The sequence below is a fragment of the Zingiber officinale genome, unplaced genomic scaffold (genome assembly GCF_018446385.1).
Source record: "Zingiber officinale cultivar Zhangliang unplaced genomic scaffold, Zo_v1.1 ctg204, whole genome shotgun sequence".
NCBI lineage: Eukaryota > Viridiplantae > Streptophyta > Magnoliopsida > Zingiberales > Zingiberaceae > Zingiber > Zingiber officinale.
Genome location: NW_024589887.1, coordinates 3463 through 75551, shown reverse-complemented (window position 1 = coordinate 75551; position 72089 = coordinate 3463). Strand labels below are relative to the sequence as shown.

At 41.5% G+C, this 72089-nt stretch overlaps 4 protein-coding genes and 1 pseudogene across 5 annotated transcripts; 1 reads left to right on the top strand and 4 right to left on the bottom strand.

The window, feature by feature from the left end:
* Positions 1–30051: 30051 nt before the first annotated feature.
* LOC122036745 (imidazole glycerol phosphate synthase hisHF, chloroplastic-like) lies at positions 30052–36124 on the bottom strand. 2 transcript variants are annotated; one of them, XM_042596148.1, is made up of 16 exons: positions 35886–36124; positions 35331–35500; positions 35115–35229; positions 33795–33853; positions 33678–33716; positions 33465–33563; positions 32518–32580; positions 32361–32423; positions 32186–32271; positions 31705–31813; positions 31571–31624; positions 31190–31277; positions 31030–31067; positions 30736–30841; positions 30389–30555; positions 30052–30178 (listed from the first exon to the last, which is right to left on the bottom strand). In XM_042596148.1, exons 1-16 carry the CDS (start codon positions 36046–36048, stop codon positions 30107–30109), a joined length of 1491 nt encoding a protein of 496 aa, XP_042452082.1. In that variant the 5' UTR covers positions 36049–36124; the 3' UTR covers positions 30052–30106. The 2 variants fall into 2 exon arrangements, with proteins under 2 accessions (XP_042452082.1, XP_042452083.1); XM_042596149.1 differs by having other exon boundaries at positions 30061–30178; positions 32186–32268; positions 35886–36120.
* A 7041-nt stretch (positions 36125–43165) lies between these two features.
* On the bottom strand, positions 43166–44222 carry LOC122036741. The gene has a single exon (XM_042596146.1). It carries the CDS (start codon positions 44159–44161, stop codon positions 43166–43168), a length of 996 nt encoding a protein of 331 aa, XP_042452080.1. The 5' UTR covers positions 44162–44222.
* Positions 44223–48306: 4084 nt separating this feature from the next.
* On the top strand, positions 48307–48943 carry LOC122036743 (annotated as a pseudogene).
* A 1177-nt stretch (positions 48944–50120) lies between these two features.
* LOC122036746 (translocase of chloroplast 101, chloroplastic-like) lies at positions 50121–54026 on the bottom strand. The gene has a single exon (XM_042596151.1). The coding sequence runs from the start codon at positions 53889–53891 to the stop codon at positions 50340–50342; it is 3552 nt and encodes a 1183-aa protein (XP_042452085.1). The 5' UTR covers positions 53892–54026; the 3' UTR covers positions 50121–50339.
* Positions 54027–61892: 7866 nt separating this feature from the next.
* On the bottom strand, positions 61893–65550 carry LOC122036747 (dnaJ protein ERDJ3B-like). Its single transcript, XM_042596152.1, has 10 exons — positions 65354–65550; positions 65127–65275; positions 64927–65053; positions 63547–63664; positions 63144–63260; positions 62904–62990; positions 62634–62693; positions 62486–62563; positions 62292–62363; positions 61893–62206 (listed from the first exon to the last, which is right to left on the bottom strand). The coding sequence occupies exons 1-10, from the start codon at positions 65425–65427 to the stop codon at positions 62048–62050; spliced, it is 1041 nt and encodes a 346-aa protein (XP_042452086.1). The 5' UTR covers positions 65428–65550; the 3' UTR covers positions 61893–62047.
* Positions 65551–72089: the final 6539 nt, after the last annotated feature.

Genomic DNA, 72089 nt, shown 5'->3' with positions numbered 1-72089 from the left:
TCCATATTTAAAATTTTAAAAGTTCAAAAATTTTAGTAATAAATTATAAAGCTCAGCTTATGTGTTTATAAGATTTCAAAATCAATTCCTTGCCATATTTTTTAATCCAATTCGTGATTATTCGAATAGTTGTATTATAATTATATTTAATGTACATTTATAATTATTCTATGTAAAGTGTATCATTTATTATTTTTTAAAATTATAATTAAAACAATAAATCATAAATTTATCATCGCATCCCTTAATCTTATGAATTGGCAAATAAAATGAACTATTATCGATGTGTAAATAAAATAAAATTGTAAATATTTTTCATAAATAAAATTCAGCAATTTACCAAAGAGCGCACGTAGAGATTTAAATTTACCAAAAGGCGTATGTTATTTTAATATTTACCAAAGAACACACTTTTTTAAATGCATTTCCTATTTTACCCTTCTGACAATTTAACTTTTTCTACCGTTTTCTTTTCTTCACTATATTTCTCTCTCTCTCTCTTCTCTTTTTTTATTGGCAGAACATATGAATAACATTAGTCAATTTTTTAACAACATTTAATACATTCGAAGAAGCAAAATTAAACAATGAATAGCATATTTGAACTCCTTGTAATTTCAGAAATCCACTGGAACTAAAATGAGTGTAATCGGAGCTCTCTAGGTCGATCAATGGGTTTCGGTCAAAATCCACTGATGGACCACGTTGGGCTGATATCATTCCATATCAGGCCCACGTTGGGCCTAATATGAGTTCATATCAGGCCCAACGTGGAGTTTTTTGCTGATTTTTTATTTTTACATGTTAATATCTATGAAAAGCCTAAATAAATAGTGAACATCATCTTTGAACTTCTTGCAATATCAGAAATCTATAGGAACTGAAAGGGATACAATCGGAGCTCTCTAGGTCCATCAGTGAGTTTTGACTAAAACCCACTAATGGACCTAGGGAGCTCCGATTGCATCCATATCAGTTCCTATGGATTTTTGATATTGCAAAAAGTTCAAATATAGTGTTCATTATTTATTTATACTTTTCATAGATGTTAACATGCACTACAACAAAAATCTTCATAGACATCGGTTCTCTTAATCTTATGAAATGTTCTATCAATCTCTGGATCAAATGATAATAAATTCCCTAACATTGCGGTTCTTCACATACACTCTCGATGACACTCAACATTTGCGTCTACTTTGGTAACACGGGATTTTATTGTTGGATAATCTGCCGGATATATTGAGGAATTGTAGTTAAATTGAAATTACACAATCAATTTCAACTTATCCATCAAGCAATGTAGAAAGCGTTAGGCGCCAGTCGGGCGCTAGTCTCGACTGGCGCCTAGAGCGTCTAGGTGGCGCTTAAGTGTTCTAGTACTTAATTTATATATATATATATATATATATATATATATATATATTAATTTCAGCATTAATAAAATTAATATTATTTATAATTATAAATTATTTTGGAGCAATATTTAGTGTTCCAATATTAATATTTATGTTTTTTTTTTTAACTATTTTTAGGTTGGAAGACAAAAAGTAGTTCAAATCCACTTGAAAAGTTCATTATTTTGAACTCATTGTACTATAATTTAATATCTATTGAATTTAATTTTTATCAAATTAAGCTAGTTTTCAATTAAAATTTAAATATAATGAATATAATTAAACAACCTTTCAATTAAAAATGAAAGAACATTATTCTAAATTTATAAAATCACTACTAAATATTTTAGTAGTTTGTTTAGTAACAGTTGTAGCAACTGTTTAGTAGCCATGAATATTTATAAAAAAATTAATTAGTCCAAAATTAAAAAAAATATAAATCACCTATTTAGTCTAGATTGCGTCTAGACCGAACAAGTCGCCAGTGACGCCTACTTTGGCCGAATAGAGGGTTTTCAGTTCAACTAGGTGCCACCTAGCGCTTAGGCGCTGCTTTGGTCGAAATCTACAACCATGTTGTTGAGATGGCCTAAGTAGGTATTCTCAGGTGTCAAGTAAGGTAGGAAGAGCTGTTTAGGATGACTAAGTTGACTTCAAAAATTGGGATGCCTTGGATGTCCGGCTCTCGAGTCCGACTACCAAGTCGTCGACTGTCGAGTTCGACTCCAAGTCGTCGACTGTCGAGTCATCGACTGCCGATTTGTCGACTGCCGAGTTGTCGATTGTCGAGTTCGACTGTTGAGTCCGAGTACTGAGTTTGAGTGTCGAATCCGAGTGCGGACTCCCGATTACAGAGTCCGACTCCGATTGTCGACTCTGATTGTCGACTCCGAGTGCCGACTCCCGACTCCCGACTCACGACTGCTCGAGTCTGACGGGAAGGTGAGTGCTCCTGAGTGGAAGATCCGTGGTTTGCTTTCAAATAGTTTTCTTAAAATAGATTCATCCCATCTCCGATTGTGCTTAGAGTTTGTTGTGGATCGTTTGTTTACCAGGATATAATGGTAAACCAAGATTAAGTGGATGATTAATATTTAATTAATTACATAGTATTCTAAATAAAATGAGTAAAATACGGCCGATTTCAAGTCTATCTTGATGCTTGAGAGCCATCAAATTAAAAGAGCAATTAAGGGGGAAAAATGTTGTAAAATTCCTCAATATTTCCGGTTGGCCGAAATCACCCAAAAGATCAGAGCATCGGAAGTCAAAGCAAAGGAGAAAGTGGGCTGAAAATAAAGCTCAAAGCGCCTTAAACCAGTGCTAGAGGCGCCTCCACCTTGGAGGCACCTTAAACAGCATTGGAGGCGCCTCCACATTGGAGGCGCCTTCAATCTGGTTTAAGGCGCCTCCGAGTGGTCAAAATGACCGTTTGCGCTGTGGATAAAATTTTATCCGCTGACCGAGCTGGAGGCACCTTGAACCTTGTTGGAGGCGACTTGGACCCTCAGGATAAACTTTCTAGGAGCTATATAAAGGCCCCTGGAACTAGGAAATACAATACAACTCAAGAAATCAACTGTGTAGTCTTTCCTAGCAATAGTTCTAAGCTTCCAAAGTGTAAAAGGCTTCTCCGCCTTCAGAGAAGGAGATTCTTCAGTGCATTTTTTCGTACTGCCTTGGATTAACAACCTTCTTGGTTGTAACCAAGTAAATAGCTGAGTCTCTTTTCGTTTCTGATAATTTATTTGTTATTATTTACTATTGCTTTTATTTTGAGTTGAAAACTCCGAGGAGGGTAGTTTTAATTTTTTCAGAAGCAATTCACCCCCTCTTGCCGGCCTCCGCTGCACCTACAGTTTTTACTGTGGTTAGGCAAATGGAAAACTCTATGGGGAGGTAACCCTAGATTCTAGGGGATGATAACCCTAGGTAGAAAGTCTTGGCGGGTCGAGGATCTTTGGACAAAATCCTAGAGTCGGGGACTCTAGGTGAAAATCCTGGTGGTCGCGAACCAGGTGGAAGACTGGACGGGTCAGGAATCAAACCTCCAGCGGAAAAATCTGAAGACTCGGACGCTGAGCAAAAGCCCAGTCGGTCTAGAGGATTGGTTTGGCAACAGGTAAACTCTCCTGAGAGGAGTAGGTGAGAACGTGTTCCCCGATGAGGGAACAGTAAGCGTCGATTCGACCTAGGGTTTCCGGAGGTAAAATTTGAAGTCAGAACCGGACAGTCTAATTACTATCAAATACTTGTATTTATCTTATGTTATTGTGTTAACTTTGTGTTACAGGGCATACTTGGTATTTTGGGACTAACGTATCTTGCAGGAAACGAAAAAGGCTTAAAAGGCTCGGATGAACAGTGTCCTAGGCGCCCTCCATGGATCTTAGAGGTGCCTCAGGTGGCTTGGCAGAAGGTGCGCAAGAAGGCGGCCAGGGGCACCCTCCAAGGCTACTGAAGGCGCCTTGAGTGCTGGATGGGAGGCGCCATCCATGGAGCTTGGAGGCGCCTTCGGGTGGGTAAGCACAGCAGGTACAGAGGCTATCTTCTCCGACGGAAAAGGGATAGAAATCTCTGCTGGAGGCACCTCCTATGGTTATTGGAGGCGTCCTCAATGGGCTATTTAAAGTTGGGTCGAGTAGAGAAACAAGTATGAAAAATACTTGCAATCCTTCTTTCTTGTGTTGCAACCAAATCGATCCGACGAAGTCCTAACTCTACTCCAACGACCATAAGCTTTCGATTTCAGATTTCCTTGTTGTCAGTATAATATTTGGTAGTGCTTTAATTGTTGTAATCTTTTGTAATATTTCCGAAACTATAGTGATTGTCCATCGAAAGTACTCTTACGTTCGGGCTTTGGAGTAGGAGTCGTCACGGGCTCCGAACCAAGTAAAATCTTGGTGTTTGCATTTGTGTTTTATTATTCCGCTGCGTATTAAGTCAATTGTTTTAAACAAACGAAAGTGAAAGCCACGAGCGCTATTCACCCCCCTCCCCTCTAGCGCTTTTCGATCCTATAATTGGTATCAGAGCGGGGTCGCTTCGAATCAGTGAAATCACCATTCAAGCAATTTTTCGTGGTATTTTTCTTTTTTGTTCTTTTTCGGATTCAATCGGAATTGTACAATTGTCGTATTCCGATCGTTTTATCGTAATCGAAATTTCCTCTCGAAGCTGGTGCAACACCACTCGAGTTCGCGTATTTATTTTCTTAATCCCGCACTACTAATCAAATACCAAGTCTTGGAACAAGTTTTCTCTTTTTTTTTTGTGTGTGCAAGATCTTTAATGGCCTACCAAGAGGGATATAGCACTGCTCGGCCACCCCTCTTCACAGGCGACGACTTTGGATACTGGAAAAGTTGAATGGATTACCACCTTAGGACGCAAGTCAAGATGTGGATAATTATCCAGACGGGATTCTCTTATCCCACCGAAGATGAAGTCCTTATCCCATGCGACAAATGGGATGCACCAACTAGAAAAAGAATCGAGGTTGATGCAAAAGCTACCCAGACTCTACAATGCAGGCTGACAAAGGAAGAGCTGAACCGAGTTAGCTCGTTCTCAAGCGTGAAAGAACTATGGGAGAAGCTGATCGAGCTGCACGAGGGAACTTCCGACACGAAACTAAATAAACGTGATTTAATTTTGAATAAGTTATATAATATAAAAATACAGGAAAGTGAGTTAGCTGTTGGACCGCTGGGGCCGGCTAGAAGAGAGGTTGAATTGCCTGACAAAAATAAAAGCACAACCTTTCTCGAACTCTCAACAAAATAACACTTGTATAAAATAAACAGACAGAGAATAATAAAGAAGAGGCACACTGTGATTTACTTGGTTACAACCGGGGAGGTTGTTAATCCAAGGAAAGTGTCACACTAACTATCTCTTTTAGGCGGAGAAGCCTCTTACAGCAATGAAGCGCAAAACAGAGAAGCTAATCTAGAAATAAAGCGTACAAGTGTTGGAAATGAATTACTTGTGTTGATTGAAAGCTTCTGGACCAAGGCTGTATTTATAGCCTTGGTCAGGGCACCCCGAAGGGTTTCAGGCTCCCTGGGGGGATAAAATTTTATCCCCTACACACAGATTGCAGTTTGATCGCGATCTGGATGAAATTCTTGTCCGGGCGCCCGCGACCCCAAAGTCAACCTATGTTGACTATTTCAGTCCGGGCCTTCTGATCCGGTTCCACTCGCTTCGGTGATCTCTGCCATTTGGAATATGGCTAATCCGAACCCTACTTCCAGTCTTCTCGAGCAAGCTTCCGCTCCGGCTTCTCGTCCCTCGGAATCGTCGTGTGCTTCCTTTTCGTCCGCCAACGTACTCGTCCGTAGTCTTCGTCCCTCGATCGCACCCCGTGCCGACCTTCTCACTAGCTGCGTCTCTTGCTCCCTAAGCAGTCTTCCGCTCCAGCTTCTCGTCCCTCGGAACCACCGCACGCTTCCTTCTCATCCACCGGTGTACTCTTCTGCAGCGCCTCGTCCCTCGGATGCACCGCGTGTCATCCTTCTCGCTAGCTGCGTCTTCCACTCGACTACCTGTGCTCCTAAGCTCCTGCACACTTAGATACAAGGTTAAAAACACACATAACCTAACTTAACTTGTTGATCACACCAAAACAACCTTGGGGTTCCAACATTAGCGAGCTAACTTCATGCTCGCATACAAGATTTACTGAACGGATTCCACGCGATCGGACAGAAGGTGGAAAATCGCGACGTCATGGATTTGTTGTTAATCAAATTAGATGAATTATTTTCTGAATTTGAGTTACATGAGCAGATTAATACTACTCGGGTCGAGAAAGGTATTACTTCGATTGCAGGAACAAATAGAATGCGGGAATCAAAAGCAAAACAAAGAACTGAACCCGAGTCTGAAGATGAATCGAACTCAGAAGACAACAACGATGAGATAACAGCCGAACTTGTCAACCTTGTACGTAAACTCTACAAAAAAAAAAAAAAAGGGTTCACTAAGAAGGACATCAAGAAAGTGATTCAGTCCAAGAAGGTGTAATCGAGTCCAAAAGTGAAGTCCGAAGTAACCTGCTACAACTGCAACAAAAAGGGGTACATCAAAGCCAATTGTCTGAACCAAAAGGAAACGAAGAAGCAAAGGAAGAATAAAGCACTGCAGGTGACGTGGGATGAGTCTTCTTCAGAAGACTCTGATGAAGAACTCGAACAGACGAGCTTCCTCGCGCTTACGGCTCGGGAACAAGTTGACGAGTCCAAAACCGAGAGTGAATCGGAAACAGAATCCGAGAGAAACCACGGATCCGTATCCATTTCCGAAGGGCATAATCTCACTGTAAGAACCTCTCAATTAAATAAATTACGTAATTTAGTTAACTATCCTATGCGTAAATTGGCAAAATCCAACGTCCGAGTCAAATCACTTCAAAAGGAGGTAACCATCCTTAAAAAAGTAACTAACCCTGATTGACACCATTCAAACTAGAACTTTAACTCAAGTTCAAAAGCATGAGGAAAAAAATTTCAGCCTGAAAAATCAAGTCAAGGAACTAAAGAATATATTGTAATAGTTCACCTTGGATTCCAAGAATCTTGATATGATTCTTGGAAAATAAAAGTCGTATACAACAGGTCCGGACTTGGGTTTAAGGCTAAACAAAAAAATAGATCCTACTTATCATTTGTAAATGAAATAAATAGAAAAATAGTCCAAGTATGGGTCCCCAAGTCAAACTTGATTAATCAAGTTGGACTTGGTCAATATTGGATCCCCAATGATCAAATCCACTACCTTGATAGACCTTATCGATGTCATGCCCCCAGAGAAGTCCCTGCCAGACAAAAATCCGGCAGTATCTCCCATATATCGGTGACAATATGAATCATATATGCATACACAACTATATACATCAACATATAAACATATTCAACATAATCATCAACACACATGGCTGGAATATATACACAACCACGCAGTTATATATTCAGCCCACTCAGCTGGAACAAAATAAACATAATCACGCAGTTATATATAAACTCATTCGGTTGTACTATCAATCAACACAATGAAAAAATGATAAAAAAAAATCCCATACAAACTAAAACAACACACCGCTAGCCGGCTAGGCCTTATACAACACCACAACAACACAAAATTCAACTCCACATAATAAACTCCAAAAGATAATCGAATTAATATAACACTAAATACAAAATACAAATAAAGAATAAATGAAATAATAACCTCCAAGAGAAAATCAAATGTAAGACCAGCAAGGTCATTAACCAAAATACTTGAAATCACCATACTAGACTCCAAAATCCACATCAACTAGTTAGAAAGTAATACGCAAAATCAATATGCCATCCAAACGAAAATAAGACCGAAAAGAAACTGTCCTTGGATGTGACATGGGGCTGACAGCCAGGACTCTCCAAGCATCCTTGATTCATCTACCTACTACCGGGCGAAAGAAAAATCAATTGGTAGGGTGGTGAGTGTCAGGTAAAGGAAAGATAGTGCATAAACATAATATCCAAATAGAGAGTGCCAACAATATACAGTCTCATAAGGGAAATAACAGATACTAAAATAAAATCGAAATATATGCTCATACCTGAAACCATATCCTAGGCTAGGTAATAAAAGATCAGGAGTAATACAACTCTGCTACAGAGCTACTCATAACTACAAGGGTAACATGTGAGGTATATACATATTAGTAATAGGTAAGTTAGTCTAAACACATACAACAAATATATATCTCAACGTATGTAAGCATATCAGCATAAGTAAGTAACAGCAGCATAAGCTAGCAACATCAGCATAAGAAAGTAATAACATCAGCAGGTATAATAATAATACGTATGCACGGATGGTCACCCTGCCCACCTTTCTACACCATGCCCCCTGTATGGTCGAGAGGCCGGATCGATGACAACTGTATCACTCAAAGGCCTCCACAACTCTCGAGTGATCGAGTGGACAGGTGTTGAGTAGCTAACTAGCTACAAAGCGAAAGGGGCCCCTACTGCTCGCAACTCCAGCTACCACTACCCATGAGTGGCCGAGTACAACATGACAGGATAAGCAGCATCTGCTCCAGCTACCACTTTCTCGAGTGGTCGAGCATGCGACCCTGGTTAATGACTCTCTCGACCACAAGGGAGAATTTGTCTTTAACATGTATGTAATGATATGATGCGCAAAATACAACAATCATCATATACATGTAAACAGGAAATCAGGTATGCTACATGAAGCCAACATGCTCAATACGATACATAAATAAACAACAATCAAAGCATAAAAGGTTGGTATCTAATATCTGCTAAATATCATAGATGACAACAAGATACTGTATGGATATAGAAATGAATAACTCACAAGTTTGAGTGGAAGTATCAAGCACAAGAAAAATACGAGTAGAGTTAAGGTAAAACAGTCCTTATCCAAAAATAATATCTCAAGCGCCAAGTTCCAAAGAACTAAAGAGAGTCAAAGTAAGAAGTACCCGTCTTAAATGTAGACTGAGCTAAACAATCTCCACGTCGAAGTGCTTGTCTCGAATTAGAGTCCTGTATCAATATATTTTATTTAGCTAATTCCACATGAATAAGATAGCTAACTAAAACTCCCAACCCAATTAGGGTAATTCCAAACGAATCATAATCTTTGATAAATCCCTAAGTAATAACCTACAACTGGTCACAAACTTCATCCACTCATATCTATTAATCAATCCAATCTACATCACACTAATCACATCAACTGTAGACATGAATTAATCTTCGAAACTCACCCAAACCCAGAAGATCAGCTGGTGATCCACAGACGAAGATGTGCTTGCTGCCGAGGATCATGGTCGGAGCAAGATGGAAGTTGCTGTCATCCAAATAAACACCCCAAATTATAAACCTCTCAATGCCACAATAGAATTTCAGATTATTTCAAACCTAAAATTAACCTATCTTACCTCAATCTAGATGCCCCCAACAATTTATTCGCTGCTGGAGAAGATTGTTGTCGGAATTGATGGTCTCTACAAACCCTAGCAACAATCTTCCAAGCCACAGGGATCGCCACAGCTAGGGATCTACAATCCAGAACCTCACTTCTTGTGGCCGAGAGGGTGGTAGTGTCGAGCAGCATCTGGCGCGATTGGGCGACGGTGGATCGACCATAGAGCTCTACCAGAAAGGTGGCATCAAGTGCTCGGCTCTCGGCGAATTCTTGGTGTCCACGGCTAGGACTGGGAAAGTGGTGACCAGTGTCGACAATCAGAATACACGACGCGGGTGGATCAAATGAAAACAACCGAACGAACCTCCGCGAGCAGAGGAGGAGGTGGCTCAACCGACGGTGAGCAAACGGCGCCGACGCGATCGGAAATCTGTGTCAATTAATAACAGATCTGCTACATCGTTGAGTGAATCTTTGCTCAAAGAAGACGACGACGTTGCTCCGAGAAGCGGCACTCGGGTGGCACTAGGAGGCTCTCAAGAATCGGCGTGACGGAGAGGTGATCATCCTCTGGGCAGTGGTCAGCAGCATCGCGAAGAGAAAATGGGAGGAGGAGGAGAGAGCGGCGTCGCAAGACGAAGAGAAGAGGAAGAGGTGGTTGGCGCCAAGAGGAAGGGAAGGAGATGGGTTCAACGGTGAGGGACTTAGGGCACGAGTCAGGAGCGAATTGAATAGGAAAGGATTTATAAATTTGAATTTAGTTTAGGTAAATCAAAATCTAAGTTTATTCCCCAATCAACTCCTATCTTTGGGTATTCTAAACAGGTTTTTCTCAAGCCTATAAATGTGTCTCCTCTAAATACGTCATACGAGTTCCAATTAAATTCTAGAAAATTTCTAAAAATTCTGATAAGATTTTTTGTCCATTAAACCTTATTGTTGAATTGTCAGATCTTACATTCTTCCCCATTAATAAAAATGTGGTCCCTAAATTTACTACTCAACTCAGGAATCCTCATCCAAGGATAACAATCAAGCAGTATACATATATACTACTCTATTATAGTATCATGAACAAATATCCAACCTCAAGGGATGACTCTGTGGGTTATGGGTTCACCCTGCTTCTGCTACTCACATATTTTGCTACCTAGCCAGCTGTGGGAAAATTAATTGTTGGTACGGGTAGCGCTAACGGTCTAACCCAAGTTTTGATGAATGACAAAGTAGGTTAAGTTAGTTTCATTGTAATCTAACATTATGACCGAGTGTGCAGAAGAAGCCTAGCTAGGTCGATGGATCGACCGGAAAGTTGGCACGAAGCCTAGCTAGGTCGACGGGCCGATCGGATAGCTGACACAAAGTCCAGACAGGTCGATGGGCTGACCGGATGTTTGGCACGAAGTCCAGCTAGGTGATGGGCTGACCTGATAGCTGGCACGAAGTCCAAAGGGGTTGAAGGGTTGACCGAGCGTCTGACAAGTAAGTTAAGGTAAGTCATTAGAGGGGAGTGACTGTGAGAACGCATTCCCAGGAAGGAAACATTAGGCGTCAATCCAACTTAGATCCATTTCGAAAATCTAAGTTGAAATCATGACTAGATTCCAGTCTCGAGGAGATAGAATCTTATTACTGCTTTTATTACTATTATAACTGTACTATGCTAACACTTTATTTTGCAGGGTAGTTTTGCATTTTGCCTCGGACTAATATTTTTTGCAAGTTGTTGGAAAACAAAAGTTCAGGCGCCCGAAAGGGATCCGGGCGCTCGGAATACAAATTTTATCCTCATCGCTGCTTCGCTACGTGGAGCTTCATGGTTGGCTGGGCTACGTCACACTCCAGGCACCCGGAGCCTCCTATATAAGGAGGATGCACCCTGGAGCAAAGAACAACTCACAACAAAGCCTTCTAAATCTTGCTCTGCCGTGCTGTGCTCCTGCGACGTTGAAACTTCTCTGACACCACGCTATTTTCTTTCGTTCTTAATTATTATCAGTATTTAATCTTCTTAAGCATTCCTGTACTTTCAATTTGTAAAAACTTATTCGAATTGCTAGTGGATTGCCCAATGAAAGCACTCGACGAGTGCGGGCCTTGGAGTAGGAGTTAACTAAAGCTCTGAACTAAGTAAAAAATTACTTGTGTTAGTATTGTTCCAATTTCGATTTTTCCGTTGCATACTCGATCTTCTTTTCGAATTTTAAAAATTGATATTCACCCCCCCCCCCCTCTCTCTATCGATTTTCATTCTGCAAAAAAGGTTGGAACCGCCAACCTAGCGGCCCCCTCAACCAGGCCCCACAAGTATGAGAGGGAGTAAATCACGGTGAATACGGGCCCAGCTATGACATGGCGGTCTCAGGTGTTTAGCACGGACAGATATTGATGTTATCGCATTTGCTGCCGCAGACCCTCGACCTCTTGACCTATTCTGCAAGAATCCATGTCATAACCAGTTGATCCCGCCCGTGGGGGCGTCTCTATCGATTTTTATGATCCAACAAGTGGTATCAGAGACAGGTACCCGCTCTGATTTGGTGCAACCACCAATAAAACAGGGGGTGGAACTTTTATTTACATTTTTTTTCGGTATTCAGTTTTACGTTATAAATCCAAACTGGTATTGTTACCTTTTCGGAAAATTTTTCGTAGTAATTAAGCTGAATTGGTGCAATATCAATTCAGTTTTAGATTTTTTCTAATTTTATACCGGACTACTAATCCAAGACCAAGTCTTGGGATTCCTCGTTCCTTTTATTTATTTGTGTGTAGGATAAAATGTCTCAAGTCGAAGGATTCAGCACAGTACGTCCCACCTATTCAACGGGGATGACTTCCCCTACTGGAAGAAGCAAATGGATGTCTACCTGAAGACTGACTTCGACCAGTGGTTCAACGTCACCAGAGGATACAAGGTGCCGGTTGACAACTCCGAGAATCCACTAGACCCGAAACAGTGGACTCCGGACATGAGAAAAAAAAATCCTCAACGGATAACAAAGCTCTCAACATGCTGTAATGTGGGCTGACAAAAGAAGAGCTGAATCGAGTGGGACCGCACCAAAATGCGAAAGAGTTATGGGACAAGTTGATCGAACTATACGAAGGAACAAGCGACGCTAAGGTAACTAAGTGCGATCTTTTGTTAAATAAATTATTTAATATTAAAATGCAAGAAGGAGAAACAGTGAGTCAACTTCATGCGAGGATCAAAGACATCCTCAATTGACTCCACGCGATAGGCCATCAAATGGAAAATCGCGATTTAATCAGGTACACATTAAATGCCTTTCCACGAAATTCATTATGGGCATATATCGTGGATGCCTACAAAATTTTAAAAAATTTATCTAAATTAAAAGTAGACGAATTATTCTGCGAACTTGAACTACACGAGCAGACTAATGCCGGATCTAAGAAAGGTATTACTTTATTTGTAGGTTCCTCCAAGGAAACGACAAAGTCCAAGCCTGAACCTGAAGATGAGTCCGATCAAGATTATGAAGACGAAGAGTACCTGGTAAACCTGGTAAGGAAAATGTTCACTAGGAGGAAGAAAGCTTCAGCAACAAGGACCTGTAGAAGATCAACTCCCCGACTGAACCAAGGAATGTGACCTGCTTCGGGTGTAATAAGAAAGACGACTACAAGAGCGAGTGTCCAAGATTGAAGAGTGACAAGTTAAAGACATCAAAGAATAAGGCTCTCAAAATCCTTTTAACTTAAAATCTATTTTAAAATTTTTTTAACTTAAAATTTATTTTTAAAAATATTTTTAACTTAAAATTTATTTTATTTTTTAAAATTAATTTTAAAAATCTTTTTAACTTGAAATCTATTTTAAAATTTTTTTAACTTAAAATTTATTTTAAAAAATCTTTTAACTTAAAATTTATTTTAAAAATCTTTTTAAATTAAAATTTATTTTAAAAATATTTTAAACTTAAATATTTTTTTAATCTTTTTAACTATGTATGATCCTGTCCGAACCAAGAGTCAGCGGATGCTGGGCACGTGGCGCTCCCTGCTGGATCCTCGAGGGCTCCGGCGAACCTGCAACAAAACCGAGCCGGGAGGGGTATCCCGGCGACGGCCCTCCGACGCTCAAGTCAGGCGAGGAAATAACAAAAAAGTGACTCTTTAGCAGAAGACTCCTGTACCTCCGGTGAAGAAATGGAGGCCTTATATAGAACTATCGAAAGAGCCCGGGCACGCCAATCGAAGCAGTCATCTGCTTTAGACCATGCCCCAGTATGGACCTGTCAGAAGAGCATATATGGGGCCATACTGGTACTGTATCCACCTCTCCTTGATGTGACGGCGAGATCTTCCATCGTGCAATCTTGTGTACGGTCTAATCATCAGACATGCCTCCTCTGACATCCCAGATCCCGAGACTAGCGCATAGGCCGCTAGGCCACCTTTGTGCCCTCGCCCTTATCTTGGCCGAACGGATAACCCGCTTGGCTCTTTGGTCCCGGCCGAACGGACAACTCGCTCGGCTCTTTGGTCCCTGTCGAGTGGATTCCCGCTCGGCCCTTCGATCCTCCTGCCTTGGCGTCGAAAACCCCAACCCATGGATGGGTTATCTCTAGCTCTGCTCGGACCATTACCTGCTTGACCAGCCTTCCGTCCTTAGGCTGGGACCCTTCAGAGGGTGGGCCCCCCATTATTACCGCCGAATCACTTGCCTTCCCTTCAAGTCTAGTCGAAGGAGGCAGTGAGTCCGACTGACTGGACTATGTGTCCGAGCGGGCGGTCGTCGCCTTCCAGTCGATTATAATATTTATGAGGCCGCTCGGCCCTTCTACCAAATTCAGCCGTTCGGCTCTTCGTTTTGGTTGTCTTGTCGCTCAACATGGATGTTTGCTTGTCTAGATCTTCTCGAAAATCACGCAAATCCTCTCCATTAAGTCGAAGCATGCGCGGCATGGGCGCATTAATTACGCCTGGAGACAGAGCGCCACGTGGCATCTCTGGCGTGGCGGTGATGATCCGTACGATGGGACGCTGGTCATTTTGAAACGGACGGATAGATGATGACTTCGTCTTCCGTGACCTGCATCCGACGGACGAGGCCGACCAGCCTCTTTCGTATAAAGCCCTCGTCCTCGCCTTTTACGCCGCATTCTCTGTTTCATCGCGTATTCTCCGTCGAAGGTGCCTGCTGCCGCTGCATCCTTCCGGCCGTCCCAGCTCTCGCCTCTCGGTGGTCTTCGGCTCTTTTGGTGATCCTTTCTGTCTATCTTCCCTCAGTAAGCTTCTCCCTTCCATTACAAGGCCTTCCCAACTTGCTCTGCCTCCTTTGTTCCCCTTCCTTCGGTTTCTTGCTGTCTTTTTTGCTCCTTCGATATGGCAAGCTCCTCTGAACCCGCTGTTGGAGTTCATGGCCCTTGGTACCTGTCTATGGAGAGCCGATTTGATGAGGAGGGCGCTCGGCGCCTGGTTCGGACGTATGGGATTCCCGACAACTATGAAATAGTTGTAACCGACCCGTCTGACCGGCCCCATGACCCTCCGATCGGCACAGTTTGTTTCTTTTTAGACCAATTCCAGGGCGGCCTTAGGTTTCCCACCCATCCATTCATTTTGGAAGTTTGTAATTATTTCCGCATCCCGCTCGGCCAACTTGTGCCGAATTCCTTTAGACTGCTGAGCGGGATGGTCGTCCTCTTTAAGCTGCATAGTATCCCTCTTGACCCCAAAATATTCCACTTCTTTTTCTACCCTAAGCAATCTGAGCTGGGGACTTTTATTTTCCAGAGTAGAATAGGCTTTAAATTTTTTGACAATATGCCGACCTCCAACAAGTACTGGAAAGAATTTTTCTTCTACATCCGATTCCCCGAGCGGCCAGCATTTCGAACCAAATGGCAGACCGCCGTGCCGACCCAGCCGGAACTCGGCAAATTCAGAAGCAACCCGGCATATCTTCATGCGGCGAACTGGTTGTCTGGTCAGCGATACAAGATTGACCAGTTGCTTCTCAAGGGGGTGTTGTATATTTTCGGATTGTCTCTCATTCGGGCAAATCTCCCCTTCCGCATGAGTAAGAATTCTTTACTCTCTCAGTCTTTTTTGTCTAATTGATTTTAATTTCTTTTACTGCAGCTGAAGTTATGTGGCGCTCCAAGGCTACCGCTCATCTGAAGTTGAAGGCCGTGGAGATTGAAGCGGCCACCAGAAAAGAGCTCGCCGAGCGGGGTCTCATCCCCAGCCGCCCGGCAGATGCAGGAGAGGGAGGGGCGCAGTCCGCCCCTGAAACAGAAGCTACCCCCGCTGCTTCAACGGAGGTTGAGGAGGATCCTGTTTCCTCTGCTCCAGCAGAGCTGGGAGTCCCCCCAGTCGGGGATCCCCCACTGGAACTTCGGCGGAAACGTCGAAGAGACCCCCGCATTCCGACTCAAGAAGGCGCACCACAAGCGCCGGTCGGGGTAGATTCGCCGGACCGCACGCCATCACATATCGGGACCCCCGTGGCTTCGCCTACCGCACAGCCCTCCGGTTCTCCTCCCCGGACTCGTCGCCGCATACGTCGGTTGGGCGAAACTTCCACCATAGGGGAGTCCTCTCATCAGGCGGCCGCGACTGAAGAAGCGCCGTCCGGCAATCCGACCATCAAGACTACCCTCCGATTCCCATCGGAGGAATATTTACTGTCCGCCGATCGGCCCTCGAGCCCTGTTCACGAAATAACATTAACGGGTCCGCTCGCCAAGCTTTTTGAGGACGCACAGATCCAAGTGGCCCTCATGACGCCCAAGCAGCTCGACGACAACAATATGCAGCAGGTCACTCAAGTAAATTCATTTTTCTTTCTGTGATAGGCTACTGTCTGGTTCCTCATTTTATTCTTTCCCTTACAGCGCTGGGCCGAGCAAATCGCCACTAGCCACCGGCTGGCCGAGTTGGAGGATCTCCTGGAAAAACTCCAAGTATCCGGGGGTCCATCGGCCGAGCGGGAGAAACAGACCCTCGAGGCCGAACAGAAGAAGGCCGCTGATCTGGCTGCAGAGGTAGCCCGACTCGAAGACTTGGTGAAGAAGCGGGACGGGGACGTGAAGCGCGCCAGTGGCCGGAAGAGGCGGGCGATTGCTGATCTGGATAAAATGAAAGTTGAAGTCCGAGCCCTGGATCAGCAATCTAAAAAACTAGAGGCCGAGCTGAACGCTGAGCGGGAGATCCGTTCGGCCGAACGCACCAAAGCTGAGATGGACTTGAAGGCAGTCCAAGATACCTTGACCGCCTCCCGAGCGGTACTTAAAAAATATAAGGAGGGTGAGCCGAGTCGCTTAGCCGCAGCGCGCCAAGAATATCTCCATTCGGAGCGGTTCGGCGCAAAATTCGGCAACAATGTCTCTTCTACTTTCGCCGAAGCGGTCAGGGTAACCATGGCGTACCTGAAGAAAGGTGGCCACCTTCCCGAGGGAATGCATATTCCTGCCTCCGACCTGGCATCCATGATTGATGACATCCCGGACGCTTTCTTTAATTTTGAAGACCCGGAGTGAGGCGAGTTCTTTAAAGTGCTTTCTGTATTTCATCCGCTCGGCGGATGCAAACTTTTTTGTACGTGCTGGTCGGCATAATTTTTCTTCTAATGAAACGTTGCTCCTTTGCCTTTAATTTGTCTTCGTACTCATTATCTATAATATTCTTCTGTTTGCTTAACGTTTATGCTTAGAGTCAGTCATTCTCTAAAGCATTCTCCGTCACGCGGCCAATCGGCTTAATCCATTAAACAAATTTCGAGCGGGAAAGACTATGCGCGCTGCACGTATCTGGCTTACGTGAATTCCGCTAACGCCAAGTATCAAAAGACCACCCCCCGATCGGGAAAGACTATGCGCGCTGCACGTATCTGCACGTATATGCGCGCTTCCGCTCGGGGATTTATAGACGCCGGCTCGCCTCTCGATCTTTAACGACGGTGCTCGTCGGCGCGATTTTTATAGCCGGTCGGCGCGGCTCTCGATTTTTAACGACGGTGCTCGTTGGCGCGGTTTTTATAGCCGGTCGGCGCGGCTCTCGATTTTTAACGACGGTACTCGTCGGCGCGATTTTTATAGCCGGTCGGCGCGGCTCTCGATTTTTAACGACGGTGCTCGTCGGCGCGGTTTTTATAGCCGGTCGGCGCGGCTCTCGATTTTTAACGACGGTGCTCGTCGGCGCGGTTTTTATAGCCGGTCGACGCGGCTCTCGATTTTTAACGACGGTGCTCGTCTCTCGATCTTTAACGACGGTGCTCGTCGGCGCGGTTTTTATAGCCGGTCGGCGCGGCTCTCGATCTTTAACGACGGTGCTCGTCGGCGCGGTTTTTATAGCCGGTCGGCGCGGCTCTCGATTTTTAACGACGGTGCTCGTCGGCGCGGTTTTTATAGCCGGTCGGCGCGACTCTCGATTTTTAACGACGGTGCTCGTCTCTCGATCTTTAACGACGGTGCTCGTCGGCGCGGTTTTTATAGCCGGTCGGCGCGGCTCTCGATTTTTAACGACGGTGCTCGTCGGCGCGGTTTTTATAGCCGGTCGACGCGGCTCTCGATTTTTAACGACGGTGCTCGTCTCTCGATCTTTAACGACGGTGCTCGTCGGCGCGGTTTTTTATAGCCGGTCGGCGCGGCTCTCGATTTTTAACGACGGTGCTCGTCGGTTATAGTCGCCGGTCCGGCTCTCGATTTTAACGCGGTGCTCGTCGGGCGGTTTTATAGCGGTCGGTAGCGACTCGATTTTTAACGACGGTGCTCGGCTCTCGATCTTTAACGACGGTGCTCGTCGGCGCGGTTTTTATAGCCGGTCGGCGCGGCTCTCGATTTTTAACGACGGTGCTCGTCGGCGCGGTTTTTATAGCCGGTCGGCGCGGCTCTCGATTTTTAACGACGGTGCTCGTCGGCGCGGTTTTTATAGCCGGTCGGCGCGGCTCTCGATTTTTAACGACGGTGCTCGTCTCTCGATCTTTAACGACGGTGCTCGTCGGCGCGGTTTTTATAGCCGGTCGGCGCGGCTCTCGATTTTTAACGACGGTGCTCGTCGGCGCGGTTTTTATAGCCGGTCGGCGCGGCTCTCGATTTTTAACGACGGTGCTCGTCTCTCGATCTTTAATGACGGTGCTCGTCGGCGCGGTTTTTATAGCCGGTCGGCGCGGCTCTCGATTTTTAACGACGGTGCTCGTCGGCGCGGTTTTTATAGCCGGTCGGCGCGGCTCTCGATTTTTAACGACGGTGCTCGTCGGCGCGGTTTTTATAGCCGGTCGGCGCGGCTCTCGATTTTTAACGACGGTGCTCGTCGGCGCGGTTTTTATAGCCGGTCGGCGCAGCTCTCGATTTTTAACGACGGTGCTCGTCGGTCTTCCGAGTGAGACTACACACCCGGCCGAACAGCTCGGGCCTTCGTCGTCGAACGCTTGGCTCAGAAAACCATATACCCGGCCGGGCGGCTCAGGCCTTCACATCGAGCGCTTGGATTGTATATAATCCTCCCCGATGTAGGCTCGGCTAAAATGTACCTGGCCGAGCGGCTGAGGCCTTCGCTCCAGGCAATAACCTCCTATCATTCTGAACAGCGCAGGGTTTTGGTTTCCTTCCTGCCACACTAGTATGCAGCCCGGCCGAACAGCTCGGGGTCTTCGATTTCGAGCGCTGCTTATATTCTATGCGCAGCCCGGCCGAACGGCCCGGGGTCTTCGGATTCGAGCTCCCGGCTCGGATATAAGCCTCCCGGCCGATCGGCTCGGGGGCCTTCGGGTTCGAGCTTCCAGCTTGGATATAAACCTCCCGGCCGATCGGCTCGGGGGCCTTCAGGTTACGATGATAATGCCTTATATTCGCTCTTTTGACTTTTCATCTCTGCATTTCAAGTATTTAGTCGAAAAATGAAATACACGGTGATTTACAGTGATACACCTTTCACCCCGCCCGGTAAGGCTGGAGGTGGTTCGCGCTCCACGGCCTATCTAGTTGCCGTCCGTCCTCGTCCTCCAGATAATACGCGCCCGAGCGGAGCTTTTCGATGATTTTGAAAGGGCCTGCCCATGGAGCTTCAAGCTTGCCGACGTCGTCGACCGGCTTGACTTTCTTCTAGACAAGATCGCCGACTTGGAACGATCTGGGAATTACGCGCCGGTTGTAGTTTTGCTTCATCCGCTGACGGTATGCCATCAGTCGAACGGACGCCTTTGCCCTCTCCTCTTCTACCAAGTCCAGCTCCATGTTTCTTCGTTCGGCGTTGTCATCATCATAGCTCTGGATCCGGGCTGACTCAGCGCCGACTTCGACCGGTATGACAGCCTCACCGCCATATACCAAATGGAACGGTGTGACTCCCGTCCCTTCTTTTGGCGTTGTGCGGATGGCCCACAAGACGCTTGGCACTTCATCCGGCCAACTCCCTCCCAAATGGTCGAGCCGAGCGCGCAAAATACGAAGAATTTCCCGGTTGGCGACTTCAGCTTGACCGTTGCTCTGAGGATAGGCCACGGACGTGAAATGTTGCTCAATACCGTAGCTTTTGCACCAATCCTCTAACATCTTCCCTGTGAACTGCCGCCCGTTGTCAGACACTAGTCGGCGAGGGATGCCGAATCGGCAAATGATGTGTTGCCAGATGAATTTTTTAACCATTTGTTCAGTGATCTTTGCCAGTGGCTCGGCCTCTACCCACTTGGAGAAATAGTCTACCGCCACTAGTAAAAATTTCCTCTGCCCGGTCGCCATCGGAAATGGACCCACAATATCCATTCCCCATTGATCGAACGGACATGAGATGGTTGATGCCTTCATCTCCTCTGCCGGTCGGTGGGAGAAGTTGTGATACTTCTGGCATGAAAGGCATGTAGATACTGTCCGAGCGGCATCTGTTTGTAACGTTGGCCAAAAGTATCCGGCCAAGAGGATCTTCTTGGCCAATGAGCGTCCGCCCGGATGTCCCCCGCATGATCCTTGATGTACTTCCTGGAGGATGTAAGCTGAGTCCTCCGAGCTTACACATTTCAGCAAAGGACGCGAGAAGGCTTTCTTGTAAAGCTGATCTCCGATGAGTGTAAACCGACCGGCTCTTCTTCTGAGGAGCCGGGCTGCATATTCATCGGATGGTGTGGTGCCCGAACGGAGGAATTCTATAATAGGTGTCCTCCAATCACTCGGAAACGCGAGGCCTTGCATCCGGTCGACATGCGCCACCAGCAGCGTTTTTTCAATTGGTTGCTGAATGGCGACCGGCGTTATTGAGCTCGCGAGTTTGGCTAACTCATCGGCCGCCTGGTTCTCCGTTCGGGGGATCTTCTGAATAAGCACCTCTCGGAAAGTAGCTTTGAGTTTTTCAAAGACCTCAGCGTAGAGTTTGAGGCGAACACAGTTGATTTCAAAGGTGCTGGCAAGTTGCTGAGCGGCCAACTGTGAATCAGAATAGAGTGTCACCCGACCGGCTCCCACATGCCGTGCTGCCTGCAATCCGGCTATGAGGGCCTCATACTCTGCTTCATTGTTAGTAGCTTTGTAATCTAGCCGGACGGATAGGTGCATCTTTTCTTCCTGAGGTGAGAGTAGTAACATTCCGATCCCACTTCCGAGCCGAGTGGAGGATCCATCCACATATATTCTCCACATAGCTTCCGGCTCTGGCCTTTGCACTTCGGTCACAAAATCAGCCAAGGATTGGGCTTTAATCGCCGAGCGGGGCTGATATTGGATGTCAAATTCACTTAATTCTGTCGTCCACTTGATAAGCCGTCCGGACGCTTCTGGATTCAACAACACTCTTCCGAGTGGACTGTTCGTCCGGACAATAATGGTGTGAGCCAAGAAATACGGTCGCAGGCGCCGAGCGGCTAGAACCAAAGCAAAGGCCAACTTCTCGAGCCCAGTGTAACGAGATTCAGCATCTTTTAAAATGTGGCTTAGAAAATACACCGGCTGTTCTTCGCCGTTCGCCCTCACAAGTGCTGAGCCCACAGCATGTTCAGTTGACGACAGATACATATAAAGTGACTAACCCCCGACCGGCTTGGCTAACACTGGCAGAGAATTAAGATATGTCTTCAACTCTTCAAATGCTTGGTCACATTCTTCATCCCACTGGAACTTGGTGGCTTTGCGCAGGATCTTGAAGAATGGAAGGCTCCGGTCGGCGGTTCTGGAGATGAATCTGGATAAAGCAGTTATCCGACCGGTCAACCTTTGCACTTCTCTTGTATTTCTTGGGGGTGGCATGTCTTGCAGTGCTTTAACCTTGCCGGGATTTGCTTCGATTCCCCGCTCGGTCACTATGTATCCCAAGAAACGCCCTCCTTTGGCTCCGAACAGGCACTTTTGGGGATTTAGCTTGATTCCATAGTTGCGCAGCGTTCGGAAGGTTTCTTCCATATCTTTGAAAAGATCGGCCGCTCAGGTGGATTTGATAAGAATGTCGTCCACATAAACTTCCAGATTTCGCCCGATCTGCTCCTTGAACACCTTGTTCATCAAGCGTTGATAGGTGGCCCTGGCATTCTTCAATCCGAACGGCATCACATTGTAACAATATGTGCCGTCTGCCGTTACGAAGCTTTCTCGTGCGGGCGGCACTTGATGATATCCTTGGTAGGCGTCGAGCATGCAATTAATTGCCGGCCGTAGAGTCCACCAACTGATCTATCCGGGAAGAGGATAAAAATCCTTGGGGCATGCCTTGTTTAAATCTCGAAAGTCGATGCGGACCCTCCACTTGCCGGCTTGGAGACCAAGACTACGTTGGCCAACCTCGGGAACTGCACCTCGCGTATGTGGCCGGCCTTGAAGTTTTTCCACCTCCTTGGGATAATGGCATTCGCCGCAAGTCCCTTTTCTCGCTTCATCGCCGTCGTCGGACATGCAATTCGTCTTGCGTTAGGCTCGGCGAAATTCGGGTAACTCATGTCGACCAGACGAAGGCATCATGATTTCGTTGGAGGCATTGAATCAGCTTCTCCTTTCTTCCCGATTCGAGGCGATAAAAGTCGTGGCCTCCGGTCGGGTCGGATGGATCTGGACTTCCTCCTTTTCATCATAAATTAAAGCAGGAGGTTTCTCGGTTATGGCGTTTACCTCAATTCGGGGCGCCTTCCGAGCGGAACAAGCTTCTGCTCGGATCATCTCTATATAGCATCGCTGAGCTGCTAGCTGATCTCCCCGCACTTCTCCTACTTTGTCTTCCGGAAGGTTGAGACAACCGCTTGGAATTCGCCGAGCGCCGGTCGTCCCAAAATGACGTTGTAGGATGAGGGAGAGTCGACCACCACGAAGTTTGTTGTCCTGGTCCTCCTGAGCGGCTCTTCTCCCAGCGAGGTGGCCAGCCGGATTTGTCCGACCGGCTGAACTTCGTTGCCCATAAACCCGTAGAGCGGGGTCGTCATGGGCAGCAGCTCGGCTCGATCAATTTGCAGCTGATCGAACGCCTTCTTGAATATGATGTTGACCGAGCTCCCTGTGTCAACAAATATGTGGTGAATGGTGTAATTTGCTATTACCGCTTTAATGAGTAGCGCGTCGTCGTGGGGCACTTCTACTCCTTCTAAGTCCCCGGGTCCAAAAGTGATTTCCGGTCCTCTGGCCCGCTCTTGGCTGCAGCCGACCGCGTGGATCTGTAACTGCCGGACGCCCGCCTTTCTGGCTCGGTTGGAGTCTCCTCCGGTCGGCCCACCAGCAATAACGCTGATCTCGCCCCGGGAATTATTGCTCCTATTTTCCTCCTCCCGAGCGGACGGTCGTGACCGTTCTCTGGACGCCCGGCGATTCTCCTGCCTCGGAGATCGGTGCCGCTCGGGTGTCTGCTGATGTCGCCCCTCGGTGCGGGTCCGGTCAGCTTCATGAGTCCTACGTCTCCTATCGATGGGAGGCGACCGTCGTTCGGCTTTCCTGGGAACAGGATTGGACACAAAGGGGAGGCTTCGGCAATCCCTCGTGTTGTGCGTATCCGTCTGGTGGAAGGTGCAGAACTTAGGGGTCCACCTCTTCTTTGGCTTGGGCCGAGCGGCAGCCACTTCTTGTACGTGCGATCGGGCGTGAGGGGATCGAATTGCTTCGGCCCTTGGTCCTCTGGGTGGCTGCTGAGCGGCGTGCTGTTTCCGCTCGGCATGAACAGGTGCGCGCTCGGCTGGAGTTTCATTTTTTCGAGCGGCTTGCGCTTCTTCCACATTTATATATTCGTTGGCCCGATGTAGCATGTGATCATAATCTCGGGGCGGCTTTCGGATGAGCGACCGGAAGAAGTCCCCATCCACAAGGCCTTGCGTGAAGGCATTCATCATCGTCTCCGATGTGGCCGTGGGGATATCCATCGCCACTTGGTTGAATCGTTGAATATAACCTCGGAGCGATTCTCTCGGCTCTTGCTTGATGGTGAATAAGCTGACACTGGTCTTTTGATAACGCCGACTACTGGCGAAGTGGTGGAGGAAGGCCGTTCGGAATTCCTTGAAGCTCGCGATGGATCCGTCCGGCAACCTCCGAAACCACCGTTGAGCTGATCCCGAGAGGGTGGTAAGGAAGACTCTACACTTTACTCCATCTGTATACTGATGGAGCGTGGCTGTATTATCGAACTTACCCAGATGGTCATCCGGGTCTGTTGTTCCGTTGTATTCGCCGATCGTCGGAGGCACGTAGTGCTTGGGTAGAGGGTCTCGTAGGATAGCCTCCGAAAATTGGCGGTTGATCCGCTCGGGGGAGGAGTCCGCTCGGGGAGCTTTCCCCTTCCTGTCATCCCGCCTTGGCATTTCATCTGAGGAAGATCCTCTATCTCTTCGGGCTGGTATGGCTTCAGGGGTACGAAATAAGGCCCGATGGAATGCGACGGTGGCTGGAGGTGCTTCCGCTCGGCCACCAGACGCAGATGTTGCTTGTTGCTCCGCCCGCTCGGCGGACGCTTTTTGTTTTTGCTCCATGAGTTTGGCGGCCCTCATCTCGACCAGAGCGTCGAGTTCTTCTGTTGAAAGCGCCACCGTGTGTTGTCGTCCAGCCTCGTCCATTGTTCTTGTTCGAATGCAGGAGCGTTCCCACAGACGCCGCCAATTTGATCCTGTCCGAACCAAGAGTCAGCGGACGCTGGGCACGTGGCGCTCCCTGCTGGATCCTCGAGGGCTCCGGCGAACCTGCAACAAAACCGAGCCGGGAGGGGTATCCCGGCGACGGCCCTCCGACGCTCAAGTCAGGCGAGGAAATAACAAAAAAGTGACTCTTTAGCAGAAGACTCCTGTACCTCCGGTGAAGAAATGGAGGCCTTATATAGAACTATCGAAAGAGCCCGGGCACGCCAATCGAAGCAGTCATCTGCTTTAGACCATGCCCCAGTATGGACCTGTCAGAAGAGCATATATGGGGCCATACTGGTACTGTATCCACCTCTCCCTGATGTGACGGCGAGATCTTCCATCGTGCAATCTTGTGTACGGTCTAATCATCAGACATGCCTCCTCTGACATCCCAGATCCCGAGACTAGCGCATAGGCCGCTAGGCCACCTTTGTGCCCTCGCCCTTATCTTGGCCGAACGGATAACCCGCTTGGCTCTTTGGTCCCGGCCGAACGGACAACCCGCTCGGCTCTTTGGTCCCTGCCGAGTGGATTCCCGCTCGGCCCTTCGATCCTCCTGCCTTGGCGTCGAAAACCCCAACCCATGGATGGGTTATCTCTAGCTCCGCTCGGACCATTACCTGCTTGACCAGCCTTCCGTCCTTAGGCTGGGACCCTTCAGAGGGTGGGCCCCCCATTATTACCGTCGGATCAATGTATCTTAAATTTTTTAAAATCTTTTTAACTTAAAATTAAAAAAAAATTTAAAGATCTTTTTAACTTAAAAATTTATTTAAAAACTTGTTTCAAAAAATCTTTTTAACTTAAAATTTTATTTAACTTAAATTTTTTTTAAAATCTTTTAACTTAAAAATTTATCCTAAATTTTTTAAAAATTTATGTTACATTTTTTTAACTTAAAAATTTGTTTTAAAAAATCTTTTTAACTTAATAATTTATTTAACTTTAAAATTTATTTTAAAATCCCTTTAACTTAATTTTTTTAAAATCTTTTTTAACCATGCATCTTAAATTTTTTTTTTTAACATCTTCTTAACTTAATTTTTTTACCTTAAAACTTTATTTTAAAAAAAAAATCAGTCAGAAATCAGGGGCGGGCGCCCTGGTATCACCTTCCGGGGCGCCCGAAAGGAACTCCGGGCACCCTGCCCCAGCCCATTCGGGCGCCCGTAGTGATTCCGAGCGTCCGGACCGCCCTATATAAAGGGGGGGGGCAGAGTGCCCCCTTATCTTGCACCTCTCCCTTCTATTTCTTGTAAAGGCTCTCTCCGAGCCTTAACGCAAGAGGGATAGATAATTAAAATTTTTCCTCTTTCTTCGGTTATTACGTTGTTGCTAGTCAACCAAGGTCGTCATTTCTAATATTCTTATTCATGATGTCTCGGTAAATTCTTTTTCCTTCCTAAGTTTTTAAAATGCTTCATTTCTATATTTTATGCTTAGTATAGTTTTCTTTAATAATTTAGGAAACGTTCTAAATTTGGTGTTGGGCCCTCTACTAGTACCGACCCTAGGTTCCCTACTGATGAACTTAGGATTTGATTTGAGTCTACTATTTATATGCCTATCCAGACTAGGTGTTTTGATAGACAGTTCTTTATGCGCTCTTGTATTCCAGCCGTAGAGGTCATTGACAAAATACATTACTATAAATAATGTGCATTATTTATGTACATTATTTTTTCTAGTAATGTATTTTGTCATAAATTTCTTCAAATTAGTTTGGATGCTTCAACCCAAACTCGTAACTATAAATTGGATTACTTTGTGTTAACCTTCGTTGCTTTTCGTCTGCGGTCCCTCGGATGCACCATCCTTCACCGATCTTATGGACCCGACCCATAGGATGAACTTTCCAAGCTTAACCGCACTAAACTCCTTATTTGTGTTTTACCAAATCCTATATGACTCAACCACATATCAAAATAATATGAAAATCTAACTTAAACTCTTTGACACACATCAAAATCATGATTGTACCGATCAAACTTAGATCGATTGCATTAACAAATTGTAACTCCACCCAGTGACATAAATGAAGTGTTCTTTCCAAGTCTTGCAATTTATAGTGTGTGACCGACATGCCCCCAACTTTATCACTTGTTGATAATATGGCATTGAAGTCCCCAATTATCATCCATGGTTCGCTGAATTGTTCCCCTAGCTCAAGGAGGTATATCCAAAGAGGTTGGTGTCCCACGCAATGAAGGCAATAGGTGAAGGTGAATAAGGATGCATTGTCCGATGACTTTGAAGCTAATGGAGTATCAACAAACTGCTCGTCGATCTTGATGACGTCCAACTCGACAAGTTGAGGGTCTCAAAGAACTAAGATGCCCCCATGATTAAAAAAACAAAAATTATGAACAATCTTCGTACCTGGAAACTGCCTTCAAAGGGTGTTCTCCTCTGATAATTTAGTCTCCAATAGACCCAGGACATTGATAGATCGTTGCTTAAGGAGGTGTTGAACCCCCTTATATTTAAGGGGCTTGTGAAAGCCCCTTATGTTTCAAGATGTGATCTTCATCTTCTAGCACGACCACTGCATGTATGTCCTCGCCGTCTAAGGGTGACCGAAGTGGTCTGTTTGTGCTCGGTGCTTGCCGATGAGGATGCTATTGCAGTTGAGGTATCCTCACTTTCATGATGTGGACGAGGTCGCAGTGTTCAATGTACAGCTATCTTCCGTGTCCATGATGCAGCCTGTGATATGTTAGAATTGTTAGGGTTGTCATCTCTTGTTGTAGGCACTGTTTTGTTAGCACTACCTTTCGTTTCTTGTACACTTGGTTCGCTTGAATGTATTGCTGCAGTTCCGCTTGCGATTGCCGCTGCTTGACCATCGTGACTCATCGTGGTTATTGGTGTTGATGATGCTCTGGCAATGTCAGTCCTCAAAACAACAAGGATCAGTTGTTGTCTTACCTATAATCTTAAGATAATAATATTTTTACTATTGTGTCAAGACTACCCATACTCTATTTTTGTGAATATAATTTATCAAAATAATCCATTGTTTCTATTTGATCCGGCGGTAAAAATGGGGGGCCCACCCTTTGAAGGGTCTCAGCCTAAGGACGGATGGAAGGCTGGTCAAACGGGTAATAGTCTGAGCGGAGCTAGAAATAACCCATCCATGGGCTTGAGTTTCCGACGCCAAGGCAGGAGGATCGAATGGCCGAGCGGAAGACTGATCGGCCGGGATCAAAGGACCGAGCGGGTGGTACGTTCGGCCAAGATAAGGGCGAGGGTACAGAGGTAGCCGAGCGGCCTATCGCTTGTCTCGGGATATGGGATGTCAGAGAAGGCATGTCTGATGATTAGGCCGTACACAAGATTGCACGATGGAAGATCTCGCCGTCACATCAGGGAGAGGTGGATACAGTAGCAGTATGACCTCATGTATGCTTTTCTGACAGACCCATACTTGGGTATGGTCTAAAGCAGATGACTGCTTCGATTGACGTGCCTGGGCTCTTTCGATAGTTCTATATAAGGCCTCCATTTCTTCACCAGAGGTACAGGGGTCTTCTACTTAAAAGCCACTTCTTTGCTAATTTCTCGCCTGACTTGAGCGTCGGAGGGCCGTCGCCGGGACACCCCTCCTGGCTCGGTTTTGTTGCAGGTTCGCCGGAGCACCTGAGGATCCAGTAGGAAGCGCCACGTCCCCAGCGTTTGTTGACCCCTGGTTCGGACAGGATCACTATTCATCGTGACACTAAAATTTATCTCACATGCTCTTTTCATTGAATTATATCATCATAGTAATACTTAAAATAATTATTTTTAAATTTTTAAATTAAATTTCTTAAACTGAAGAAAATAAATAAAAAGAAAACAAGGATAGAGAAACAAGCCACCCGTGAAAAGAACATTTCCATACATAAAAGAAATAACCATATTTTTTATACTTTTAAAAAATTATTTTTAAAAATTTAAACTTTTTTTTAACTTTCGAAGAATCACAAATAAAATCTTATCTTTTGTTGGATATTGGAACCTAAATGGACCAATACGATTTTGAGGAGGAAAAATCAGAAGCCATCAATTGTTGAAAGTCGTAATTGACTTCAAAATTGAAATCTACGTTTCGCGTAGATAGATTTAGACTATTAATTTGCTCAAAACCGATTAAGGGTGAATGAGAAATTAATGTTCAAAGTCGGCCCAAAATAACGTTGGTTATTCATTAAGGAAATGCAAGGGAGAATAGTCCCACATCGGAAATTTCCGATGTGCATTCCTTACTTATTAATGATGTTGAGTTATTGGAGTTAACTCAGAAAAGTACCAGGTACTCTCTGCTCAGGGGCGAGCAGGTGCTCGTACCTGTGAGCCCGCCACCCGCCACGTGCGCAATGGGCGCTTTGGGCGCTTTGTAGGCGCACTTCGCATTGTCGCGAGGAGCATTGAGGAGCTTAAATTTATGCTCCAGGTGACATTGCAGTGCCTACATGGCACTCGGGTGACGTGTCAGGCTAGTACCTGACATGGCAGTGCCTATGTGGCATCCTCGTGGGCAAAGGGAGATGACTGGACAGTTGGTTGGGCGAACGGATGGCAGCCGTTGATCAACGTTGATCAAAGAAGTATGGTGGATCGCTTGTGATGCGATCTAGAGCGTTGGATCACAATGAGTCACGATCTGACGGCTTGGGATGAGACATGATCTGAAGCATCGGATCAATGGATCCAGATCCGATGGCTGATAGATCTGAGGTCACCATTAGATCTGATGGATGAGATTAAAGGGGCTATGTGAAGGGTTATAACTCTTCAGTCCGGACGGCCCAGATTAATCCACTCAAAGGTCACACCCCTCCCTAAAGCCTCTTCCTTCTGTATAAATAGAACCCTCCAGATTGGAATCAAATCACTCAACTTAATCTTCTCTTCCTCAAGTATTCACTCACTCATCTTGTGCATTCAAGAGTCCAAGAAGCCTACGAGAAGGTTCGCTGGTCTCGGAAGTTGGAGTGCTACGATTCCGAGACGATTGTCGTCGTTGTATCTTGGGAACGAATTGCAACAATCCGTTAAGCACCGTAGCGGAGCAATATCGTTTACGGAGATAGTGTCGAACACTAGCCTCGACGATCAGTTTGCATAATCCGGAATTTACCTGAAACAACAGTCTGCTGCCATCTTTTGAAGTCGGCTCCGGTGAATTTCTCCGGCTTTTCTCCGTGCGGATATCTTTTTCTGTGTATCACTTTCAACTTCTTTTTCTTATTTCTTTTCTACACACTTTATTTAATTATTTTGTTTTTACTTAAGAGAGCATTGGAAGGTGTACTCAAGGCAATGGAATTGAGAATAGAAGAAAAGGCTGCAAACTCACTGTTGGGATTGAAAGGAAGAAAATATTGACTGATTTTGATCGAGTTAAAATGAGGCCAAAACTCAATCCACAAATGGATTTCAAATCCATCTTTCAACTAATTCTACATCTAGTAAACGAAAAAAACATAGTCCCCTTCACTTTCAATGATTTCGACCTCTAAATAAACATATCCTAAGCAAATAGGACTAAAATCTAATGGTTTATTTCCACTTCTTACAGTTAAATAACTTGAGAAGCAACATCTCAAAAGACAACATCTAGATAAGCACAATGGTACCAGTTTTTTTGTGATGAAAGAGTACATACACTTGCAAGACCAGGTAGATTCTAAAAATACTAAGCTGATTCATGGCACTTCCATCCTTAATGCCCATCACATGCTCTAACTTCTATGCCATTCTGCAACAGGTGTTGTTTGACTGACAATATCGGAACCTGCATCGTCGAAATTAAAACATTAACCGTCATGTTATATAGAACATAGAGTGAAAATTACTTTTTAATCCATCAACAACACTGGAGAAACTAATCATACAAAAATCTCTAATCCATTTTCAGATTGATAGGGTTGCAAGCTTGTCTATATAGCTTCTTGTCAGTTATACCATCAAATAATCAGCAAAAAATATGGAGTTATGAAATTACCTCCTTCCTGTGGAAAATTCCAGCTGCAAGTGCAGCTGATGCATTTGTCTTTTCAAAGACTTCAGAGAAGTGCTCGACGGCACCTGCTCCACTGCTCGCAATTACAGGAATCATGACGGCATTAGATACCAACTTGATTAAGTCTATGTCAAATCCGTCACCCTGACCTGCAAACAAGTCTCTTATGAAAATTTTTTCAGGTAAACGATGTCATAGCAGTACAGTGCACCAAGGAGAATATTTGCTAAGCATTTAGCAGACTGACCATATTTTCACAATGACAATTTGGTAGTTTCAAAAAGAAGAATGTGATGTAAGATAATCCACCTCCATGTAAGAAAAATTACCATCACAGTCTATGCAGTTTAATAGTATTTCTCCAGCTCCAAGTTCTTCAACAGCTTTTGCAAGTTCAAAAGCTCCAATAGGCCGAACCTCACGTCCACCATTGACCTGCATAAAAAAAGGTCAAATTAGACAAGAGAAAGATTTGAAGACCTTGTTGGTTCATCTGAGGTTAACACAAAGTAATCCAATTTATAGTTACGAGTTTGGGTTGAAGCATCCAGACTAGTTTGAAGAAATTTGAGACAAAATACATGACTAGAGAAAATAATGTGCATAAATAATGAAAAGCTTACTGTGCACTGATACCATGCGTACTCTTCACCTGAGGGACCTGAAGTTATCATGGAAGAAGAAATGTAATCATAGAGAAGTGGAAAGAAACATATAATGAGAAAAGCAATAATTTGTGGAGCTAAAAGGAGCAAGAAAGGCTACATTATAATTGTATAGTACCTGGGGAAGAAACCTTAATGGTCTTAAATTCAACATCATCAGGGCTCCTAACATAGACTCTCCGAGGGTCAATGCTCACAACTACTGCCTGATGAAGTTAAAAGTATCAACAATAAACATTATCATTGTCTTGTTTTTTTACTAAGTCAGATGTATACTGCACAAAACTCAAAATATTTTTTCCACAATAGTGAATATCAAGATAAGAAGGTGGTGACAAGAAATGCAACTTGAATTGTACTCTCAGTAAACAATTAACCTATCACATACTTTCATTGAACAGGTTCAGTTAGTGAGAAAAATACAGTGATAGGAAGAGAGAACAGCTGAAATATAGGTGCAACAAACATAGGAAGCGGATAAGTAAAAAAAAAAGTCAACCTGGTTCCCATAAACACGAGAAATCTGCTCCAAGCTGGTTTTCCCGGTCTTCACCTTAAACATGTACAACGGTAAGATTAGCAAAGGATAATGGTGAAGAATGAATGCCGAGGAAAGCACATATAGCTGCCTACTCCAGTTCTTAAATACTCTTCTGCAGCATAAACTGCATCACTTCCAATTGATATCTTATCTGCACCCGATCTAAAATATTCAGATGCCACTTCCAAGCTCGAATAGTATCTGCAGAAGGATACTAAGTCCAGAGATCAAACCCAGAGAATTTGACATGAACTTGGTACTAAAAGGGAAAATTTGATACTAAAAAGGAAAGCAAACGTGAGTATGTTGTCTGCATAACTGTAAAATAGATGATGCTTTTCAACTTATCCAAGTCAAATAAATTACGATCATATGCTTTCTAGTATCCACAAAGAAGAAAGTCCAGCCTGTTTAATCCAACAAATCAGCATCCTAATGGGTGTATAATCTTATATACACATCAACTTAAAGGACAGTACGACGAGTGGCGTTCTATCAGAGGTAGGAAACTAAAAGATCCTGCACGCATTAGATATCAGCATAGTCCTACAAAGTAGGAAAAAAAATAACAACCTTCCATTTCCATCTGTGAAGTCTCGTATCCCACCACCAACTGTTAGTGGTACAAAAACATTTTCCGAAGTGTAGCGCAATATCTTCTTAGCATACATGTGAAGGCACAAGTAGTTTAGCATAAAAACAACTACAGTAATACCAAATAATGCAAAAGCATGTTTATTTTGCAGACCTGTAACATCGGCAAATCTCCCAAGGGAAAGTCACGGAAACCAGTTATGTTTAAAAAACTAACCTAGAATATTGAACAATTACTTCAAATGAATTATTTTTAATTTTAAAAGAATAATAAGGAAATTTGTTTATACTACTGTAGAACAAGCGTATACCTCATCAGCACCATCCTTATAATACTGACCTGCTAGATCCACTGGCTTGCCAAGGTTTCTAACCTATTGACGTGAAAGCAAAATAAGAAAGTGTACTTAAAAATAAGTGAGAGGGAGAGAAAGGTCAAACATTTAAAGCAAAGCTATTTGTCTCAAGTTCATTTAGAGAACCTTCTTATTCCACTTGCTCTAGGCTTACCGCTTTCAGGTAAGTGAAACTACCCAACAACTCTACAGATGCCTAATGCCTTTTCTTTCATCCCCCATCTGAAATAGGCTCCCAAATCAGAATCAATGTCGGATCTTGAAACCATTTGTGATCCATACCAGGATTATTCCCACATAAACATAGCTCAGTTTACAACTTGAGTTATGCAAACATGAAGTATAATATGAGGTTCATGAGGATCATCAGTATGATAATAATTAGAGACCAAATGAATTTGCCGGCTAAGTCAGAATTCTAAATAATTGCTAAAATTTTCAAGTGAACAAATGCAACTACAGGAAAGGATTCAGCATAGCAGCAATTCTTTTTCCATTTATAAAAGGCTAATTTATTCAAATGAACCATATATAAGATTCTTTTCACCACCATTTTCCATCTCAATCCTCTGATCTCGCTAGGGTCTCTCCCTCCTCATCCAGCACTGCTGTCTATTGTCAGTTTCCTCTCCAACAATTGGCTAAAAGTCAAAAAGTACTAAACTGATTAATGCTGTCTCAACTATATTCCAGACCTAAGTATGGTATCACGATTTCGATAGTAGTTCAAATAAATTCCAGATCAAAAGTTGTATTTAGATCATGAAATGGAGGAGGCATTCTTAGACTTTGGACACCAAATACCAAGTCTACCAAAAGGAAACTATGAGCAGCTGCCTATCACTATAGGCCCAAGAGTCAAATATATATACCGGCACCTCTTTCTAGGAAATTTCTCGTACCTCTTTCTCATTTGACTGTTCTCTTACATCATACTGGTCCCCTTTTGTGACTACAAGATCCCCTTTATCATTTGCCCTCACATCAAGACATGCAATCACCTGCATCACAGCATCAAGTTTTTTTTTTTCCCAAAAAGAAGCAATTATTACATAGTCATGAATAAATAGGTGCCTAAATATCCATATCCATGTCAACTAGATCAAAGAACTCACTCGCTTTGCCAGTCGTGATGCTTTACCAATAGCTGATTTCTAAAAGGTTACAAGCACAATTAATCAAATTGTACAATAATGCTGATCATGTAGAGAATATTGGAATACCAAGTATACCTTTGTCTTTGAAGATGAAGAGGGGTCAAGAAATTTCTTTAATATGGAAATCCCGACATCTATATCACCATATTATAGAAAGTTATTTTACTAACAGGGACTAACAATAGAATATGAACTAAAGTTGAATTTTTCGAGATGCTGAAGGAAGATTCCACCAGACTATATATTAAACATACAAAAGCAATAGAAAGAAGTCATCATCACCATGTTGTATTTGTCCTAACTATTTGGGATTGGTTATATGGATCTTATCCCTTGCTAATCTCTAAGCAAAGTTTTATCACTAGCACCATTCAATTCATTTTGACCCCTTGTACCTTTTACTTCAATAATTTAAATTCTTCTAACTACGGACACTATTGGTGCCTTTAAGTCTCTATATCATCTCCACCTATTTTCCCTTATTTTGTCAAATATTGAACCCACACCTACGGAGTCTTAGTAATAATCTATATTTAATTCTTTTTAGTAACACCACATTTATCTCAACATTTTCATCAAAGTTAAATTAGACTTGTACAAGTTTGCAACTTAAGAGTCCAATATGCCGATCCATAAAGCATGGTAATGCCAATCTTATAAAACTTTCCTTTTTTCCTGAGCAGATAGCGATTAAAAAAGACTACAGAATTTCCTTCTGCATTTCAACCATACATTCTTTCTATTAATGGCATCTTCATCAATATCTACTTCTTCTAAAATAGACTAGGAAAATTACAAGAATTACAAGCTATAATATATGTATAAGATGTTAGCCTACGTGAAAAGATGATAATGGAGTGAAGATAATTGCCAGTCCTACTACAGAAATCAGACAACAAAATCAATCCCATATTCAACAGTTTGAAACTAAACAACAACATAGAGAAGCCCAAAATTACCTCTACAAAATCATTCTCTAATTTGCTCATCCTCCTTCCAGGCACTTGAATTAAGAAAATTAGGAGCAAAACATCCATTTCCATAATAACTTCTAGTAAGTAACCAAAAACTAAACATCATCTTTCCTTATAACCAATTAAAATAATCCATAAGATAAAGGTCAAATCAAAACCAACTTGCACATGCACTCTGGCATCTATATCCTCATAATGACATACTCAGTTCTGGAGCTAGTCAAGCTTAGTTTGTTTGCAAACTACCTCATAAGGAATCTGGAAGCGTACAGAGTGTAATCTTCTATTAAATTAGTAGTTGTGATCGCAAAAAAATTTCAGCAAGAAATGTAATGAAAGTATTGATCATGTTCGAGCATGTTGGAAATATATAAAAAAATATTAATATTGACTTGTAACCTATACTATTTGGAGAATGTACCTCCACTCTTTTCCGGATGAAACTGGACAGCATGCACATTACCCCTTGTTATAGACGAAATAAAGCTATCACCATAATTACATATTGATGAAATCCACTCGTTGTTAGCATCTGACTAAGCAAAATTTTTACAAAGAATAATTTAGGCAAGACTCTTTCATTAAACAAAAATATGAGAATGTGTTAGTCTGATTGTCAAATCACGAGAAAACATACAGGCATCACACGATAGGAATGAACAAAATAGACATGACGCCCTCCAACATCATCCAAAATTTCAGTGTCTTTGGTGGTTTGCAAAGCATTCCAACCAATATGAGGTACTCTGAGACCATTTGATGAATCAAAACGTCCAACAACACCAGGTATCAAACCAAGACCTTTTACTGCACAAATAAATGTTATTCGTAGAATCATTTGGGACAAAAAAGAAAAGAAAAACAGAAATATGACCTGCGTATCAGCACAAGAGAAAAAAAGGAACTACGGAACATAGTATATTGGAGAGGTAGTTTCATGAGAATCAGTTGAGAATGTTCAGAGATACCTTTCTAGCAGGCAGGCCATTGTGATAGAAATTATAAGTTAATAATTACTAGTAAAACTCATGCAATGGATAATACAATTTGACTGAAACACACAGAATAAATGATCTCTTTTGAAAAAGTTTGGTTTGTATAGGAAAGAATCCTTTGGTCTTCCTGTTCATGAACATTTTGTTAATGGAACTAATAAAGCCAAGAAAAATCCAAAATGAATTTCAATAACCACCTGGACCATTCTCTTCACTGTACTCGAACAATAATTGAAGTCCAAGGCAAATCCCCAAAAATGGACGATCACTCTCTACGTATCTACAAAGTGGCTCGGCCATCCTTAATGACAATGAACATGAGTAAGCAAAACATAAATTGAGTAGAAAAAATAAGCACATATCTAAAGATCATCAACATGGGCACACAAAAATTTCAAGAATGATAAAGCAACTCTTATAAAACAATAAGTATAGTGCAAAACAATATGTTAAAATTTTCCAGATAACAAATATCAGAGAAGAAAACCTTTACAGATGTTTTATAAACAGCCAAAAGGACAAGATAAATTCTTCAAGTAAGTAACAATGGTAGCATTAGTACCACAATGAATATATGGAAGAAAGCAGACAAATTTATACAAAACAAAGGATCTGTGGTTGACAAAAATTATTAACCATAGAAAAGAATGAACTAGCACAACTCTAAGAAGGTGGCAGAAAATTTGAGTTACCAAATAACCAAAAGCATGAAATAAGCCATAAGCAGTTCGCTGTGAAAACCCCAATATCTTGACAAGGAAACATTGCAAATACAGCGTCATTTAATCCATCAAATTACTAAGTCCAACAAAGAACAATTGAAGCCTACATGGGCAGCGTATGTCTTGCGTAATCAAAGTTTAGAAAACCTAAAGCCTTTTTACTAATAATTTTGTACAATTAGAAATTGACTTGATCCTACAAACATTGTAGGTCAGATGTCATTCCTTGAAAATGAAACAAATTCCAAAAAGGCCAAAGCCTTTTATATATAAATTTTTATAATTAGAAGTTGACTTGAACCTACAAACATTGTCTTACATCATCACGTCAAAATAAATCAAATTTCAAAAAGTTCAAAGCCTTTTTTATATTAAGGTGAACAAGTAATGAATAGAGTGTGTGTGTGTGTAAATAGAATATTTATATTAATGGCTCTCAGACAGGATCAAATTTAACGTCGTCTGTGGGAATCTCCACCTGAATCTGAGACTACGTGATGGAAGATGCTGGAAAACTGACGACCATTACTCTAACGTAGGAGGAATTAGAGAGGCTCATCAACACAAGAGTGCAAAAAGTGTTACAACAACAACAACAAGCGAATACGGGAGGTACCTTGCCCGTAGCAGTAAATCCTACAATTTCGACCATTGATCATTGGAAAAATAGAGGCATGGAAGAAGAGGATCTTGCTTATATAACCCCTGCTCCTGGTTCTCCTACTCGAAACCCTCGAGCTTTTTTCCGTACACCTGTGGAACAAGGAGGGCGAAGACCAGTGCTCCAAGAGTCTTCCGGTGAAGCGCCTGTAAAAGAGAAACGCAAAGGGAAGATGGTGGTCAATGACAGTTCCCCCGAGAGAATTGTTACACCATTTGCTCAAAGGATTTTTGACAACCCATTGCCAAAACATTATCAGAATCTCAATATTGAAGAATACTCTGGAACTACTGATCCGGAAGATCATCTTTCTAAATTTGAGAGTATGGCTCTGCTACAATAATTTTCTGATGGGGTTAAGTGCCGGATGTTCCTTACTACTTTTGGGGGAGCGGCTCAAAGATGATTTAAAAGATTACCAAAGAATTCTATTCGACGCTTCAAGGATTTCCGTAAAGTGTTTCTTCATCATTTTTCTAGTAATAGAAGATATCATAAAACTCCTTGGAGTCTTTTTTCCATCAAGCAGGGGCCTAAGGAAAGCATTAGAGCTTATATTAAATGGTTTAATCAAGTAGTCATTGATGTCCCTAATGCCACCACTGAAATTTTAGTGAGTATTTTTTCTCAAGGGCTCAATGACAATGATTTCTTCAAGGACCTAGTACGAAATCCTTTGACTAATTTTGATTTATTAATTGAGCGAGCTACTGAATTTATTAATGTTGAAGAGGCTCAAGCAGCTCGCAAGAAGGAGAATGTTGTACCTATCCTGGTTTTAACTAATGACTGATCCACAGCTCCTGTTCATCCACCCAGGGAACCTCGTACAGCTCCTCCACATCGTCAACTTGAACTCAGACCTCATGCAGTACAGCATGTGGGGGTACCACAAGAAATCCCAAGAAGGTGGTGTACATATCACATGTCAAGAACTCATTACACAGAGAATTGTTTTGCCCTAAAGAACCAGAGGACAAATAATGCTCGGTATCATAGACGATCTCCGAACCGACAGTCATACCTAAGACAAGGTAGCTGATGAGTTGTTAGATTGGCGTTATACTTTGATTCCAATTGATGGGTTTTTGGGTTTGTTTAGTGCAAGAAATTGACTTTGGAATTAGATTTTGTTCTTCAAGATATATTTTGAGCTAATTAGATTAGATACTTTTTATTCATGATTTGTGCTTCATACACTTGAATTTTGGTTGTAGGTGAAGATTTGGGGCTCATAGACCACTTTGGATGCACTCAAGTAGTGAGCTTGAACATGGAGTTGACTCGCGACAATTACTGTTGAACTTGGTGGAGTAAATCAGCTGTTGTTGCACCTGAATCAGACCAAGTTCTAAACCGGACATGAAGTAAACTCGGTCTGAATCTGAGATCAAAAACGCAGGAATGGCACGATGAACAGTGGCTTGCGCTACTGTTCACCGTGCCGCGTCTTCTTCCTCGCGCGCGCGATCGCAAGCTTCGTTCACCATCTCCAAATCCAGATTTCGATTCCAACTTCAGCCGTGAATTCAGGATCTCTCAGCAATCAGCGAATGAAGTTCAGAACCCGATCCCTGGGCATTCCCTAGATCCGCGTCAATTTTCCCGTGATCCATTTTCCCCTCAGATTCAAGGGCGTTCTCTAGATCCGAGGTTTTCAGGCGTTTACTAGGCTTGATTGGAGTTTTCCTGAGGCTTACGTATTCGTTCCATTTCCAGATCCGCTCGCAGCTTTGAGGTCGAACTGATCATTCGGTTTGAGCTGCGATCGTCATTTCCCTCCTATGTTCTTCACGCGACAAGATAACGAGCCAGAAGGGTGTTCTCTGCGGCTTGGCGATTCTTATTTACATGGCTGAAGAATCAAGATGCAATGATTGAGAGCCAGAAGGGAAGGGCGTTCTCTGGGGCTCCTTTGCAAATCAGCGAAGAGAAGGGATTAGATCTAAGATTTGGAGTTTGTGAATATTTCTTAACCTAGATCTAGATTTAGTTTACAGAACATTGTTGGTTCATGTTTTCTTATCATAAAAAAACAACTCCCATTTTTGACTTGATAGATTAGATGAGAAATTTTTAAGAACTCTAATTCGACTCTGTTATTGTTTGTAGCTGCAACTGATTCATTTTTAGTTTTCTGTCATAGATCTGATTATTAGAAGTTTAGATTTTTTCTGCCTGCTAGCACTTTTGATCGGTTGTTAAATTGAACTTAGATTGTTATTGTCCATAGTTTAGATTTTAGCGTGCAACTTTTATTGTCACAACAAATCTTTAGTAGTTAATTTAGTGGTTTTAGAGGGTTTAATTTGTAACGACCCGGCCCCTTGGGCGGCCACACTGGCGGCCCATTTGGCGGTCCCTTGGGCGGTCCCACTGACGGCCCAACTGGTGACCCCTTATGTCGTCGACTGACGACCCTCGGTCGTGCGCTGCTCACTTGGCTACCAGGATTCATAAACTCTAGTACTTAGCCTGGAGGTCTAGAGTTCGAATCCTAGGGAAGACAAAAATCCACTGGCCAGGGGTGGGAAGACCTAGTGAGTAACGGTACGGCCGAGGGTTGTCAGTCGACGACATAAGGGGTCACGAGTTGTGCCACCAGTGGGGCCGTCCAACGGACCGCCACAGGGCCGCCAGTGTGGCCGCCCAAGGGGCCGGGTTGTTACAATAAAAAGGCACCTTTTTATTGTAACGACCCGGCCCCTTGGGCGACCCATTTGGCGGCCCCTTGGCGGTCCCTTGGGCGGCCCATTTGGCGACCCTTTATGTCGTCGACCGACGACCCTCGGCCATGTCGTTACTCACTAGGACTTCCCACCCTTGGCCAGTGGATTTTTGCCTTTCCCAGGATTCGAACTCTAGACCTCCAGGCTAAGTACTAGAGTTTATGAATCTTGGTAGCCAAGTGAGCGGCACTCTAGGGTAAGTAACGACACTTGGCTGCCAGGATTCATAAACTCTAGTATTTAGCCTGGAGGTCTAGAGTTCGAATCCTGGGGAAGGCAAAAATCCACTGGCTAGGGGTGGGAAGTCCTAGTGAGTAACGACACGGCCGAAGGTCGTCGGTCAACGACATAAGGGGTCGCTAGTTGGGCCGCCAGTTGGGTCACCCAAGGGGCCGGGTCGTTACATAATCGATTTAGATTGACTTTAAGTTTACCTGTTATGGAATTGCATTAGTGAGGCTAATTACTCAGCTCAAGTCAATAGGCTTTTAAGATAGAATTTATTTCTTAATTGTTATTTCTGCTTATTCTGATTTCTGCAACTTTACAGTAAATTCTGCTAGAGAAGAATGTTAGCTGTTCATAGTGACAATTAGCTTCATTAGTACTAGTTAATTTCAGATTTGAATTGGAAGTTTCTAAAGAGTCATTTAGCTTAAGAGTCTCTAGGGTAAGTATCGATTCAGTTTTGAGTAGTTGAGACTTAAGTTAGATTTAATGACTGAATTCAATTCTTGATAACTGATTAGGAATTTACAGATCATGTTTTTTTTCTGTTTACTGGTTAATTTCATTTTAGTTGTTTAGTTTTCTAATAACTTCATTCGGTTAGTTCATCTTAGAATTTCATGTCTTGAGTTGGTTTTATGCCATGTAGCAATTTGATTGGTTAGGAGTTGGTTTTATGCCATGTAGCAATTTGATTGGTTAGGAGTAAACCAGAATTTTCGAGTAGATATGATAATGCGTTAGTGCAGGTTGTCATTTAAGTTCAGTTTAAAAGTTTACCTTCTGTTGGCAATTAGAAAATCCAAAAATAATTTTTAATCTAATTAGAGCACATTTGTTAGTTACCCCTGGAAAAATACGACTTAGGACTCCATACTACATCTCAATTAATTTTAGTTTTGAAACATTTCAATTTCAATTAATTTGATGCACAACGTGACATGTAGAATGGTTGACACCAGTAGCCTGCTCAAGCTAGAATATTGAGCGACTGAACCACAGTCAGGAGTATTATAATTACCTGGCAAGCCACCTTGAACGATCGAACAAATGTAGCCCGATGCAACAACTGCTCGGCAACAGGACAACCGCAACAATGCTGCCTGAGGTAATATCAATATAATAACAGGTGGACCTACCAATGGAGATTCAAACTGGGCGAGAAAATCGCATGCCCGACGATTACAGATCCATGCAGTGGGATGCAGCATGGAAAGAGCAGCGGGATCAGAGATTAGTTTCAGTCCCAGAGATCTAGAAGGGGTAGAAGTACCCCATGATGATGCATTAATAATCAAAATTGTTATAGCTAATTATAATATTTCTCGCATCTTCATTGACACCGGTAGTTCTGTTAATATCATTTTCAAAAAAGCTTTCGATCAATTGTAGATATATTCGAGTGAGCTTCAACCCATGATGACCCCTCTGTATGGTTTCACGGGTAATGAAGTACAGTCGCTTGGCCAAATAAAGTTGGCTATATCTTTAGGGGAAGAGCCCCTAATGAGAACCAGGAGATCTTATTTCATGGTGGTAGATGCACCTTCTGCTTACAATGTTATATTGGGTCGACCGGCCTTGAACGAGTTTCGGGCGGTCGTTTCTACTTTCTGCCAGAAGGTGAAGTTCCCCGTTGATGATCAAGCTGGAGAAGTCCACGGAGACCAATTGCTAGCACGAAAATACTATGTGGAGATCATTCGGGCAAAAGCCCATACTACTCACAAAGCTCAAAGGATGGAAGTCAATACTATTCATGAGAGACCGCCCGATCTGATATATGAAGAAAAAGAAGAGATACAAATACAGGACGGGCGATCAGAAGCTGTGACTTATGTGGCCGCCGATTTGGTTCTTCCACTCAAAATCGAGTTGATACAATGTTTGATACGGAACAGCGATGTGTTTGCATGGACCCCCAAGGAAGTTACAGGTGTCTCCCCCCTTGTGATGGAACATTCATTGCATGTTTATCCAGACGCTCAGCCTATCTAGCAAAAGAAAAGAGATTTTGGAGCTGATCAAAATCAGATCATCAAGGAGGAGGTAGACAAACTAATGGAGGCAGGCTACAGGAGGTACAATTGCCTAGTTGGCTACCAAATGTTGTCCTGGTTTCTAAATTAGGAAATAAATGACGAGTGTGTATCAATTTTTGGGATCTCAACAAAGTCTGCCTGAAAGATACAGTGGCTTTTTATCATTCTTGACAAACCTTACAAGCTTCCCTCGTCTTATACAGTGGCTTTTTATCACAAACTTTGCCTCTTCTTTCGAACTGAATATCATACCAAGTTTCAATTTAGGATTTTTGAAATCTACATTCGAGTCATAAGTCAGAAATCTTTTTAAATCATCATCTTCTTCTGATTCAGCAACACTCCCTAAACCATCACTATCTACACAGCCATCATCCCCTTCATCTCGTTACATTATTGATAACAACTCATCAGAAATGAGTATAACGATGGTGTATTGATGTTCCTAACTGAGGTTATAAGAAGCGATATAAAATGACTTAAGGTGCATTGATGCTCAAATTCAATGTTAAAACATTCCTGCTTTTGAGCAGTATAAATTCAATGAGTATACCATTTAACTCACAAGCTCAAATTCAATGTTAATAGTACATTGATGCTCCTAACTGACTTGAGGTGCTTTTAAGTGTTTTGGTTTCACCATGTTACTTTGAGAATGTTTTAATATATTTGACAAAGAGTTTAAATTAGACTTATCCATATTATTGATATGTGCTCTCAGCTCAGATCAACATATTTGGAAAGATTTATTATATTTTTGGAGTCTTAAATATCAAAGTTAATAGAGTTAGATTTTGCCTATAGTTAATTAATGCCCAAAATCAGTATAACTTTGTATTCCTCAGGAAGCCTTGTTATCTGTCTTTTAAGTTTCATATTCAGACAAGTTGGGGTTCTCAAAGATACTACTGATCTGTATCTACTTCGGAGTAAATAAAATCGATTGACCTCAGGCCACTCAGAAATTATTTTTTCTAAAAACATAATTGTAATCGTCGCGGGAAAAGATTGCATAACTATATATTTTAGCAGGAAGGGATCATTAAGAAGAGTTTGTTACTTCAATTGAATTATTGATGCCATCATAGGAAACAACTATGCAACTAAAAGAAGTCCTCTCTCACAAACACAAATCTCTTGGAGGACTGCTTCATCATCACTATGAGTAACATTTGAATTTATCACCTTTGGATAAGTGAACTCCCCTTGTTTGTGATTCATCCCCCTGCACTCACAGTAGAACACAGTATGCACCATCATGGATAGCACTTTCAGAAGCTGCAGAACAATTACCACAACGGCTCCTGTGACCCCCACCCTCTCCACCTGAGCATGGCTCTTCCCCATCCCCAAACCGTATCCTCCAGTGAAAACCCCATCAGCCACAAGAAGAATGGTGGCAAGTGCAAACCCCTGCCACCTCCTTCCCTTCACCACCTCCCCTGCCCTGCTCAACGCCTCAAGCCCCCAGCACCCATCCTCCAACACAGACATCACCAGCCCAACCATCCACACCATGCCCAAGTACACATAAAACACACGCGCCAACAAACCGAGAATTACACCCATTGCAATCCAAACACCAGACCCCTCCGCGTCCAGCATGAACACCGCTATCAGAGACACTGACAGAATCGTATAGCCAATGTACAAAAATGTGAAGTGGATCTTTGTAACCAGAACCGCCTTCCATGATCCTCTGATCCTCTTCAACAAGTCCTCTAGCGTCAATTCCTTGCCGGAGTAAGTGATGGCCGATGCCTGCACCACGAGGATAATGAAGAGGAGGGAGAAGAGGTAGGAGGCGACGATGAAGACCTTGTAGATGTGCAGGAAGTCCTCGGCGTCGGCTTTGATTCCTATGATGGCGTCGAAGAATTGGGGCGTGCTGGGGTCCTCCTGGTTCAGCACGTACAGCTTGATGATGAAGTTGAGCAGCAGGGGGTAGATGGATACGTAGTTGCTGAGGGAGAGGAGAGAGGAGGAGAGCGTGGAGAGGAGGATGATGGGGAGCATCAACTTCTTGTTCTTGAGAGGGATGCAGGTGGCTTCTTTGAGGATGCCGATGACGCCCAACTGCGGTGAATCCATGGATGCTGCAGGAAATGGTTGCTTCAAGGACAAAATCAGGAAAGTTTTTTTGTTGATGCAATTGAATGAGATCGTAATACAACAACGTTTAGCTTTTGTTATTAATTGGATTGTTGTTTTAATAGTTAGTCTATAGTGTCACGTACGCAGATGTCATTTAGGTAATTGTTTACGTGAATGACATAATTTATGCTAATAGAATTATTAGTAGAATAATTAGCAGGCCGAGCTTGATGATAACAATGAGATCACTTCTTGGAAGAGAAGGGTTTACAGAAGATGACGACTTTCTCAAGGATTAGAAAAAGGTTGCGGCCGGATTGTTTGGTTGGATTAAACAAAACGTGAATCCGACATTCCAATCTGAATGATCCCCCTCTTGTATGAGGACGAATGCTATGGATCGCACTTTACGATCTAGAGGATGGACCGTTCCATTCATTGATGGAATCCCTTGGATCCCACCTGTTATACAAGTGAGCGATACCCTGGTCCAGGAACGGACCAGGGGTACAGGTCCAGAGGATCCCGTCCACTCGTGCACGTGTTGCCTTTTTCCGATGGGTATATTGTTTTTTTCCTTTGATTGGTTCATGGAAAAGAAAGAAAATATTTGAGAACAAAAGAATCATATATAGTCCTAAATCCTTAATAGCAAAGTTAAAATTGTGTTCAGTCTCTATGTCAGAAAAAATTTATTTTTAGCCCTACATATAAATTTTTCTTTGTTCAACTCCCTTCCAATTTCCTGATGCACAACGATTTATCTAGTTGCCCTCATTTTTCTAGTAAAAAAAGTCTAAAATGAAATATAATCCCTCTTAAATGCAGCATATTTAAACTAGAATAGAAAAAATTGGATCAGTGAAAACTTTTTATGAAAAATATATTTTTATTTTCATCAGAATAAATATTTTAATCATAAATAATAATTTTTAAATTTAAACACAAATGATGTTGACGATGATGATAAAGAATCTTATCCTCTTTGAGCTTATGCAGGCTATATCACTCATGCAACCTGATTGTTTATGTATTTTGTTTCCCTTATGATGGTGATAGGGATGTTTAAGTTTATATTGTTTGCCTTTCTTGATCATTTTAGGGTTGCTGTTGTTCAAACAAATATTTACTCTGATGGAAAACTTAATTTGTGGTGAGATCATGTGATTTTCAGATTTGGACTACGTATGAGATGATTTATCTTTTCCATGATAAAACTCAAAAAGATATGGATTTACCTAGTTTTTACATCTTTGTTTGGTCATCAAGAATTTTCACTCCATTAGGTTTGGGAGGAAGCTCAAAAGGAATATAGATTGGAAAGTAAGGTCTTTATGCTGGTGTATGTTTAAGTGGGATCATGCACTTTTATCTCTATATGGTCTCAGGCTTATGACATATCCCATGTGTGATATGTTTTACATTAATCATGGCTAGTGATGTGGTGGACTCTATAGTGACCAAACATCATAGAATATGCTATGCAATATTTTTTTAGCAGATTCAAGGTTTTATGCTAAGCTAATTAACTATATAATCTGCAATGTTGCCAATGAACTTGTGAAAATCAAATTGAACTTGTGAAGTCTGTACCTTAATGTTGATTTTTGTCTCAATACTATGGCATTTCCATTATCTTATTGCATTTGCAATTCAACTTCAGACTAACTGGAATCCCAGTGAAATATGTTAACTCGACTACATGTGATTCTTGCTTCTTAATTTCCAATCTAGTGAGATACATTGAGACAACTAGTTAGTTTTGAACTTGTATCATTTAGTTTCTGCATAATACAAAACTAGCATCCTATTAAGCTTAGTTAAAGTATTGACTAGTTATGTTCCATCATGATCCACCACTGTCCTAGAGAGTTTTCTGCTTATGTACCAGACCTTTCGGTTTCTTGTTGCTAAGTTTGGTGGCAGTAATCATTTGGATGGCCAACATCAATACAGCGGCTTGGGGGCATCTATAAAGATCATAATGGTACCTTTGTTGATGTATGTGTTATGTATGTACAAGCCCAACGATCATTCTTGATGTTACCCTTGGTTCATTAAAGTTGTTCTTTATAAGGCTTAGCAGATGACCTTAATAAGGGCTGTAGAGGTGCATTCTTTTTTTATTGCTAATTAAGTTTCATGAATAAAAGTTTGGCTCGACTTGAGCTCCTTGTTGACCAAAAAATAGTATAAACCTAGAATGAGCCTATGGAATCGATCCATTCATTTCTATGATGTTGTGCATGGATCATGGGTCGTGTTAAACTAGAATTCATTAGCTAGAGCATCAGCTGATCCTGATGCTTGTTGACATGCAGGCTATCGAACTTTGCACAAAACCGAAGGGACTTATTTTCTAGATATTGTCTCTATAAATCCATTAGAAAAACATTCAAAAAAAAAATGTTGGAACTCGAAAAAGTTTTTTCTAAAAAGCTTTTCACCTTGAATTTCATGGCCAACTTCTCTTTTAAGAACCAAACACTTAGTGATTTTAACTGATACGAGATGTTACAAGCAGATTCAAGTATGACATAGCGGTCAAAGTCAATGTGAGGTAGTGGTAAAAGTCAAGATGAGGTGGCAGTCAGCATGTCACTAAGTCACAGGACTTCGCTCCTCACCTAGTGCTAAGGCCCTTAATCCAAGGACGACTGGTCTGAGAGCCGGTCGAACCTAGTGCTTTACTCCTGTGCCGAGATACCTAGTATGTGTCGAGATACCTAGTATATCTCCGGTTAACCATAATCCGATCGGGATTTAGCAGAATGTCGGTATGTGATAGTGTCGGTCGCACGTTCATTCGGCTGGCTTTGGGGATCTATCTTCCCATTTTCAGAGCCCAACTCTCAACATATGGTCGGTCCGTTCTAAAGTTGGTCCGATTGCAAGGATTGATAGTTCCATTCATTGCCAAGATACACAGAGTAAATCCGACCAGCCTTAACGTGTCAGTCGAGCATATGAGATATACTTTCTTGTTGCTACAGTGTGATTCTTAGAGACCAGAGTATAATGTTGGTCATATTTACGAGGCTCAACGTCCTTACCTCCTACGTAGAGCAGATATCCAGGGCAACTCTCAGTGTTGATCCACTTCCAGAGCTCAGGTTATCACTTCAGGAACAAGCCTCCAAGTACAAGGATGATCGGCTGAAAACACCGATCGAGAACAAGCCTCCAAGTATAAGGACGATCGACTGAAAGCACCGATCGAGGCTCAGTTCCCCATTCCTTAGGAGCAAATATCCCCGCGTATGGCCGGTCGATCATAGAACCGGCCGAACCTATGAGACTTGGCTCTCTCTATTCAAATGTCATATCCCTAGCAGCACAATATACACTCGAGCGACACAAGGATCAGACGGTCTTACGGGACTCAGTGCTTTGCCTCCTATGTATCTCTCTGCCTAAATAATATACATCTGGTTGGCTAATTGTCCGGCCGAGATATGAGCGAGGGACAACATTGTCAGGAATCACAACAACCTGTCAGACAATAACAATCATTCGTCGGAGAATATTTTTCTATTACAACATATGTGTTTAATAGAACCTTCTCCGAAGGTGACTATACGTCTGTCATCAGCCGACACATTATGACAACATATTCTTTTAACCACTTCATTAATGGTGAAAGTTATATGTGTAACGGAAGATTTCTCGGATAGTAACGATACATCTTCCTTTACTCGACAGTCTCTGACATTCGACAGTCTCTGCCACCTCATTATTGCGGAGGTTATGAGAGGTGGTATATAAAGGGGGTCCTCTCTGTTGGCAAGGTACGCTCACATGCGTGCGACACATCTACCGCTCTTCATCTTATTTCTGTCCCGCCACTCTACTAACTTGAACGTCGAAGGACCTATGTCAGGGACCCCTTCTCTAATTTTGGCACTAACGTTTTGTCTACTCTCTTTGATGTACGCAAAGAAGAAGAAGAAGCTCCTCTTTTCTCCAATTCTTAGTCCACCCCCAGTCAACAACGCATCCACCTACCCAACGCACCGTCTCTCCAGCTTTCAGATAGGATCATTAACAATATATTTTTGTTCCTATTTTGCATGTAGTTGTGCTGCCTTCGATTAATCTTGTGTGTAATGTTTTGACAAGCTTACCTGCACTTTTAGCGTGTCATGTAACATCACAAAAGCATAAACGAGTATTTCAATAAGAGAGGAGTTTTTGCAATATTGCTTTTGTGAAGAAATCTACTCCGTCGTTTAGTTTCAATACTTGCAAATACTCATGATCGCAACCTGAAGCAACTAAATGGGGGCCATAAAGCTCATGTGCATTCCAAGGATGAGGTGATCTGTTATTGTATATTTGTTCTAACTTGAGAAATGTGTGAACCATAGACCCTCACAAACTAGAATTTTAACAATTGATACTTGTACAATATGCAGGCTGATATTCTTGCAAATTATAAGCCCACAATCAATATAACATCATTGATCCCTGAACTAAAGCATGTCTATAAATTGGGTACTGATGCTTTGGATTATTTCAAAAGCTCCCGTCATATTCTACTCTATTACGAGGATCTTTTCAACAACAGGACTGTAAGTTACCTATTCCTCTGCCTTGTAAATACATCACTTATTACAGTTCAGACCAGTTTAACTCTAATAGCCATTTGTTATGCAGAAGTTGATGGATGTTTTGGATTTCTTAAAATTGCTCAAGCAGAAACTTTTCAGCCGTCATGTAAAAATCCATAAGAAACCACTATCTGATCAGATTGAGAACTGGGGTTCTGTCTATGATTAGGACTGTAAACAAGTCAAACCGAGCCGAGCCGAGCCTAGCTTTGGAGTGTTCAAACTTGTTTGATAAGATAATCGAGCCGAGTCGAGCCGAGTCGAGTCGAGCCGAGCTTAAAATGAACTAAGCTTTTGAAATGAGTATTCAAGTTTGACTTGGTTTATTTTTTATGAGCTTGAGCTTGTTTGAAGCTTGATTTGAGCTTGGTTCATTTAAATGTTATCAAGCTCTCAATTGAAGCTTGGCTTGAGCTTGGTTCGAGCTTGGCTTAAACTTGGTTTAAGCTTGGTTCATTTAGATCTTATCAAGCTCTCAATTCAAGCTTGTTTGATTGTTTGAAACTTTTAATTGTTTTATTAGTTATTAAGATTGATAATTTAAATTTATTTATTTATTTTATTATTTATTTATTTAGCATATTGAAAATAATTTTTATTAATAAATATGATTCGTAAATATTATTCACGAACATTAACAAGCTGAACACATATGTGTTCAAACTTGTTTGTTTAGCTTAACAAGTTATTCAAGCTTATTTATTTAATTAATCTAATGTATATTGAACGAACATAAACAAGTTCTTATCAAGCCAAATATCAGACTTATTAAGTCGAATATCAAACTTATTCATGAATATTTGATTCATTTATAGCCCTATCTATGATACATAGCAGGCAACACTTTCCTGAACGCTGACTACCAATACATCACTTATTTGGCTTGACGAAGCTACGAGCCCTTGAGTCTGTTTCCCCTCCGTAGCAAACCAAACACCATTGCTGAGTCGCATCCGCACCAGCTGGCAACACTTCTGCTCTCTATCAACTTCCACATCACATCAGATGAACCCAGTCCATTTCGAGCATGCGAGCCAAATTCACCAATCACAGCCCAGCCATTTTATCACCCCACGACCGATCCCAACAACCTCGCAAGGCACAACAATTGAACTGCAGTGATCTTTGTAAAATTTCTTAAACCACACCAGATATCGATCTGGATCAAACTCAATTCCTACTCGATCATCCAGATAAATACCTGTCTGTCTATCTTATGGTCCAAGCCTAATTAATAAAGTTGGCAGTCTACTTAATCTGTGATGATGTAACCATAAAATAATTATCATAAACGCTCAATAACGTGCCATTAAAGGGGAAAAACAAAGTTAATAAAAGCAAGAACGAAAGGGAACCAAATGACTTGCACATTAATGAAAACCCAAGTATGGAATGAAAGTGACTTACTGCCTCATTAGTTCCAACTCATCATCCCTACAAATTTTAGGAAATAAACAATAGACCATATATACCTGCAAAGGTTTTTAACAAAATGGAAATTCATAGATTGAGCATCAACACTATTTGTGGAACTTTTCAGGACTCAAACTTGCTACCAAATCTAGCTAATATGTGGTTTCATCACCATATATCATGCTCTTGAGCATAGAAAGAGCAATGGGTATAATACCCACTAATGCAATTTGAAGATTTTCTGAGGTGCTCATCCTGATGATGATCTGCCCATTCATCTTGTTGTTCAGGCCGACACGAACCACCACCTTCGAGTGTCTTCCAACAGGACTCTGAGTCTGAAAGTTTGCACCCAAAATCGAGTTATTACGCATCCTCATCAGAGAGATCACCAAGGTCGAAAGCCCTTGGCTAATGGGATACTCCTTGTCTCGCAAACGTGCTTCCAAATTTATCCCATAAGCAATATCACCTTGTGCTCGTACAGCACCAGTGGTTGCAGTTACACTCAACTGCTTCCCAATAGACAGTTGGTCTTCAAATTTTAATCCAGTGGTTATAGTTTTCCCCAAGAAGGTTACAGAAATCCCTCCTGTGGTCTTGTTCTTCTTTGAGGTCTTTCGTTTGGTCTCGCCCCGCATGGTGTAAGCTAGTTGTTTTCCAATCGCTTGAATGTTGAGACCTGTAAGAGTGGAACCGACTTCTCCATGCTTAGCTGCAATGCAGGAATCAACATGGATACTGAATTCCCTTTTGTCCTTGGTCACTTGAGCAGATAACACAGTTGGAAATCGGCCAGCGAAAGCAAGGTTCTCCTCAAGGTTTAACCCGTCAAAACCACAATCATGGTCCCAGCCATGTGCATCCAATACTGGCCGAACCTGAAGATGGGAAGTTGGCCCTAGAAAACGGTATCGATATGTTGGGGCATCACAGTCAAACGAGGGTGGTAATACCATATCAGGCATAGGGTTTGGAACAGTTGCTGGGGCATCATCATAATAAAAGTCTTCAACCATCTCATCATCCCCAAAACCTTGCCGTCTTTTGAGCTCATCTTTCCACTGTTTCTTCTGAAGAAGCTTCACCCGGTAATCATACTCATCATAGTAGGCTCTTTTTTGCTCCTTGGTGAGCTTGGCAATCTGCAATTTCCTCAAGGGCTTAAAAGGAGGAAGTTGATCATATCCATTTTCTTCTTCCTCATCTGATAAGTCATCAGAATCAACGTCAAAAATATCATTGTCAACTCTTTGGTCAGTGGGCAGTTTTGGATGTTCTCTTGGCTGCAATAATGAAGATAACAAGAAAGGAAGTGGCGGGAACAGAGTTTGTAGTCCAAACAACTTTGCAGGAGAAGAATCCTGAAGCTTTAGAAGGGAATTGACTTCTGATATTATCTTTGAAGAAACACAAAGCAGCAACAATTGTGGCCTCCAAATTACACCATTGGGAAGCATGCCTTGGCCCTCCCTGTTCCTTCTGCAGGATTGATGATTCTCTACAAGAGCTACTGGATTCATTAAGCGCATGTCTCCAGCAGCTATCCGAATGGACTGCTGGACAGCATGTGTCCGCTTAGCGACAAACACCTCATAACTCAAGGGAGAACCCATAGGTCCCTCAGGAGGTGCAGAACCAGCATGTGTGAGAACGATGATGGCATTGGACCAAACAGACACACCCATAGTGCTTGTGATTGATTTTAGCAGAGGCAAATCATTCTGATCTCTGCCTGCAGTGTCCAAGCGATCCACATACAAAACAATTTCAGGAGGGTTTCTCTTTGTGTTCTTCTTTATTGATGTCAGCATCCTCCTGCTTGATCCCTGGTCCATAGTAGCAGCTCTGAGACCTGGAGTGTCCATTACATGAATTTTAATCCCATCTACCATTCCACTGATTCCTTTGACAGAAGAGGTTGCTGGCTCAAATGCACTAGTTTGAGTCATCTCCTCACCGAAAATGGAATTAATGGTTGCACTCTTACCCACCCCACTCTTCCCAATAATAAGAATGTTGCATGAGAAGTCTAGACTCTCTTTGCCATTCTCTTCAAGCTGCAGTGCCAGCCTTTTTGCACTCTCAATATTATTAAATGGTTGACGTCTTTGCGTTCCACTGTGAATACCTTCAGCAAAGCTCAGATGATAGAGAACTTGGATGACCAAAGGGTCTTCAGGTGAAAGCCCCAACCTATGAACAAGACGGAGAAACATCACTTTCAGCTGCTCAATCTTCTCATGCAACTTCTTCTGTTCTTCAGTCATGTTGTTATCAGGCTCGGGTGTCACAGCTACTTCAGAAGAGGGAACAGGGTTAGCTCGTAAGAGGTGCATTGGAGGTTTTAGAGGCTGGAATGAAGATCCTAAGCCAGTTGGAAGATCATGTAGGGCACTCCTATAAGAGTCTAGAGAAGTGGCAACAATCCTTCCATCAGCAGTAGAGCTGCTTGCTGACTTCAAGAGCGCAACCAATGCCTCAACATCCATGATCTGATTCGGATCCTCCACATTGCTAACAGTATCTTCATCTGAATCTGAGACAATTTTACCATCTATGTCCTTTGAGCTGTCAAACTTTGAATCAGCACTTCCATTTGGAAGACCTTCCACTTCCTGCAGCATCTCTTTTATTGCCTCAGAGGCCAAGAATGTCCTTGATTTAACCAAATCATCTGGTACCAAACTTGGCGCTTGAGCTTTGCTATCCTTAGACTCATCTCCTTTAACCTCTAGCTCCTCCCTTTCAGATTCATTGGCAGTAGCAGATAGAGATTGCTCATATGGAACTGATCCATCTAAATCTGAGACAGGCACGGAGGTATTATCACAGTGCACCTCAGGGGCATTCACATCCAATTCAGTCTTTTGAATATTTTTCCTTATCTCATGAACGGATGAATGAACACCCTCAAAATTTGCAGGAACATCCACAATTTCAGAACCTGCCTCAAATGCGATGACAGCTACCTTATCATCCACAACATCAAAAGGTCCTTCAGTACTACTACTACTCATCACATCACCCTTCCCCGGCGAGGCTTCTGTAATGTGACCGTCCATGGAGTGGATGTCTACTGGTTCCTTTTCTAGTGTATCAACAAGTGGAACAGCTTTAATACCTGGACTGGAAATTTCTCCCAACTCAATGGGAAAATTCTCGACTTTCTCATCCTCTGTGGCTCCCTCATCCTCGATTTGCCTCTCTTCTTCTGTTCTTTGAAGAGTGTCATCCTGAGCTGGTTCTTTCTCCTCAACACCGGTAATCACATCTCGTGAACCATCCTCAATATTGAAGTTTTCAGATGGCGAACCATCTCCCAACCCATCTTCCACACTCATAGCATCGTAAATCTCATCAAAATCTTCATATAACTCATTTTCTTCATCCTCCTCGACCAGCTCCTCATCGGATTCCCCGTCCCCAGAGGGCTTAGCTTTAGGCATCCAGGAATTGCTCGGCAAGCCAGCTCCTTTGGGCAACACGATGACCTCCGACGAGCCGACGCTCTCTTCGTCGGCGTCAGAGGCGGTGTTAAATTCCTCCGCCAACTCCGCCGCCTCCTCCTCCTCCTCCTCCTCCTCCAGTACCAGCAGCGGCTCGTTTTCGTCGGACGAAATTGGCGCGCGGATGCGGAGAGAGGGCGGAGAAAGCGCCTCCGTTGCAGCGGAAAGGGAGGCGGGGTTGAGCAACGAATCCATGAAAAACCGTGTTATTACTTTGGATTCAAAGGAGAGGGAGGATATGGATTTATTTCGAAGAGGGAGGAGCGAGAGGAGAGCCACAGAAGTTACATACCTCTGTCAGTGGCAAGAAGATAAGGTATAGGAAGATAGGTTTCTAGGGTTTTGCTTTTGAATTAGCGCTAATTCGTTAATATATTTCATATGAAACACTTTATCTTTCTTTTTTTAAAATTAATTTATCAGAGCTTTTTGTTCGATTTGCTTAGCTCAGTTTAGCTTATTTTTCTTTCATCCATCAATTTATTTAATTTGACGAAATATAGTTTTTGTTTTCCTTTTTCCATCTTTTTTTTGGTCCTTTCAAATTTCCCATTGCCGCCTCTCAATCATCCCCTCATGACATCTCCCTTCCCGACCCGCAAGATTCAGCTTGCAACATACTTGATCCTATTCGAGTGCTGAGTCGATAGTCGTTGGGGGCATGAACTCTCGTTGACTCCGTGTGACCCTCTGAGTGACGTAGACCTCCGGCGAAAACCTGCAAGTACAAAATCGGGCCGGGAAGGGGTTCCCAGCGACGACCCTCCGACGCTTAAGTCAACTCCTGACGTCAAGAAATCGAGAGAGAGTGATGAAAACTATAGCTACAGTGATGAATAATGCATACCTCCGTTGGAGTCTAGAGGCCCTTATATAGGGCTTCTCAGGGGCGCGTGCACACTCCTCAAGGCGTGCACGACCCTCAAAATATACCTGGAATGGGTGTGTCAGAAAAATGCGTTTGTCTCCATACCTCAATAGTACGAGCATATCTCTGACGTGACAGTGGAAACTTCCATCGTATGATTCTCTGTCTGACCATACCGCGAACTCTGGTGTTGACCATGCCTCCTGTCAACGGAAGGGGTCTCTAGGAAGATACTGCTAACCACTCTTTGTCCTTTACCAGGCCGCGCGTCCGGGTCGTTCGGCCAACGCCCTCCCTAGGCCGAGCGGAGGTTACCTCAGCTAGCGCCCTCCCAAGGGATGCCCGTTCGGCCGGTTGTTTTATATCCGAGTTCGCCATTTCGGGCGGGTGATCTCTAACTACAAGACTAATGCCTCATCTACCGTCAGGCGAGCGGGGTGACCGCTCGGCCATTATTCTTTCCCGTTTTGCTTTAAGAGCGTCGGAAGCTCAGCGTCAAGTCGAGCTATCGAGATGTCGGGTTGGCTCTTCCTCCCGCCGACCAGGGCAGTAATTAGCCCAGTCGGTGCCTACTGAGTGTTGACCACATTGACCTCTACTTGACGGTCCCCCCTATTACCCACCGGATCAATACCAATACAGTTAGAAGGGTTAATTTGACCATTTCAACGGTCTATTTTCCTCTCCCACTCATCACAGTTAATCTCATGGACCCTTCTTCCTCTTCGCCTCACCACAAACGGCAGTGTCTCCTCATCCTCACCACAGCCGCTGGCCGGAGTCAAATTCCACCATCCTCACCACAGCCTCTCCTGACTGGGAGAGGAGATGAGGGATATCAGATCTGAGGTCTCTCCCATCTCCCTTGGAAGCTCGCAGTCAGCCACCACTTCAGCCTTCTCCACCTTTCCTCTTCGGATTCGAAGAGGAAAGTTCTGCAGCCACGATCTTGCCGCATACGTCCGATTGGGAGTCTCTTCGTCGTCATCCGACTTTCCCGTACAATAGACCTTCTCCACAAGCTGATCAATCTCGATCGGGGTTGATTCCGTTCTTCCGAAACTTTGGTAGTTCTTATCTTTGTTGGTTGTTCAAATTGGGTGTTAAGTTTCCTTTGTGTTGGATATTCCAATTGCAAGTTGAATTGTATTAGCTTAATCTCCCATGCTTTAGTTGCGTGCACTTAGTTTCATTTGAATCACACTTTCAAGTTGTTTGACAAAATGTTTGTTGATGGAAGTTACGAGAAAGTCAGTAAGAATTTTATCTCGTTATCAAGCGTCCATTCCTGACTTCGGATTTTCAATCTATGAATCAGTTCTTTCTAAATTTTCTTGGGATTAATTGTTTGGTTGCCGAAACAGCTGAGGATTCTTTGGTTTGCTTGCTGCAGAATCTAGTTGACATGGATATCACATTCAAAACTCTCAAAGTGGCACATTTGCCCCCAAAAATATTTCTTTTTAAGAAGTTTACTTCATTCTCCTTGTTAGGTGATGTTGTTGTTGGGATTGAAGGATATCCATATACTTTATAATGGTACGATATTGCCCACTTTAGACTCAATGAAATCCCGTCCACATATCTCTACATATTGCTCACTTTGGGATTAGACCCTCATGACTTTATTCTTGGACTCTACCGACAATGTCTCATGCTAATGAAGATATCCTACATTCTTTTAAACTGATGATCTTTATCAAATATTTCTAATGTGGAGCTTTAATTGAACCCATAATCAGCATTAACAATAAAAAAATAGTTTTTCTTTTTTTTGTTTGTTGTATTAAAATAGAAGCATCGGATTCTAATCTTTGATTTTAAATCACAAGAAGTGGAAAGATCTCATGGACGAGTGGGCGAAATCCAATTTCACAAACGACACTGTTTCGCCAGTAATCATTTGTAAACTTTTAGTCCTATTCAAAATCAACAAAGAATAATGGGAAATAAAGTGAAAAAAATCTCTTTGTTCATATGATTCTCTCAATGTATCTAATTATTAAATTACGTGAATCGCAGCCAACGGAGACTCTCCATAGCAGATACATGGAAGGAACTCTCAAAAGGGCAATCAAGTATTAAACATTTTGTTTCTTCTCACCAATCCCTAATCATATGAGTTTCTCTACTTATTTTGTTGGAATTGGTGGGCAAACTTTTGTTATGTGGTTAAGATGGACCCCCCTTGACGCAGGTCAAAGTCCAAGAGGCCAACGGATGAGATGGTCAGAGTAAAAAATCAATAAATCTTATGAGCAATCAACAAAACCTAGAACTCATCTGACCAGATCCTGTGGCCGGTCAAACCTCAAGTCTTGACCTTCAATCTCCTTACAGGTGAAGCTTGAGGTAGATCGAGGACTCACTCGATTAGACCCTTCAGCCGATCGGGTTTTATGTCCTGACTTCCAGCACATGCACAACGCCTAAAGATAGGTACCATGTAGCTCAACCAATTGCTTCAGCCAATCGAACCTATGGGCTGACCGGACACCTTGGACTCCTGAGCCAAGTGAAGAGGCCGAGTGAAGGTCGAGTCCTCGACTATACTCAGCAAGACCGAGTTGGTAATGCCCATGAGTGGTTGCCGAGCAGATTATATTGAGGACTCGATCGCTAGGCCCGAAGAGGCTATTTGTAGGCCCGCGACCCAACGACCTCGTACTCTTTTATGGTATTTGGTGCCACGGAGGACAGAGAATATCCTCCAGACAAATCAGTCTTTCGAAACTTCCAGCTTGTCATATCATAGAGATTTGTGGATTTATTTTAGAAAAGATGTTAGAGTCATTTATGGCATGTCCTTTTTAAGAAGTGCTTTGAAATTCGTGCATAACACACAATAGTGACACTATAAAAAGGGGTCTTCATTCACAGACGTAAGTATATGACGCTATATAATTTTACACGCTCACTACTACTATTTGTTTCACTATTCCTCTCCAAAAGTCGATCACTGACTTGAGTATCAGAAGATCAATGTCAGGGACCTCTTCCTTGGCCCAACACTAATGTTCTTTGCGACACGCAAGATAGCGAGGAGTCTTCATCAAGTCAACGCTAGAGCCACGTTCCCAACCATTCACCTTCACCACTTTCGGACAGGATCATATTTGACGTCGTCTGTTGGAACTTTACTTGCATCTGAGATATGAAGAAGGAAGACGCTGGACAATTTACTATAGTGACCTTAACGCAAGAAGAATTGGAGATGTTGGTAAATGCTTAGGTTGCAAGGAAGGTGCAATAACAATAACAACAAGTAGCAGCTGAGTTCCATATGCTAAATGACCGTGCTATATCTGCGACTGCCCAACACGTTGAACATGGAACCCGAGTGAAGGGTCTTATCGGACTCCAGCCAAACCACCCTCTACCAGGTGCCTTTCCTCAAGTGCCCGTTCAACTGACCAGCCTGCCTCCGGTGTCCCATTCATCGATTGCATATCACAAGATGTTATTCCGAACACCCTTGGAGGACCCAGGCTGAGCTGAGAAGACGCAAGGATCATCTTCCGAAAATGAGCCCACCCAGGACATTTATAAAGGCAAAGCACCCAGAGTCAACGATTTGCCCGAGTGGGCAAACATGTCATTTTCCCAAGAAAATCCTTGATAACCAGCTACCAGCTCATTTCCGACCCCTATTGACCGGGAATACAGAGGAGCAACCGACCCTGAGGATCACTTACTCAAGTTTGAGAATATAGCCATACTCCACTAGTATATCGATGGAATTAAGTGCTGAGTGTTCCTCACTACCTTCTCCGGCTATACGTAGAGATGGTTCAAAAGGTTGTCCACCAGGTCCATTTGTTGTTTCAATGACTTTTGAACGACCTTCCTATATCACTTTGCCAGCAGCCCCTGCTATCACAAGATAATGCTGAGCTTGTTCTCACTCAAGCAGGGGCCCAAGAAGACATTGAGGGTCTATATCAAGAGATTCAATCAAGTGACCATGGATGTCCCGTCAACCACTCAAGAAATTTTGGTAAGTGCCTTCTTCTAGGGACTTACATATAATGATTTTTCGCGGTTCCTCATTAGAAAGCCTCCGAGAGATGTCGACTATCTGCTTGGACGAGCCACTAAGTACATCAATGTTGAAGAAGCTCAGTCTGATCGGAAGAAAGAAGTTGCTCCTGACCCAGCATCGCCTCTTAGCACCGATTGTACCGATTGTCCAACAATAATTTACCTCCCAAAGGACCTTGACTGGGCCCTCTGCCACAACATCATGAGTTCAGGCTGCATGAGATCAGAATTGCATGGGTTGGCATAGACCTTTCGTGAATGTTTCATCACTGGACTGATGCCTACCAGCAAGTATCTCGAGCTAATTAAAGATATAGCAAGAATGGAGTCATCCTCGTCTCAAAAACGCCGATTCCCAATCCAATTTGGTAGTAAATTAACCAAGATAAAAGAAAAATTCAGAGTTCAGTACACAATAATGAAGGGAGAAAGGGAAAAGTTGAGCAATTGAAAGTTCCAAAATGGAGCTCTCATTCCCATCACAATGCAGTGAAGATGGTTGCCATAGAGCTAGAAAATTGAAGATATTTGAAACAATGATTTTACTACCAATCGACCAAGAATCAACAACAATACTGAAGGAAGAACCTAAAAAATCCATTAGAACAAAGAGAAAACATTTCAACCCACAACAAAAAATCCAAATCTACACAGACAATCAAAGAATTAGAGTTTAAAACCGACTTCAGCTAACCTTGGTCCACTAACGAGGCAGCAGAGTGCAAAAGTGATAATTGCATACACCTCCGTGGCAGCCATCACTCCTACTCCTCGTTAATGAAGCAACGATCTTTGTAGCTGCTCCTTTTCTCCGTGATCGAAAGGGTTTCGATTCTTAATTTGGAATAGAGTAGTGAGAGAGAGGGGGCTCTAAGAGCATCACAATCGTTGGAGCTCTCGGAGAGCTCCTTCTTTGTCACATCCGCACCACGTCAAAAGTAAAAAACCTCATACATTTTTCCATTATCAAAAAAAACCTCTCAACAACATTTTCATAAATCCCACATTTTTTAAACCTCCCACAATACAAGCATTCAACCACAAAAGTCCCCAGGGCGTAGCACAACTGGAGGTACATGGTTTCATGGCCGAGAGGTCCAGGGTTCGATTCTCAGGGTGTCATTACCTGGGGTTAACGTCTCGGCCATGCGCTTTCAGCTGTGTACCTGCATTTACCTCCCTCTATATTTATGAGACCGGCTCTAGGGGAGTCGTTAATGTGTCGGTTCCACATTTTATTCAACCACAAAACATCAATACAAGCAGATTGACAAAATTAATAGCCATTAACATGAATAAAACTAAGTAATCCAAACCACAATCCACACATCCACTTCAATTACCAAAGACTACCCTTGCCGTCACACAAGGGCCCCACGATCGAACCCCGAACTTCGGTGAACAATAGCTCACTACCGGACTTGTTGCAAACTGCGACCACAACAATGGGATGATATGACTCTTCCATCGAAGAACCCCCTCGGATGGAAGTTGCTGGAAAATTGAGTTGTTGGAAAAATTGGATGGACTAATGTCGCCACTTCTCTGCCTCTACCGCCTGAGCCCCAGTAGGAAGAAGCTTTGGAAGGTAGTCGGAAGGTGAGGTCACATCGGAGAAACCCTCTCCGGTGACCGCTTGCTGCCCCATTGAGAAGTTGTTGCCGTCGCCACTGGAATCAAGAAGAGAATATGGATTGTGGATGGTCGGCCGACGACAGTGAAGAGCAGAAGAAGGGTTGCCGGCCAGAGAGAAGGAGGGAAGAAGAAGAGGTGTGCTTTGTTGCGTGCCCTAGCAAAGAATCGTGAACAGAGAAGGGGTGCAGAGAAGAAAAAATGGCGCTACCTCTTCTTCTTCCCTTCTTCCTTACTTCTCTCCGGTCGGTAGCCCCTCTTCTTCTCTTCATTGTCATCGGCCAACCATCCACAATCCACATTCTCTTCTTGATTCCAGCGGCAACGGTAGCAGCATTCTCAGGGAGGCAGCAAGCGGACGACATCAACGATCTTCACTGGAGTTCGGGGTTCGATCGCCGGGCCTTTGTGTGACAACAAGGGTAGTCTTTGGTAATTGAAGTGGATGTGTGGATTGTAGTTTGGATTACTTAGTTTTATTCATGTTAATGTCTATTAATTTTGTCAATTTGCTTGTGTTGATGTTTTGTAGTTGAATGCTTGTATTGAACTTTATTTCCATGTTTGAATTGCACATACTATGCTTAATTAGATTCACGCCTACAATGTGTCCGATGAATTGCTTCAACCAATAGTTAGGTTCAATTCGATGCATTTTAGTTTGTTTAATTCTTGCTTTGTCTTATTCTTTCAATTTCGTTAAGCTCTAGTTTTGATTGAATGCAATTAGGATATATTAGTTTAGGTTTTGTTTTATGCTTTAGATTTCGTTACATGCTGATTTCGTTGATGCTTTACTTTATATTGTCTTTTATTTTCTACAATTATAGTTAGGTTAGACTTACCTTTTATTATTTGTATTGTCTTTCATTTACTAGATTAGGTTTCATTTAATGTTTTGTCATTCCATTCCTTAGTTTAATTTTGTTGATGGTTAATCCATAGCGTAGAGTGACAATGCGTTGTTGATTAATTTTTAACACTTAGTTAGATTTCATTCTAGTATTAAATTAATTTTTTACTTGCTTTGTTATTCATTTGTTTGGTTTAGAATTAAAATTCAAAACCTCCATTTTCATATAAAAACTCCAAAAATAGGAATAATATACAATCCTAGATTATCATCCTATCGTTGGGAGACGACCTGAGTCATTTTTATACTGCATTAGCGCAGTTAGAAGGAGTTCAAAACTTTTTTTTTTTTGATATCGTTTTTACGATTTTCAAAAATTGATGTCGTTGCCGGGGATGGATTTTTAATTAAAATAAACAAAATTTATTTTTAAAAACTATTATTTTTCTTTGAAACAAAATTGATAATAAAATTTATTAATCATAATAAACACAGACATAAATCGAAAAGTCTTTCAGCTCAAGGGAATAAAATCATGAAAACACTTCACAATATGAGGTGAGAGGTCTTTGCACCAAGCAACCTTCATATATCCATGGCATGCCATGTTAATGAATCAGTGATCCAAAGCACTTGTAACTGATTAATGCTATGCGGCCCTAAAATAGTTATATTGTCATGAAAAATGCTGGCTGGCCTTCTTGTCGATCCTTTTGAGGTCGGTCCAGGTATCGCATCTCATGCTTTCTATTCCTGCTGCTTAATAGTTATATTGTCATGAAAAATAGCCTTCACTATCCACGTTAAATGTTCAAAACTTGTCTCAAGAGTAGAAATGATATAAATCAATTGATATCACTTACAAAAAATCACTTGCAAAATTACTCTGCAAGGGGATTATCCATCTCCTGAAGGATCGTACTAATCTACTAAATCTAAAACATAATAAAAAAAACCTTACGAAAGAATCGCTTTGATCTTACTACTCTGCTTGTCAGTTAGAGAATTGGGAAACAAAATCTCAAAAGTTACATATAAATCTCCTTTTTTTGTGCTCAAGTGCAGTGGCATCCCTTCGCCTTTGAACTTCCTCACCTCTTTAGGTTTCGTGATACCCTGAGAAAACAAACCAGCAAATTGATAAAAAAAAAAAAACACTTGAGAAAGGACAACAAAATTTGGCGCTGACTGATTTTATCACCTTGGTGCCTATTTCGACGCGTCGATCATTGAGATGCTTAATGGTCTTCTCAAAACCTACAAGCGCTTGAAGCTGAAACAGGAAGACAATGTGTTAGCTTATTACTGAACTGGAACGACAGGGCCAACTCTCGCAACATTAAAGCTAAGCCCTGAGTATGAAAACTCTGAAGAAGTGTCGCAGAAACTAAGAACCAGTGAAATGGTGACGGTTGCATGCAAGTCGTTCCCTTCCCGTCGGAACTGTTTGTGAGGTGCTGTTTGAATCCTGAACTGCTCATTGCAGTATAGGTTCAGAGAATAACCTAATGTGTATGTTCTAAGGGCAAGTGCAATGAAATACCTTCAGATCTCCAGCTTCTCCATCAATCTTTGGTTCACCATCCTCATAGAATAGCACCTCCTAAGACCAGTTCAAAAAAATTTATAACGAGCTATCAAGAATACAGATAATTAGGCAAACCCAACTTCAGCCACTCCTAGTGTGTTGATACAACTTAAAAAATATTTTTTAAAAAAAAAAATAAGAGAGGCTACTAAGAACTTCTTCAGAAACTTTTTTGGCAAACATTAAACTGTAAGATAAAAGCCACGACAAATTTTAGCAACTTACTTGTCCATCTTGCATCCCTTTCTCAATATCTACTGTAATGAAGTAACCTTCTAGCACATACTTCACATTTGAGCATTGCTCACAGACCTGAAAAACAAAAAAATTATAATCTTGATATATGAAACCAATTGTAACGTAGCAAAATCATTAATGTGTCATAGAAACTACTACATCCAAGGATAAAGTTAAGTATAGATAGAAATTTGAAGCATTCAATCATCCACAGGACAATTTATTTACCTGTTTGGTCATCTGCTTAAATATTCCTGGAGAAAGTTGCATGTGGTATACTTCATTTCTGCAGTTACAGTGCCGCTTACCTGGAGCTGGCTTTATGACATTCTTTTTCCTCCATACCTGATAGATAATATACAACATGGTAAATAGCTAAGTGTTATCAGAAAATGTGGATTGTTAGATATCTTCAAGCTGCTATTCTCCCATAAGCAACTTACTTCTTGCTAACAAATAAAAATTATCACAAGTTGCCAAAACACAAACGGCGTTATCCCAATAAAAACCATAAATAGCCAGATTAGAGATTTCCAGAATTGTGTTTGGAAAATTGGTGACAGTCATGCAATTAATTGATTATTAATCTTCAAAATGGTAAAATCATCCCAGAAGTAGTCAACTACATTACCTTCAAAGAGCCACCCATGTATAAATCTTCTAGTGTGGCATCCAAGTCGACAATTACATCGTCACCTTTTGGTATCACTTCTTCCTGATTTTCCTGGTGACCACCATTTCCAAAAAATCTAAAAGGAAAAAAGAAATGACATGAGACGTACTGCTAAACCTGACTCATCCCTAAATATAAATATTTCCATGATAATTAATTTTTTTAAGAAAACACTCAAACAATAAACCTCAGTCTTCATAAAGAGATGATTCATATTTGAAACAGCAAACAGGTGAATGGGAAACCCAGATCGACTGGGAGAACACAATTAGCATGTGAAAACAGGCATTTCATTATTTGGATTATGTGGCTATTTTAATAAGCAATTGAGAGAATTTCCTATTGGCAACATTGAACACAACACAAGTGACTTCACGTAAAACAAAATTAACAAAGATAAATTCAAAAGTGAACAACACACACACACACATATATAAATGAATGGCACAAATTACCTTGTTTACAAAATAAATTAATTTTAAAAAATTGTACAAAATTCCAATCACCATAATTAATTTTAAAAAATTGTACACATATATATCAACGTTTGTCCCCTCGGGACGGTGCGGTGGTTAAGGCATGAGATGTTGCCACTTTATCCCCTAAGGACCAACGAATCGCCTTTTGCCACATAGATTTCCATGAGCACAAAATGCGATTGATTACCATGAGAAATGGTGAAATGATAAACTTAAGGATACACATTATCTAACCAGAATTTTATATCAGGCTACCAGAAGAGAACCGAGTACCCAACACATTCTTGTACCTAAGTGTTAGTCTTATTTTAACATATTCCATTATCGCATTCTTGAAATGATATGCTCTATTTCTTACAAAAAATCCATACCTAAAGTTCTCATCACGTCCTTAGCATCATCTTACAAACTGTTGCATCAACAAGAGATGAACAGAAGTTACTGGAAGATCTGAATCAAGTGCCTATTCTTATTACTCACATTAGTCTAGAATCAGATTGTTTAACGTGCACTATGTTGTTTGAAATTCACAAAGGTGGTGGATCAAATTGTCTAAACATGAGTGCTAACACAATCCCAATGTAGCTTCCACAAACTGCGCATTCATGATAATGCTATCATAGAAGGCTAAGTTAAGAATGAGATTCCTGAATTGGTCAAAGTGAACCCGAGGAAAATAACGAAAAAAGAATCAATTGAAATATAAGGATGATTAATCTACGTCATAAAATTGGACAGAGGTAAGAATACAATTTAATAGAAGACAGATAGTCATGTGTTAGCACATGTTGAAGCACTGTAAGATCCAGATGAACCAAGAGGAGATACATAGAAAAGTAGTTCATTTTAAGGCTCTTACTCGTTAAATATATCTTGGATGTTCATTCCTGAACCCCTTCCCCCACCAGCAGCATTCTGCTTGAGTCCCTCTTCTCCATACCGATCATAGATATTTTTATTCTCCGGGTCCGACAGCACTTCGTATGCTGCAACATCAAAATAGGAAACAAGGAGTAAACAAATAAGTTCGAGCAGAAAAAAATAGTACGCATATCCTACCATTATTGATCTCTGCAAACTTTTTGTTGGCCTCTTCATTGCCCTGGTTCTTATCTGGATGGTATTTCAGAGCCAGCTTCCGGTAAGCCCTCTTAATCAGCTCCATAGAAGCGCCCTTGGGAACTTGCAACACGTCATAAAAGCTTTTCCTGAGAAAAGAAGATCCCGAGAAATTTTCACTAAGACCCCAAAAGAGCATTTCAAACGAAAATGGACCGTAATCGTACCCTCCGAGAGCGGAAAGAAGCTGAGACAAGAGGAAGACGAAGAGCAACAGCCTCCGCCGTGGAGGAGGCGCCATTGGAGCGACAATCTGCTCCCACCGCAGCAATCAAAGGCGTTGGATTTTAGAATCGAGGATTAGGGATCGAGATCTTCTCCACGCCGTTTGTTCTTCGACGTGAATGCTCCTTTTAAAAACCCAAACCTTAGGTGTGTTTGGTTATAAGTTTATATATATATAATCTTGATTATATAATAGTTATAAGAAATAAAATATAACTAAATATTATTTATTTCAACCTAATTAATATAATAAAAATTTATTTATTTGAAAATTTTAATAAATAATCTAGATTAATATTTTATTATATTATCCTAGTTATAAAATCAATCCCATATATATATATATATAATTTTTTAAACTCTATCTTTTTTTAAAAAATTTTCTTTTTCACATTTTTTTTTATTTTTATATGTTATTTTTTTTATTGTTTTATTTCTTTTAGTTTTTTATTTTTCCATTTTTTAAATTTTTAAAAAATTTTTATTTCTTTTAGATTTTTATTTTTTCGTTTTTTATAAATTTTTTTTATGTTTTTAATTTTTCCTATTTTTTATTTTTTTATGTTTTTAATCTTTTTTAAATTTTTTTTAAAAAAATTCTATTTTTTATTTTTAATATATTTTTTTAATGTTTTTTATTTTTTTTTATTTTTTACGTTTTAAATATTTTTTCATTTTTTATGTTTTTTTAATTTTTTTCCTTTTTTTATTATTTTTAATTTTTTTTAATGTTTTTCTTTTTAAAAAAAATATATATTTTTTACTTTTTTTTAAAAAAATATTTTATTTTTTATATTTATATATATATATATATATTTTTACATTTTACTTTTTTATCACATTTTTCTATTATTCGAGAGTATTTTGGGCAAACAAATTTCGTTAACTCCATAAACAAGAAAAATTTAAGTTTGGTTTGTACCGTTTTCATTTTCATTTTCTGAAAAACGTGCGTTTTTTAAAAAACAGAAAATGATTTTTTGTCATTCTCTGTTTTTCTAGAAAACGCAAGTTATTTTTTTAGAAAATAAGAACGGAAAACGCAAACTAAATATCATTTTTCAGAAAACGCGCGTTTTCTAGAAAATAAAAATGAAAACGGTGCAAACCAAACAGAAACAAATTCCGATTCCAATTCCGATTCTGATTTTCCGAAATTTTCCGATTCTGGTTGCATGTCTCACATTACTCGAGAATAATTATCTAAATTAAATAAATTTTTATTGATAATTTTAATATGAATAATTGAATAATCCTGGACTAAATGTACTCTTATTTTGTTATTTTATTTATTTCACTGAATCAGTGGTTTTGAAGAGCATTTATTTTTTTTATTTTTTTTAAATTTTTTTATGTTTTTTCTATTTTTAAACATTTTTTATGTTTTTTACTTAAAAAAATATTTTATTTTTTATATTTTTATATATATATTTTTTTACATTTTACTTTTTTATCATATTTTTCTATTATTCGAGAGTAGTTTGGGCAAAAAAATTTCATTAACTCTAGAATTAAGAAAAATCTTAGGGTGTTTTTGGTTTACATATTCTCCATTTTCATTTTTTGGAAAATGCACATTTTCTAGAAAACAAAAAATGACTTCTTGTCATTTTCTATTTTTCTAGAAAACACTGTCTAATTTTTTAGAAAACAGACACGAAAAATGCAAACTAAACATATTTTTCAGAAACACACGTTTTTCAGAAACTGAAAATGAAAAACGTACAAATCAAATGTACTCTTACTCGATTTCGATTGTATGTCTCACATTACTTAAGAATCATCGATTATCTAAATTAAATAAGATTTTTATTGATAATTTTAGATAATTATCCAGAATAATCTGAACTAAACGTACTCTTATTTTGTTATTTTATTTATTTCACTGAATCAGTGGTTTTGAAGAGCATTTTTAATGGAACGTGTGAGGGGACAAGGCCGAGGAGGACCAATGAGAGAACGGCATTTAGGTGTCTTTGCCAATGAAAATAGGTAAAATGTGAATGAGTTTTATAACATCTAATATTAACGGCCTTTAATTATTTGATTTTATATAAATAATAATAATAATAATAATAATAATAATAAAATTGGATATAAATAAGATGAGTAAATAAATACATTGTAGGACAAAACTAACTAATGTCAATGTTAAAATCAATAAGGATGCCTTAAGTTTTAAAATTATTAGAATATCAGCCCTTACATTGGTATTAATATGTGGATGCAGGGAAGGGAAGAGTCATCCCAAAAGCTGGGGTGGATCTAGCACAGATTTTTTTTTTCTCAAGTTAGTAGTCACCCCAAAGGTTAGGATGGACTTAGCCCAGGTTTTTTTTTAAAGTTAGTAGTATGTGTTGAGTTTTATTTTTCTTGACCTTTAATCCATTAAAATTTTTAGTTCATTAATTTTCTTTTAGTCTAATAAAATATATGAAACTCATAACTAATCTATTTATTGTCATGTATCGTTGTGCTCAGTTTCTGCAACGGTACAATCTAAAAATTGATTGAGGGTTTATTTCTTACATCATAAAGTTTATCTTGATATAAGTTTAGGATATAAAATATGAACCAATTTAAAAAAGAATTTACTTTAAAGATGGACACTGATTCAATAATAATACTTGATGAGTTTTATTTTATAAAAATTGCACATCATCAATAGTTATTTATTTGATGATACTATGTCATATTCAATTCTTTCAACGTGGTTAATAAACTGATTTTATAAAAATGAAGATAAGGAAGAAATAAAAATAAATAAGTAGATAGTGAAGTCGTAAAGAATGAATATTAATATTGAAATGAATATAAGTACCTTAATAAAATAAAAGGGTGATATTAATATAATAGTTTTATACATTAACGTTACATAAATAATAAAGTGACGCTATGTTATATGTATGTCATATTATGTTCTTTTATTAAGTGAAATTATGGGGTAGATATTTTAATGATTTTAAAGTCGTAAGGATTTATTGAAAAAGGGGAAAATAATTGAATTTTGGCCGTTTTCGTTGAGGACGGGAGGATGGTCCGCTGATATATTTTGATAGATCCTATCTGGTAAACAGATGGGTCCATCATAATCCATAGGACAGTAGAACATGTGAGCACCCGCCTGGTTTTCACACTGCTTTCTGCGCCGCCTCTCAAAACCCTAAACCCTTCCGTCGCGAGTTCGACGATGGCGAAGAGCATGTGAGCATCTTCGTCGATCCCAGCGCTTCTTTTTTCTACAGGCAGTCAAGGACTCTCAGTGGTCGACGGCCATGGCGAGGCCTCCCTGAGGGGCTTCTTAGGCTGGCGTTGTGTGATTCGCATGTTCTGTTCCTGTGTGTCAGACTCTTCGTTTTCCTACTTCGTTTGGCTGCAAGGGTAGTACTATCATGTTTTTCTACCCTGATAGTACACTACGTTAAAACAGCCATTAGTAGCGACGATGATATGCATATAAGTTCGACGCTATTGATGATTGGAGTGGCCGAAAACTAACTCCTTGTTTTCATTCTTTTTGGTTGACGACTTTGCTCGACGACCTTTGACAACACTAATTTGCACTAATGAACCCATTTCGAAAGCACGTGTGGCATATTCACAGTCTACCGAAAGATTCTGCTATGCATTTTGTCACATTAAAAGCATGTGCCACAGATTGAGTATTCAGTCTGCAGTTTTTCACTCTTTGGAAATGTGTATAGATTTTTGTAGAAATAGAAATGAGTATAGATAACTGATGGAATAAAACAATAGATACAAGATTCATCTTTTTCTTCTTTTTGTTTGTTTGTCCATGATACGAGTTATGATGAATAGACCCAGAAGGTGACGTGGCAGTGACAGTTAAGATGACGGAGTGGTCAAAGTCAAGATGAGGTGATAGTCATACTCGAGAAGGAGTAACATCCCTTCAGCTGGCTTTGATTAATCGCCCGGTGTTAAAGTTCTTAGATTCAACCAGATCGAGTTATAATCCGGTCGGGGAAAGATGGTCAACCCTTAGGCCGAGAAAACCAAGGAGTTTATTGTCTTAAGGGCAGCCAGACCTTGAGGCGGCTAACATTAAGGCCGGCCGGTCTTACGGGCTGGCCGGAATGACTGACTCACTCTACAACAAACCAACCATAGGAAGTGGGAGCCATACCCATAAGAAAGGGGAGTTGAGTTCGGGAGGTCCAATCGGATCTAAGGCTGATTGGGTTTGTGTTGGGAGCCATACCCATGAGAAATGGGAAATTGAGCTCGGTAAGTCCGACTGGCTCTAGTGTCGGTCAAGTTTATATTGGGAGCCACGCCCATGAGAAGTGGGGAGCTAAGCCTCGTTGCGACCGACATTGGGGCTGGTTGGGTTTATATTGAGAGTCATGCCCATAAGAAGGATAAGCTGAGCCCCGAAGGTCCAACCGGATCTAGGGTTGGTCGGGTTTGTGTTGGGAGTCATGCCCATGAGAAGTGAGGAATTGAGTTCCGTATGTTCGACCGACTCTGGAACCGATCAGGTTTATGTTGGAGGTTATGCCGATGAGAAGTGACGAGCTGAGTCCCGTAGGTTCGATTGGCTCTCAGGCCGATCGGGTTTATGTTGGGAGTCATGCCCATGAGAAGTGAGGAGCTGAATCCCATAGGTTCGACACGGCTCTGGGGCCGATCGGATTTATGTTCGGAGTCATGCCTATGAAAAGTGGAGAGTTGAGCACCGTAGGTTTGACTGGCCCAACCGACTCTTGGGCCGGTTGGATTTATATTGGGAGTCATGCACATGACAATTGGGGAGTTGAGCCTCGTTGGAAGTGGTCTGTTAGGATACATACACCTTGATTTTGATTGCTATACTACCTTGAACGTCATCATGACTTTGACTGACGTGTTATCTTGACCATTAACCTCATATTACTTTTGGGGTCCCTCACAATACGGCGTATCAGTGTATATATATACTCCAATTGTGTCATTGCTCTTTTCATGCACTACTTGACATCCCATCCATCTTACTTGTAGAGGATTAATGCAAATAGCCAGGGGTCGATTCTCAGAAACTGACGATTTAGGATTTGTTCCACCATGCGCCTATGGCCTGTGTATCTGTATTTACCTTCCTCCATATATGTGGAGCCGACTTAATTCACTCCAAATTTCTGCTCGGATTATTCTTTTCTACTATTGGACACATACACATCCTGCTACTGGTGTAGGTTAGATCTAAGCTGAGCACATTTGGTGGGTTTGGAGGACCTATAGAAGTTACATCCGGCGGCAATGCCTTGAAGTTTTATGCATCTATTCATCTAAACATCATCATTTTAAAGGGCGGAGAGGTAAATATTTTTAGTTGATTATTCAATACATAACTGCGAAGTGTTGCTGTGAACATTTGTGTAAAAGTAGCTTTGATATCTGAACAAAATTTTTGTTACATCTTTGGTTTTAGAAGTCTTGAGATTGCTGCATGTGTCAATCTTAGGAGTATACTTATGGACCATCAGTCGAATCAGAACAAAAATTAGAACTGGTATTTCTCTAGCTTGGGTAAGTTTACGAATCAGATATATGAAAAAATTGCTTAGCTGGTTTGCACTAATGCGTCAGAGTTAATCTTTTTAGAAAACCGGGCTATTTATATTATCTTGCTTTAAATATCATAAATGCCCATTTGCAACATTTACATAATTATAATTGGGATGGAATTTTTTTCTTCATAGTTTAACCTACTATAATAATAAATATATCCTCAAACCCCATAAAATCCTGCAAACATTACCTGCATTTTGATTATTCTAGTTCGATATTAATATTCATTTCTTATGTGTTATAAAATTAAATTTTATAAGGTTTATTGATAACTATGATTTTTCATAAGCAGATTTTAAGTGGATTTTTTTCTTAAATGGATGTCATAAATATGCAACTAGAGTGATTGATTTAGGCCAGTTTAACCAATTAGCTGGAATGTGATAAATATGCAACTATAGTGATTGATTTAGGCCAGTTTAACCTAGCTTGGATGTGATAAATATGCAACTAGAGCTCTCAGTTTTGGTTAGTTTGACCAATTAGTTTTTCCAGGTTGACATCTGGATTGATATGCAATTTGATTGATTGAGCCATTGGCTTGATATGTGACTCGGTGGCTCAGAGCTTATTCAGTTTAATTTCACTTTTTTATAATTATGCTGTTAAGAAGGAAACATATTTTCTGGATCCGTCCTCTTGGATATGACGAGGAACTTACTGTCAGCTTGATGTAATGATGTTCTATTTTGGTTTGAGAATCCAAACTACTATTTTGGTGTGGTCTTCAGTTTGTGGGGTAATATGTGTACATTGTATGTATACGTAGCATGAAGGATTGATCGGATTAGGCTTCTCAAAATCCCCTTAGAGTTGTGTAACAAGTAAATCAGGGTGATCGATCGTATGATATGTGCTGCTCATTGGTATATATTTTCTTACCTTGTTTAGAGCAAAATGGAGAAATGGTAGAACTTGTGCTTTAGGCTTTGATAGCAGAGGGAAGTTATTCATTAATAAAAATTTTATGATAGTAAAAGATAATTATACTTATCCCATATATATTTAATCGTTTGTTTTTAAGTTATATAAAGAGAGGTAAATTATCGGATCAACTTATAGCCGACTGTCAAGTGGTTGGGTGATGAAATGAGTTTTTTCCCAAGG

Coding starts and splice junctions, on each gene's coding strand:
- LOC122036747 (XM_042596152.1), bottom strand. CDS start 65,427: ATGGCGCCTCCTCCACGGCGGAGGCTGTTGCTCTTCGTCTTCCTCTTG. Junction 65,054..65,126: donor GTTTGCAGAGATCAATAATG/GTAGGATATGCG, acceptor TTGATGTTGCAG/CATACGAAGTGCTGTCGGAC. Junction 62,694..62,903: donor AAGGGATGCAAGATGGACAA/GTAAGTTGCTAA, acceptor AACTGGTCTTAG/GAGGTGCTATTCTATGAGGA.
- LOC122036741 (XM_042596146.1), bottom strand. CDS start 44,161: ATGGATTCACCGCAGTTGGGCGTCATCGGCATCCTCAAAGAAGCCACC.
- LOC122036746 (XM_042596151.1), bottom strand. CDS start 53,891: ATGGATTCGTTGCTCAACCCCGCCTCCCTTTCCGCTGCAACGGAGGCG.
- LOC122036745 (XM_042596148.1), bottom strand. CDS start 36,048: ATGTGCTTATTTTTTCTACTCAATTTATGTTTTGCTTACTCATGTTCA. Junction 33,717..33,794: donor CTTCATCTTCAAAGACAAAG/GTATACTTGGTA, acceptor GTAACCTTTTAG/AAATCAGCTATTGGTAAAGC. Junction 31,814..32,185: donor TTCACAGATGGAAATGGAAG/GTTGTTATTTTT, acceptor ATCCTTCTGCAG/ATACTATTCGAGCTTGGAAG.